The 54,948-nt window shown below is 34.2% G+C and overlaps 1 protein-coding gene across 1 annotated transcript; it reads right to left on the bottom strand.

Annotated features, from left to right (window-relative positions):
• Window positions 1-2,136: 2,136 nt before the first annotated feature.
• LOC147079393 (uncharacterized) lies at window positions 2,137-43,612 on the bottom strand. Its single transcript, XM_085940706.1, has 9 exons — window positions 43,378-43,612; window positions 25,537-25,654; window positions 24,187-24,354; window positions 22,346-22,479; window positions 18,360-18,572; window positions 13,844-14,079; window positions 11,719-11,915; window positions 10,834-10,976; window positions 2,137-2,248 (listed from the first exon to the last, which is right to left on the bottom strand). The coding sequence occupies exons 1-8, from the start codon at window positions 43,429-43,431 to the stop codon at window positions 10,864-10,866; spliced, it is 1,233 nt and encodes a 410-aa protein (XP_085796832.1). The 5' UTR covers window positions 43,432-43,612; the 3' UTR covers window positions 2,137-2,248; window positions 10,834-10,863.
• Between the last annotated feature and the right edge of the window lie 11,336 nt (window positions 43,613-54,948).

Raw genomic sequence — 54,948 nt, 5'->3', positions numbered from 1 at the left:
ACTAGCACCTCACCCACACTGAATTTGCCAAATAATATTTATTTAATATGCTCTATTATTTCCAACAATCTTTTCAATATCAGGTAGATAGATACTTGTCAACGTATCACCTGTTGATAACACAATATAAATTACCTTTTTATGCTGCTCTGTCCGTATCTTTGATTACTTATCATGTAATTTATTGATAAGTGACAATACAACGATAATTCTAACTGGCATATATATATATATATATATATATATATATATATATATATATATATATATATATATATATAATACATATATACATAATACGGATAGGTACACCTCAGAAACACACCTATTAATAAAATTCCTAAAAAAATGGTGCCGGACTGGACCATCCTGCACCTGTACCATATAAAATTACGACGTAATTAACTTACAAATAGTCATGCAACAACACAAACATAGACTTCTCCAAATCAACCCGCCCCGGACCTCACTCGGTCTTAATCGAGCGCGTCACGAGAGCCTGCGTTTAGATGTGAAGTCATGCAACAGAAGTATTTACCATTTTTTGTGAATATTGGCATCGACTTTTGTGGTTTGAATGAAGGTAATTACTTAGATACTAAATAAATAAATTTTGTGAATGTTGAGTTGGTAAAAAAATCAAAAAATATATTAAAATTTGTTATTTTTTTAATTCATCATGGGCACTTCTGAATTGATTATAACCGCTGTATGGCAAAGATGAGTTTTGGTCCGATACAATAATTAAATTACAATTATCATGTGCTATATGAGACACAGATGAATCGCGTACGTTTTCATCAACTTAATCCACTGTAATATTAATAGACTCAGGTAACGGCTTATTTTGTTTTGTTAAAAAAGTATAACTTTTAACGCGCGTTCATAAGTACACACAACGATTATAAGCCCAAGCCGACATAACCGCAAGACGTTGCGTTCCACTCGCGTTGTTGCACTTTGCGACAGTATTGTTTCATTTATAAGTTACAAGCAATTTTGAGAAGAGATAGTTGGTGTTAGTTGTGATAATTTATTATCCGTTAGATATATTCGAAAAACTTAAATAATTAAATAAACAGTTACAAGAGAAAACATTTAATATCAAAATGTGTAATTAATCCATTCTCGCTGTTCTTGATGAGCTCAATCTTTTCAGCAATATAGGTGAAACAATCAAACCCTGGCTTTGAGAAACCACATACTTAAATATATTATGACGTCACTGGATTACGAGGTCCGAATTACAAGATGGTGTTTTTTTTTGTGTATCTTTGACATGGCTTCATGACGATCTGCAAGCTCGATTCAGTTATATGATAAATAAAAATATATTGAAGAAACCCTTATTCTGCTAAATGAAGCCTTTTGTGATTTCTCTAATCAAATTGAAAATCAAATCAAAAACGTCTATTTCTGCTTTTTCATAATATATTTAGGTCTCATCAATATATAATAATTACAAGATAAAAAAAAAAACTTTTTATATACCACGTTTTTAAATTTTCTGTTGAATCATATAAACTTGACAACTCTATGTATTAATACTTTAGGACAAATAAGGCAATTGTCAACAAATCATTTTTTTGCTATTTTGCAACAAACAAACAAATATAGAATACTGAAATGTCATTTTGATTTCCATGGTAACGCACGTATATATTAATAATTTAGTTGCTAGGACCACCCTCTTAGCAACCAATAATAGTGGATTGGATTACGGATTTCTTCCGAAATAACTTTCCATACAAAACGGAATTAACTGAAAATGAATTCAATTCTACTTAAAGATGGCTAAAAGTATTAAAAGAATGCATTGGCATCGTGTTCTGATATATTCTAAAAGTTTCAAGTGTCTAGCTAGATGGGAAGTTAGTTAAAAATCGATTGCAAGATTTGTACTGGATAAACAACCACCAGACAAACAAGAATACGAGTTAAGAAAAACGTGGAAAAAGAAGGTTTTTAGAAAGGAACTCTTTTGGGCAAATATAATCATTCCATAATATATTTGAAAATAGTGTTTTATTTTTTATTTTTAAGTATACACAGATATGTAACATATTATTGTAAATTAAATTATCATCAGTATTGAATAAGATATAATCATTGATATTAGTTATATACATTATAATTGTTGTGTTCCTGATTAGTCATATATATTATCATAGTTCCAGTTAATCCTTTCAACGGCCAATGATATAAAATATGCACATATACGTATCTAAGCATACTTAGTAATCGTTATCTGAAAATAAATAAAAAGCATGATTAATGTCATAATTCTCTAGAACAATGCATCCCAAAATAATTATCATACTTATAACTCTGAATGATATTGCTAAAGATAATATTTTACTTATCCTTACAAAATTATCAATTAATTAATACGAATTGTTAAACAGTGATTCATGAAAATAAATTATTTGTTAACGTATTCAGATTTGTTTATCGGTTCATGAATTGTAAGATAATTATTATATTGTACCATTACATTATTAGGTACCAATCAGTAGCGAAGGGTGGAGGTAGGCTGTTTTAAGATCCGTCATAAATAGTGCACATTAAACTTTGTCAGTCACACATATTTATTTTAATTGAACGAATACTACAAATTACAGATGGTGTTGGTTAGTTTTTTAAAATCAATTAAACCCTACCTAAATCAAAAAATAGTTTTGGTATATTTGGGTGATATGACAAAGTGTACACCTTTTTATTCATACCTATTTGTTTTCGTTGGATTAAGAATGCATATTACACATATTGTTGGTTCAGTTTTTTAAATTCATTAAGCCCTGCCTAAACCAAACTATAATAGATTAAAATATTATTATATCTATAAAATACCCAAAGTTATGTATGTTTTAATTTCATAATTTTAGATATTTTATAGATTGAGGAGTATTTTTTGACTATTATCTATTATGGCTTGGTTTCAAAGGGTTTAATTTAATTTTTAAAACTAACCAACACCTGTAAATTGTAGTTTTATTTCAATGAAAACAAATACGTATGACTGACAAAGTTTAGTGTGCACTATTTATGACGAATCTTAACAGGCTACCTCCACCCTTCGCCACTGGTACCAATTAGGGTTTCCATTCCCGGGATCTCACTAGATTTTTTCTTTTTCGAAAAATGCTTGCCGCGGAGTTTGCGGATTCATTTTTATTTGATATTTTGGGAACCCAGACAGTTTTAAAAATAAATGTTGTAGGCTAACTAACTACTGGTTTAAAAAATAAATTTAGAATCTATTTCCATAAACCAATAAGTCCACATTAGCTATTTATGTAATTTCATCGAAATTATAAAATGTTATGCCGGGTCCACACTGGCAACATGTCGCGCGACATGTTGCCAGTGTGGACCCGGCATTATAGCTTCCAAAACCAAAAGTAGGTATATGAAAAACTGGTACTGTTCGGTTATCAGGAATACAGCGGAAAACACATTTTGAAAATACCGTCTAAATTTGTACCCGATAAACTGGATTATTTGTTAGATTAACCTAACCAAACCTAACCTAACCCAACCTAACCTAACCTAAACTAACAAATAATCCAGTATATCGGGTATTTTCAAAATGTGCTTTCCGCTCTATTCCTGATAACCGAACACTACCGAAAAACTTAATGACTGACAGAAATCGATCTAGTAAAGTACGTGTTTTATAACTTTGCACTTTTTACTACACTGATACGCCTCTTTGCCTGATTACCTCGCATAAAATTAGATCAAATGATATTAACTAAATTTGTATTAACAAATAAATAAATAGATAATATATGTAAAAGATATATTTTTAGAATATATTACATCATTGTAACCCTAAAGCCGGAATGAAAAATTACAACTCTTATTTTGCTTGGTTCATTCATTATGCCAAAAAAATTAAAAATAGCATTTTGTTTTAATTATATATAAAAAAATATGAAAATAGAAACTACATTAAATCCAATCATTTACACAAAAAGTCGTTAATAAATAAAACTTCGTAATAGTACAGATAGGTATTAAATTATCAAGAAAATGTTAATTTATTGTAGGTACGTTTCGGTATACCAGATTGTAAAAAAAATCACCGTAGTTTTTTTCTAATTCAGGGAGTGAACGCATACTAATCCCTGGATTGTATCATCTGATATCAGGCAAGTATAAGTTTTATAACACCTTTTTGCACTATTTTCTATACTGATCGGCCTCTTTGCCTGATTACTTCGCATAAAATTAGATCAAATGATATGCACTCGTATTAATATTTATATAGTAATAAATAAATATGTAGATAATAATATGAAAAAAAAATCTTTTTACAATGTATTACATCATTTTCATCCTAGAGCCATACTCTAACTATTATAGCTTATGAAGCATATACTCTAACGGCATCTAACTAAAATTAAATACTTGTTATCGCTATCTGCTACATACAATATATTGGAATGTTGAAAGCTAATAATTTTTAGTGAAAGCCGCTGTGACATACAATAAATTGTATAGTACCTAGATAACGTATCTACAAAAAAAAATACGGTTCAAGGCAAGTTCCTGCAGAATTATGTTTTAATAGTTTTCAACGTATCCAGTTATAATTACAGATAGGTACAATAATAACTATAATATATTAATGACATTCAACAGAGTTGATGTAGCCTATTCTACTGGGTCTAGACCAGTGGTTCTCTTGTGGGGCCACCAGTACTTAACAGAATAATATTTCAAAAATTTATTTATAAAATTATGAAATTGGTTGAATACACATTGTTTCCTTTTTTTTTCTTTTAATTTCTTTCCACGCTCAAATGATCCATAATATTGTTGTTTTTATGTAATAAAACGCAATTTTTATGTAGTACTTATTCCACTTTTAATCAAGAGATTAGGACCGGTTTCTTCCGCCTCAGAGGGACATTTTCAACTCAGTTGATTACTTGGAGAATAGGTACTACATAAAAATTGCGTTTTATTAAATAAAAACAACAATACAATGCATTTCCACCATGAATTGACAGTTAACAAAATAAAAGAGATCCATAATATGTTCTTATGATGAGGTCATGTGTGAAATAATCCGTTTCTGAAGATAAAGTAAATTCAAAGAATTGTCAACAATTGCTTTATTAATATTGTCGATTTTTCCTACTACTGTTTACTGTGAAAGATCATTCAGTGTAATGTACTTCATAAAAACTCGCATTGGAAAAAAGGAGTATTGAGGAATTTCCATTTGCATTATTTTTAAATAAATAGATATATACTAAAATGTTCAAATATCTTTTATTAAATGGACTTGTCTTTAAATAAATTGATTTATTATTATTAGTAAATAAAATTTATCTTTAATTTTTTCAATCACAACAAAAGTGAAATTTGGTGCGACCACCAGACGTTTCCATAGAACTGTCAATGTCAATTATGCGGCCACAGTTAAATTTCACGTAAGAACCACTGGTCTACAGTAATTTGTCTAAATTTAAAAAAATAGATGCCTTCAGATTGAGTCCCAGGATTCGTGGAAAATTGACAGTTGAGAACAATATTATGCGCAGACAAAAAATAGTAATATGTACCTATTTTAATTTCACACGTTTTTACTATTTCATTCAAGAAACGATAAAAACTAATTCACAAGATTTGATAATGAAACATTATATATATATGCATAATTTCATGCATAATTTGAAAACATCTCATGGATATCCACTAGAAAAATATTTTTTTTTTATATAATATACCCGACGGGACTTGAATCTGTATACGTACCCTGGATTCGCGCCAGTATGATTTTCCAATCAACCTTCGGGCATCCTACTTAATTACGACTAATTTAACTAGTAGTTCTTACATAAAATGCTTATCAAATTGCGTTAATAATGTTGGTTATCGATTTTTGTATATCAAATCAAAGTATTATCAATTAAATGCCTTAATTACTAGCCGACGTCACGGATCACTCCAAATATTTATAATGTACTTACACTTGCTAATAATTTAATATTTTTTTTTATTCAGCGAATAATTTACAAAAACTGAGAATGTAATATTCTATACATTGAACATACATAATTTGAAAACATACTATTAGAAAAAATCTTTTTTAGAAAAAAAAAATATACTACACCCGACGGCACTTGAATCAGTAACCGCTGGATTCGCGCCAGTATTGTCTATTCGGCCAATTACTCCTACGTTATATGCATTGTTTGCGCAATGCATTAAATATAATAGAAATAACACTATACATAATAAGTAATATAGAAGCTAACGAATTAACAATGACTATTAGTATGTAAGTACTTAATGATAAACTGATTTGATGAGTCTAAAGCGATCTTCACCAATAGCACACAAATCGAGCGGATATAAAATGTAAATTAGCGGTTCATATGTATGATAAGATTTTTTGCAGAACCAAACTGGAATATAGCCTACTTTGGTGCCTGAAAAGTTTTGTACATAAGTGACATCCCATTGTGTCTTAAACTTAAAGTGTTCAACCAATGTATGTTATCTGTGCTCATGAATGGATGTGAAATTATAGACCCTAAATTTTCCAAAAAATCCAAACAAATGAGTAGCGCAACGTGGCATGGAAATGTGCATGTCGTGCATAACGCTGAAAGACCGTAAAATAAAATAATGGATAAGGGAGCAAACTTGAGTAAGCGATGTGATAGAGGTCGCCAAGAATATGAAATGGCAATGGATAAATGAAATCATTCGGAACATAATTAAGTATGCCAAAACCTTTAAATGGAGTTGGATCGGACACGTAGCTCGTAGATAATATGGTAAACTGGTCGAATGGGATAATCCTATTGACGTCCCGTGGGGGTAGGCAGATTGAGCGTCGCTTGGGGGCGAAAGTTACTCGAAGGGCGGCAAATCAAGGAGAATCATTTGAAATATATAGAAATAGCTACCTAAACTTAGTAAGAACAAAAATATCTATCCATTAAAAAAAACAGCTCACTGGTTTTGTCGGGTTCGCGATATCTAGTTTTCTTCTTTTGCCCTTCGACGTCCTTGGTGACCAGAAACTACACGTGCAGATTTGCGAATAATTAAAGTCTGATATTTTGTTAGTAATGTATCCATACATCATCATCTTAGATAATGAAAAGGATGATAGAAATACTATATAAGACAATGGAGCGGCATTTTGGCGCTGCCTAGGGGCGGCATTTAATCTAGGGAAGTTGACTGGATAATCCAGTGGTATGATAAAAACGCAATGCACAAATTTCCTTCTTTAAATTGCCTTCATAGGTAGGTAATGGAGGTTTTACCTACTTTGTTGTATAGATTTATTATATCATCTAGAGTTAAAGAGTGTTCGTTGTCAGTTTGTGTTTACCTTCGGTGAGTATACACGGCGCCTGAAGATGCCGAAAGGCGATAGCCGGGTCGCAAAAAACGACTCAAATGGAACAGTACAAAACTAAAATCCATTATAATGTAAATTCAAGTTATTTCGCAATGCAGATTCATGTGTAGCATGTATTAGACGAGCACTCTGAGATCTATTTTCCAGGATGGATAACAAGGCAGACAAAAGTGCGCGATGTGAAAGTGGACGCCGAGCTAATGAAATGGATAATGATCAATCGGCGAGTGAATATCCGCAGGAGTCGCAGGACAGATGGGGTCGTCTAGAGTAGTGCATGGTTTCTCAAAATTTGTTCCGCGGAACGTAAATAGCTGTTCCGCGAAAATCTGGAATGGTTTTATATGCTGCAACCATTGATATATTTAGCAATGGCTGCAATGGCTGCAACAAATTAACACGGTGTTCGGTTAACATTTCAGATTTTGCAAAGTGTTCCATCGCAGGGAAAGTTTGGGGAAAAAAGAACCTTACTAGCACTAAACTACTACAGGGGTGGCTTAAAACGGTACGAACAAACTTAACAAGGTACGTGAATTGCTGAGTGAGATTTGTAGAATGAGGTATGGGAGTCCTTCATCGAGCTGTATATTGACTCTAGGTGGTGGTTATAGCAGTGGTTTCCAAACTTTATGTTACTACGACTCCTTTTAAAAAAAATCTAATCTTGGCGCCTCTCCCCCTTTATTTCATTTCATTTTTAAATAGTCAACAATGTACTCATACAAAAATGAAAAAGGTATTACATTAACTAACACACAACCACATATTTAAAGTATTTAATAGTCCTGAGACAAAACAGCACCGCAGGCGATTTTTTTTTACTATTAAAAAAATAATGTCAAAAGTGCATTAGCAAACTAACCAAGAATTCAGTAAATAGATTTTGATGCTTCAATATATCTGGCGCAGAAATTTAAAAGTGGAAACATGGCGAACTTATTTTTTTGTAATTTTGATTTCCAAAGCTCAAATATTTTATGAATGCCTTTACTTTGTCTTTTTAAATCAGTGAATGCATTAGTGGTCCTTGAATTGATTTAATCACTCATTTTTTTTTTAATTCCAACCAAATAGACAAGTTTAACAACAAAATTATCGTTCTTAAACAAATTTGCCTCAAATTTCAACATTATGATTTGACCCTTTTATTTTATTTTTCACGAGATAGCCAGCGCGCTTCACAATAGTGTAAAAGTGGGGTATTATAAAATCAGTCTCCATATTTTCAGACAGGTTTGCAAACAATCTTTTGTAGGACCGTTTTTATATGTACCTAGTTTATAATTAGCGGCCGTTTTATAAACTATGCATTTGCAAACTGCAACCAACATTAATTTGTAACCTGCGGCTAAATTAATTGTGTTAAACTTTTCGCGCCTCCCTTTGCAACACTCTGCGCCTCCCAGTTTGGAAATCGCTGGGTTATAGTATTTATAAAAAGCCCAAAACTGGCTATTGGCTACTAATTGATTACGACGGTTAAAGACGATGACGAATTTAAATCATTCATAAAGTGGTGAAATGACCAAACGAATTGATGATGCATAAAAGCATAAATATTCACTAATTCACTCGTATGGCGACAGGGTGTCAGCGATGATATCGAGACATACATTGACAAAAGCATAGTCACAGTATGTATCCGATCCATCATCGAATAGACCGGTCGTAATTCCACGGTTCTCAACGCTACATGTACCTAATATCTAGAAAGGATTTGTTTAGGAGCATTAAAATTAATATAATCACCCAGCAATAACTTACCGCCAAAATAACAGAATAATCCCGGTTTCAGTAGGATTAATATATAATAAATAACATATAATCACGCGCCAATTAGAGCCAAAAATACTATACACTATTGATTTATATATACAGTCCAACTTAGTTATTACGAGGAATATTTTTTGCACCACGTTCTACTTAAGCATAGAACATAAAAAATCTGAAAACCATCGTAAAAATCCCCGAAAAAAGCATTGCATTCATAAACTACAAAAGAATTTGTTTAAAGCATGGATTTTACATGCCATTTCAACCATATGCGTGGATACTTTTTCAATGTTGTCGGCGAAAATACCAATTAGGTACATAGACACTTAACTAGAGTCATAAACGTAATCCGATCCCGGTGGCATCGGTCTAGTTAACTGTCCGGTCGGATTTTATTGCTAGAGTCGAAAATGTTGTATTTAAACGATCGACACATTAACAGTTTTTGGTTGACAGTAACAATTGTATGGAGAAAATCATAAACTAAAATGTCAACGAATGGTTCCTCATTACATCCGAGATCGTAATAACCAAGTTCGACTGTATTATATTAATGATTCATTTTTACGAGTTACATTGCATAACAGCTTGCGCCAAGACGACATTTTAGGATAAAAAATAATATAAGTACATAAATTAACAGGAATATCCACAGTGGTTATAACACCACAAATAAATGAGAAAAAATTTTGCAATCATAACACTATTATCAAATTTTAATAATACCTACTTTATAAAACAAAATTTAAAATAAAATTGTAGTTTAATAATTTACTATATAAGTATATTATATTACGTGTCCTTACATGTTATAAAAATGTAGTTAGTAAAATTTGTTGTGTTTAGATAGCTACATATCGACTGCCTATATCGTCGGTGTTTTGTAAAAAGGGCAAATCAACAATTTTGGCGAAATCGAGATTTTAATGAAAATACAATATGTACCCCACTAGCTTTGTTGTGTAAAAACGGCGAATTTTTATCTCCACAGGAAAGTACTTAAAAACGATAATCGACTAAAATTAAATTAAATAAAATTACAAAATAAAAAGCAAATGTGACATATTAGGCCTTTTAAAATATTATATAATAATACCTATTGTAATGACAGTATTCTTTCTAAGCTTTATTATAAACTTGTTAGATATTTATAATCATCTACAGGTAAAAAACAAATACACGTTAAAAGTTAAAAATCCTCCTCCTGTAAAGTAGCATTTTGGTTAATTCGCCTTTTTTACAAAACAACGACGATATGTACATTTTAGCAAAAAGGTCAGGGAGCATAAAAACCGATTCGGTAGTAAGCAATATTTTCTAATGAATTTCACATATTATGTTATATAAATAATTTTTTATAACGATTTTTATTGATTTGGAATTCAAGATATAACAATAATTTTAATCGTACCTCAAAAAAGTGCAGATACGAATTATTCTCCTTCCACTGCCACTCGCGAGTTAAGGCGATGAACATTAATATATTAAATTTCAGTATTGATAGTCAATTAAAATAATATGATGCCATAAAAAAATAATATGCAATTTAAAATAAACAATTAAAATCAAAATTACAAAATGCTTTAAAAATACACCAACAAAACCGCTTTATTTTTAATTAATACCTACCTTTCAATTAATTCTATCTAATAGTATGTAATTACCTATAAAATATAAAATTTCTTATTTTTTTCTTATCCATAAGGATTCATCGAAGGGGTTGAAGATTGCCTCGCATAATTATTTTTATTATGATGACTTGATCCATTCTCGTTGCTTAAATTTCTCGATGGTTTACTTGGCTTTCCTGTTGAAAACGAAATAATATATTTTTACTGTTGAAAATATTACAAGGTTTAAATATTATTATTGTCTTATGGGTGCATTTAAAGAAAATAAAATATTTACAAAATATTGAAATTATTTCAAAAATAGTTGGCAGCCCTAACTTAAATACAATTTATTTTTAAACAACCTTAAAAAATACATAGAAGTAAAAACTTAAGCTTAAAAGATACATGGAACGGAGCGCACCGGAGCGCCATTCCAGTTCATGAAATCCACAAAATTATCGCTCCGTCTCGTGTAAAAATTAATTTGACCATCTGAACTAGATAGGCCATATAACAAAAATATTACACGGTTATTTTTTAGGAAAGATACATAAAATAAATTAGATAACTATGTTAATATTTTCAGAAAAATATTTAGCGCTCCTGTAAAATTGTTCGGTTCTATTCGTTTATCCTGGATACATCGACAAACTCATTTTGAAAATAGCCGATATACTGAATTATTTGTTAGTTTGGGTTAGTTTAGGTTAAGTTAGGTTATCCTAACAAATAATCCAGTATATTGTCTATTTTCAAAATGTGTTTGCCGCTGTATCCAGGATAACCGACTAGTACCTACCAATTTTTGATTGACAGTGCTGATTTTGTTGTATTGTCATAATTGCTATTAACTTTCTTCAACACTGTTGAGTTTGCGGTAGTTTTTTTATTACTGGTTACCGGTAATATTGAAATTATATTTATCAACATAGGTACCTATTTCGCTATCTCTCGGGCGCTTGGGAAAGTGCAACGTGTAATCAGGTACTGGGACAGGGGGTGCGACGGAGTCCTCAGCACCGCGTGGCGTTATCCGGCGTGGCGCCCTTGTTGGATCGTTTCTGTCCTGGAAATACGACCACGGCAACTGGCTACGTAACTCATCCGGCCCATTTGCATTATAAGCACTTTGCCTGAAATAGAAACATCCAGATTAAAGTAATCTAAATTCCGTCATTGTTGTTGCAGTCAGGTTGTCGATCGGGCTAACGTTCTACGAACAGCAAGTACTAGAGGTGAGTTGGAAATACTGTCACCGGTTTGTGTACTCAGGTATCGGATGAAACTACCCATACTCAGTACGTGTGGCCCAATAAACTTGTTCCAAAAAACTTGTGATGATATCATCGCGAGTCGCGAGCGAGAAGTATATTTTAATTAGTCTATGCATGCGAATGACATCATCTTATGTATGAACAAAAGGTCATAAATTTTCTGTAGCAGCACATTCTCTCGGGAATGTGGTGAGGTGACTGAGTGACGGCAGTTTCAAATTTAAAAAAATCATTGTTATTCATTTATGTTAACAAGAATATTATAACAAAACATAAAAACAACTCATAAATTTTAAATGTGTTTAAAATTTTATATTAAATGGGACATTTCGAAAAGCCCAGCTCAGTGTATTTTTAGCGATCCTATTGAAGCCTACATTTCAAATACTAATATGCAGTTAAGTTTTAGTTCCAGTTGCGTATGAGACTTATGTCGCATATGCACGCCAAACGCTCTATATAGTATTCCAAATACTAGTAAGTATTTTGGAACAAGTTTCGATACTAAGTATTTTTTTATACTGGTAGTAAGTATACTTAGTCTTCAAAATCGACCAGTTTTCCCACCTCTAGCAAGTACACTCTAAAACTTAACAGTGGACGAGTTTATATACTGGGATCGACCATTAGTGGAAAAGGCGGATGTAAAGCGGAAATAAGAAGGTGCACACAGATTTTTTTTTAAATAAATGCGATGACACGTCTTACCACTATATGGAAGGATCGGGGAATTTCGATTGCCACAAAAATTATGCTTGTGCAAACATTAGTGTTCTCTATATTTTTATACGGTGTCGAGTCATGGACCCTAAAAGCAAGGTTTTGAATGATCAAAAAATATATACGTTTTGAAAGACATGTTGCATTTTTTGTGTTTTCATAATAATATTATGATATGAACAAGCTATCAGAGTTTAAATGAGCATATATCGCATTGGCACGGTTTTTCCGATTATCTTTACATATATGTATAGTATTATATTTTTATATATCTGAGTAGTGAGCAATGAAATGTTTCAAATTTAAATATGTTTTAAAAGGGAAATATTTGTTGATAGATAATGCATAATGTCGACTAAGCTATAGCTATATTGCAATGAGTTTAAAATATAACAAAGTGGTCACGGTAGCAGAATAGCGCAAACAGATGAACGCAAATTTCAAAAATCGCAACTCACCCATATGAAATATAGGGTAAGTTTTTTTTAACAGCATAAAAATGCAGTTTATATGTATATGGCAATAGTTAGATTCACACATCGTCGCTGTAGATTGGTTTGTGGAATAGACCAAATGTCAAATATTCAGGAGACGAAAAACAAACTCCATTATCCTATATTTAAATACACGGAGGCATTTAAATTGTTGTTTTTACAGCATATGAATGCTGTAGTCATTACAAAGTAATTTAAAGAAAAGGATGGTTCTGATCCATTTAAACACAAATTTGCAAAAAAAAATCATTTTGCATTAAAAGGTCGATTTCGACAAAAACGTATATTCGACAAACCTATCCTATAGTGACGAATGTGGCAATGTTTGCAGAAGAGGACGACAATAATGCTACCCTTATTGCAATTTAGATATGGGTTATTTTTCAACCAAATAAATCGCAAACTATTTTTTTATAAAACAATGTAATTGTACCTATAAGCAGGCATAGATATACTCGCATATGGGGCAGCTCGTTTACTAGAGTCCATTTATTCTTCACATCCTGCATTCATTAGCAGTTCATTGCGTCAATACTATCTTGATGAATAAAATATATATTATGTTTAATTTACCTTTTCTCATATTCCTTCTTCAAGGTTGATGAACCGTTAACGTTGTCCAACCTTGCAGTGTCTGGTCCTTGATTTACGTTACTCGTCACAGCTGGAGTGGCGTAAAGGTTATCTCCCTGTTGCATTTCATTGGCGAAAGTCCTTCTCATGCTATCGATAAGTTGAGGGTTCATATTTACACCAGTGGGTATCTCACTTCCAGGCCACGCGCTCTTTTGGAATTGGTTGATGGTTACCTTAAATAATAACATAGATTCACCATAGACTCGTTTAAAACGATAACCACAGACCACGTATAGCGAACATAATATTATGAAGTATCCTCGATTGACCCGTGGGCAATGATTGAATTTCGTGTGCAAAAGTTTAGTAGTTTTTTTAACACTTTATTTATCCAATTGTAAATTTATCTAAAAATATACAACTGGTAACACTCTGACTTATTTTACCAGCGTTCAAATAGAGTACACGATAATTTAAATAATAATATGTTTAATAAACCATTTCTTTTATTCAAAGAATAATTCACAAGATTTTGAGAATGTAACATTCCATATTATATTGAACATACATAACTTGAAAACACCTCAGATATATACCGACTAGAAAAAATCATATTTAAAAATTATGTATGACCTACTAGTTGAAAAATGTCGCAATTAGATAGGAAGCTCGTAGCATACTTGGTTAAGACGATACATCAGTGAAACGGCAATTAATTTTCAACTATAGGCGCGACGAAATTTTGGACTCGCTGGCATTCGGAGAGCGAACGTCGAGGTGTCAATACGTCAATTTGTTTCGTGATGGCGACGGGGGTATTAATTCTTAAATCGTGTAAAGATAACTAAAAACGTTGTGAAAAAGAAAACATGTCAATGAATATATTATTATTGTTACTAATAGAACATACGTTAAAGTGCCCACCACCACCCGTCATATATGCACAACCGTGGATATGCACGGCCGCTTTCTATGACGCTTTAAACGTGTCTGAAAGAAGTGATTTTAAGTGCTCATTCCGTCCCGAGACGGAGCCGCACGGGACTGATGCTGCAACCATGCACCGTAGTGCTATAAACAGAACATTAAATGGACGCATGTTGGATTTATATGACAAATTATATTTCATTCGGCATGCGTCATTTGCACCCGCAACCCGCAATCCGCGCATCGCCTAGCCACGATCTTTTTAGACCATGCCTCAACAGAGGTATAGCCTTAATGCACAGTTGGCGCGATACCGGTGGTTATATGGTTTTAAATCCCGTCGAGCATCAGATTTTTTTCAAATATGTTTTTTCTAGTGGGTAATATATCTGAGGCGTTTTCAAGGTATGTATGTTCAATAATATATGTGTCGGTATAGGTACCATTAGCAATATTATTGGAAAATATATCTACTATTAAAAGAATATAACTTATTATACGAAACGTTTTAATTCAATAAAACAACATTGAAAACCGATATTTAAACCAGCTTTGCATTAACGACTGCAAGCAACCATTTTCGTCGATGAATTATTGCGAACCGAAAATAACACGTTGAAAATGAATGCTAAAATATAATAATATGTCCTGGATCAAAATTAACGTTAATTATAATGAAGTTTTCCAACATCGTATCCACGGAGGTTACATGTAAATTGTACGTAAAATATTTCACCATGGCACAGTTAACCGTGAGCTTTCTTATCGAAAAGAGATTACCGTATACTAAACGGTCTCCAATTTTATTAGATTCAATATGAACGTGAATTAAATTTTCATTGGCTAAATTCATGAATTCCAGAATGAAAACCTAACCTAACCTATCAAATAATCCAATATATCGGCTTATTTGTTTGCTGCTGGCTTTCTGTAAAGTGTAAGCGTAAACCGATAAGAACCGTGGTTTATTTAGACATGAATATTATGTCAGTACTATACCACCCAAAGAGGTTGGACGGTCTTTATTATACGACCATATATTATTGCCGATACGACATTTCACGGCGAACTGCATACGTACAAGTTGTTTCCAGACACGGTCCACGGGTACAGTGCGCTACGACCCTATTTGAGTGCTTCCGTTGCAAAATGTTAATGAACGAAAAGAAATGCTTATGTTTCCATTACATCTTAATTTCATATTACATAATATATTTAGCTTGTTGGGCGTGGAGCATTTAATTACTATTTAATTACCGCATTTAAATAACATGCTAATTATATCGAATGGCCAATTAATTAGTGTACAACTGGTGTACCGTCCACGTTGAAAGGATTAAGAAATGTGTTAAAATATTGAGAATTGGTAATGTTATTTGGTAAATAAGTAAGTTTTATCATTGGTGGCTGGATACAAATGTCATAATCATCGTAAGCCGATATAAAAGTGAATAAACAAAATTTCATCTTGAAATGGACAATTTACTCGTTTATAGAATTCTGTTTCATAGAATGAAACGTTAGGGCTGCGACACAATGTTGATTGGCTCTTATTAATTTAAATGAAATGATTATTCCTCTATAATACATTTCATTTCGAACATACATAATATGTGCCCTCAATTCGTCTGATCATAATAATTTGCTCCTGATCAAGAACTAGTTGAGAACCCATGATTTAAATTATGTGGGTTATCTATAGCTAGCGGACTCGAGCACGAATCTACCATACAATCAGCATGCATTAAATACTAAGATTGACAAAGGATGTTATCATCTTAATGCTATAACTTCAGCTGGGGCACGGTCAAAAACGATCATGACTACGCAAACGCGAAGATTGTGCAAACGACGCGTGAAGAACAAAACATAATTCGTCATAAAAATTCAACATGCGTCCATTTAATGTTATGTTTATTGTTCTATTAGTAATAATAATGATATATTCATTGACATGTTTTCTTTTTCAAGTAAATGGGTAACGGTTTTTAGTCATCTTTACACGATTGAAGAATTAATTCCCCCGACGCCATCACAAAACAAATTGACGTGTTCACAGCTCGACTATCGCTCTCCGATTGGCAGCGAGTCAGAAATTTCGTCGCACCTATAGTTGAAAATTATTTGCCGTTTCACTGAAGTATGCTCTTAAATATTTTCCAACAATAATATGAGTTACATATTCAGTAGTTAACACGGTTAGTGCTACTGTGGACACCAGTGGCGAAGGATGGAGGTAGGCTGTTAAGATACGACAATAGTGCACACTAAACTTTATCAGTAATACATATTTCTTTTCATTTTACTAAAACTACGATGTGTAGATAGTGTTGATAAGTTTTTAAAATTCAATTAAACCCTGCGAAAACCAAGTCGTAATAGATAGTAGTCAAAAACTATTAAGGGGGGACGTGCTCGTCGAAGGTCAAAATTGAGTTTTTATTGTAGGTCAATAATTATTATAAAGCAATCAGTATTCATAAGATGTTTATCACACTTGAATGGTCACAGACATAGCTTATAATAAGTATCTTTAGAATCATCTTCAAATGTGTTAATCTTGCCGATTTTTTGAATAATAAAATGCCTAATTCTTGTCAAATTTGGGATCACAGAGATTATCAATATATTTTTTTATCGTGAATATTTTACAAAAATTATCTCGTAATAAATTATACTAATGGTTTCATAAATGCGTTTAAAAATTAATAAACGTAAAAAATCTTAACACCACTGTACAGTTATGTACCGAAATATGACTATATTCTAAAACATTAGAGCGAGAGGTTTAAAAGAATACTATTTTATGTAACAAAAATACTTTATGCAGTCATCAAATGTTTAAAATAACTATAAAGGATAATAAGGCTTCAAAATTATATAAATAGATTATCTACAACGTTTAAGGAGTGTCCAGGATCATGGTTTGAAAATATAATAAAAACTCAATTTTGACCTACGACGAGCACGTGGGCCGTTAATCTATCCAAAAAATATCTAAAATTTTACCAGTAGATAATACATAGCTTTGGATTTTTTAAAGATATAATATTTTTTATTTATTATAGTTTGGTTAGGCAGTTAATTAAACCAATAATATGTGTAATATGTATTATTAATCAATCGAAAACAAATAAGTTTGAATGAAAAAGTGTGCACAATTTTGTCGTAGGTAGGTACCTATCGCCGAAAGTATACCTAAACTATTTCGGTTTGGTTTAGGCAGGGTTTAATTGATTTTTAAAAACTAGCCAACGCTATCTGTAAATTGTAGTCTAATAAATTCGAATCCTGGGTCTGGCAAGTACACATATTGTTTTTCAATTTGTGTATGAGTCAGGGTATGGACCTAATAGGTTGATCAAGTGACTGACATCCATTTCTCGTAAAAAACAAAAATCTGTTATTACAAACCTCCACTCTGTGGAGGTCCATGTGATCCTATCAGGATCGGACATAGTCGGAATAAAAACAAATACCTTTGACTGACAAAGTTCAGTGTGCACTATTTGATATTATGTTGGATCTTAACAGCCTGATGGTCACTTAATAATAGTGGCAGATTAATATGAATTAATATTTTTACCTGTTGGTTTATGTCCTGCCCAATTTTGTTGGCTCGCCCATTCCCTTCGATTATCACAGCGATCAAGATGGAGATATTGATGAACCAAAATATGAAGGCGCGGCTGAAGAAGATCACCATGAGAGCAGAGGGTATCCACGTACCGAAGAAATTTTCAGACTGTATAACACCTGGTATTGTAGCACCGATAAAATTGACGGTGTCATGCCACGTCTGAAATGGAGATATTATTGAGGTATTATAATACAGTCGAGCTCGGTTATTACGATCACGGATATAGCAAGATCTCGAATGTAACGATGAAACATTCGTTGACATTTTAGTTTATGAATTTCTACATACATTTATTCACTGTTATAACGAGCAACTTGTCGGATATACCGAGCTAAAATATCGTCAAAATTTTTTTTAAAACTGTTAATGTGTCGATTATTTAAAAAACATTTCGACCCTAACCAATAAAATCTGGCCAGACAGGATGCCGCCGGGTTCGGATTACGTATTTGACACTAGTTTAGTGTCTAAGTACCTACCTAATTGGTGTTTCGCCGACAAGATTGAAAAAGTATCCACACATATGGTTGAAAAAAAAATCCAAGGTTTGTGAAGTAAGTAGGTACCAACCAGCAATGCTGGTCCAGCATTCATTACAATAAACAACTTCTTGTGTAGTTTATGAATGCCATGCTTGTTTCGGGGAAAAATTCTAATTGTGTATCTTTGTTTGAATTGCGACTTTTCGTGTCATGTGACCACTCATTTTTAAAAATAGATATTCTCTGATATAACGAGCAACGCTTATAACGAGCAAATTCAGGCCATCTTTATATTAATAAAGCCTGAGCATATCTTTTTGCACAAACAACGAGTGGTCCACTGTCAAAATCAGATGCCAGATTGCTTGACATATTGATTCGCCCTTTCTCGTTTCAAATTGAATTATAAAAAAAATCTCAAATCAAATATATTAATAAATTATAAATAGTATTCATTCCTGTTATTCATCAGCTGTCAAATTCAGACTAGTCCTTCACACAAAAACCGGTGGTAATATCGATAATATGTAGCATTGATCTATGCAATACATATGTAGAATATGTGTTAATGCTAGTGTATTATTTATCATGAAACTCATCTATCCAAATCAAACCATTCCCTGTGTGAACACGACAGACGCGTCAGTATGACCACTCTATATAACAATGACAGGTCATCCATAGACAACAACGGGAGGGGTAGAAAAAGTAAGACCAGTCGTTGTGAATGTATCGGCTTTCTACTTGAGTCGGCAATGGGCGGTCCCATCAAAGTATTCAATCCCTACGGATCCCAGCTCTCTATCCTAGGCCAGTATTTCTAGCATCCTTGTTGACACCACCCAACCACCCTAGTTTCGCCTAGCTATTAGATTTAGTCAGCAATCCAGGGTGCCCTTTGACAGACAGGCACTACCCATTTCTCTTATATAACTGGGCCAACTGTCTAGCAATATTAACAAAATTTCGAAATCGATTCTGCTTGAAGAATAATATAGAGCAGTGATCGCCAAACGGTCGCGGCGGCATTTTCGATACCTCGCGTAGGATATTTTGTCATATTTATAAATTTACTTCTCAAATTTTATTATTGGACTCCGAAATTAAATATTTCTCGAACTAAGTTTCAATGAAATGTTTAACAAGTTGCTATTGAAATATGAATCTTGGCATAACGACTTATGCTGTATCGTCGAAAATTTTCAAGAGAAATCAGAAGATCATCATCAGAAATGGAATTGATAGAATTTCAATTTGGCTTGTCGCTGAAGAGTGATGCCTCAACTGTAGAATCTGTATGGCCTTTCGTCCCAACAGAAAAATATCCAATGTTAATTCAAATTGCACTAAAAAAGAAGACATTGCTTTCTTCTTCCTACTTATGTGAATCAAGGTTTTCCACTATGAAGGTGGTTAAAAGTAAATATTTTAAAAAGACTCACAAAAATTTACATCTTGACAATTTCATTTGGATGGGAGTGACAAGGTACTCACCGAGAATTGAAAAAATTGTGGAGGAAAGTGAATGCCATTATTTCATTAATTATTTTTACTTGACGTTATACTCACACTTATTTCAAGATATTTTTCAATTATTATTTTGTTTATAAATAAATAATTACTAAAGTAAGCATTTAATGTTTTATTGGGAGTCCGATTTCCTAATCTATTTAAGTCATATTTATAATAATACTATGTATCGCACGATAAAGGACGATGATACAAAAATATAAAGAAGGAATATGTATAAGTAGCTCACCAGACAATTTCAATTTCTGAAAGTAGCTCACATCCTTATTCAATTTGGAGACCACTGATAGAGAGCTTCAGTTTATATCGTATACCTACGTGGCCTACGCCATTCGCCTCCTTTTTATGTGTGGCCGTATATGTATCACTTTTTACTTATGCCACCAAGTTCATGCTTATCGAACATGGTGGATTACATCACTCCTACCAGCAAGTAAATACTGATCGGAGATTTTTTAGAGGAGTAGTATCCAGATAACTGGATGGGAACTAAAATACCCAATGCGTGTGGAGAAGCAGTCAACCGATCTCGAGTGTGGACAAATACGGGATAAACTTCTTCTTCTTCTTCGATGGCGCTACAGCTCAAGTCGAGCCCTGGCCTCCTCTACCGCCGTCCTCCAGCCGGAACGGTCCTCCGCACGTCTTTTCCAGTTCCTGATTTTAGCAGCTGGTTGGCATCTTTTGTAATGTTATCACCCCATCGTGTGCGTGACTTTCCCACTGGCCTTTCCCCCCTGGGTTTCATTCTAGGATCTTCTTCGGTATCCGTGGCTCAGGCATGCGCTGGATATGGCCTGCCCAGTTTAGCCTCTAGAGTTTTATGAAGGTGGAGAGTTTTGAATCTTGGTATAGGCGGTATAGTTCCGTGTTGTACCTAATTCTCCACTCCTCACCGTCATTCATGGGTCCGTATATCCGCCTCAGGATCTTTCTCTCAAAGCAGTCCACCATTTCAGCTGCTTTCATATTTAGCGTCCATGACTCGCACCCGTATGCAACGACTGTGCGTATTTATAGTGCCAGGTATTAGTTTTTCTGTGGACATTTCTGGATTTGAATATGAGCAGCAATGAGAAGGACGATTTATTTGCAGCGGTTATTCGGACTTTTACTTCTTCCAGTTCCTCATTATCTTTTGTAATATTGGAACCCAGGTATGTGAACCGGTTGACAACCTCAAATTGATGGTTTCCAAAACTTTCCAATACGAGATAAACTAAGATTATTTAATAGAAAATCGCTGCCTAATGAGGCAAGGGGACACTATTTGACAAAAATCTGTTAGTTTTGACTTATGAATTACATAATAAGGAGAAACAGTTGAAGTTTCTGGGTATGGCTGCAGTATTTTTGCAGAAATTTATTTTACCATAATATTTCATATGACAAATTTCAGAAGACAAAAATACAGCATTCCCCAGCTTGTCATTCAAGAAAGATCAATGGAAAGCGTAGCAGAGGACGGCGCCGCATTTCGTGGCTTAAGAACCTCCGTGATTGGTACGAGTGCAGCTCCACTGAACTGTTCCAGATAGCAGACGACAAAGATAAGATCGCCTTGATGGTGGCCGACCTCCGCTAGGGGATGGCACAATAAGAAGAAGATTTCATATAAATTTGTATGACATCAACATGAATATCAAAGGAGTATAATAATTGTTTTAGTGCAATAATACATTTAATTACATAAATTGATTTAATTTAAATATGGGACGGAATTTAAGGTGGTTCTTTATAACTTTAGATAAAATGTTATTTTTTTAGTAAATTTACATAATAATAATATAAAAATACTTTATAAAAATATCTAATTACTCTCTTACTGATATGCGAAAACTTTGACAGCCTTTTTCTCAGGTTTTTTCAAATAGTGTACCCTTGTCCTGAGGCAGCGATATAATATATTATTTTATTTACCAGTGTATGTGGAATATCAATTGCATATGTGATTGCAGCAATGGCATCCGCGAACAAAGTGAAAACTGTTGTTAAAACCCACGGTGTAACAGTTATGTAAAGTCCAGTTCCTTCAGCTTTTAGAATTGCTCCAACTAATAAAACAGAAAATATTCTGAATTTAAATTTTCTTAATTAAATTAAAATACCAACAATAATAAATAAAAACAAAAGCATTCGTTAATAATTAAATTATTTCTAATTAAGTCTCGATGACATTGAGTTACTTTACAAGCTACACGCTGGCGTGTGGGCCGATATGCGTCTGCGCAGTAGAGCGATAGTGGCGACCTCCCGGTAAAGTAAGAACTACTCATTACGTCCTGTCAAAATAGTACCAAAAATGACGGTTTCAACTCGCTAGCTTGTTGGCTTCAGAGCGAGTGAAAAGTTTTGTGTGTCATCATCACAATCGCGCTAGCTGACACACCAGCTTTTAAACTCGCCGACAAGTAGCTTGTAAAGTAGCTCAATGTCATCGAGGCTTTACCCAGTTATGTTATTAAATATTGTTGTATGAAAATGGCCACGAGTCGGAAGAAATAACATGACATCACAATATATTAACTAGAAAAAGGAACGGGTATTGTTTTTGCTTAAATATAACTTACGAAAGGGTTAACTGTCAAACCGAGCTGTGACACTACGCTCAGTTTATAACATTTATGATCAATATAGTTTGGCAAATTATCATGAATAGAATCACACTTGAACAACGCTGCCAAATTATCAAAATTTACTTTGAAAATCAATCGTCGATTCGTACAATTTAAAGACGATGTTTTTCTATGTAAAATTGCATTCAGCGATTACGTTATTTTTTTTCTGGGTTTTGTTAATAAGCAAAACTTCCGCATATGGAGTGAGACCACTCTACAGACTCCATTGCATCCACAAATATGCATCGTTTAATGCGGCTTACATGCAGGTGGCATCATCGAACCTTATTTACAACTAGCAGTATCACCCGGTGCTGCCCGGGAGTGGAATGGTTTAATATTTGAAAATTAATAATTCTAAATTTAATTCGTAGAGTGCAAATGATTGAATTTAAAAAACACAGAAACGCGATGGAAATGTTTACGCCAAACCATCAGATTATCTATATGTCGCTAGATTTCAAAATCAGCCAAGTCCATAATAGATGAATAGGAGAAAAACAGCTTTTTGTTTTCTCAAATATACAGTCACAAGGGTGAAAGTTTATATTATTTCGAGTATAGAATATTTAAAACTAATAAATTCCACATTTTGATAATGCAGAAATGTAAGAAAGCAGTAGTTCTTCAGCAATTCACAAAAAAGTCAAAAATACTTAGAGGTGGACTTAGCTGATTTTGAAATGTAGCGACACAATTATGCAATCTGCCAGAGCTGAAAATTGCACATAGGGTGAGTCTCGCTGAGCCTTTTTGAATTGGATTCATTACAAAATTTGTACATATTCTAGCGACATTTTCAATAAAAAAATGGGGGTTGCAGCATTAACTTCCGCGTTTCAAGGACCTGTACGCGGCGGCCTTTACAGGCTTTTCAGGGGTCTCGAATTTCAGTTTTAGCCCGTTTCACCCCGGGGACAGTTTTACAATAATAAATTGAATATGTACTACTTGTTAAGATATTTAAATGCAATAAATGTACAAAAAAAAACAAAAATCTCTTATATTATATTTTTTTACTTTTTAAATTCAATCATTTTCACTCTACGTAACTCCCGGGCAGCGCCGGGTGGTACAGCTAGTCTATTATAAAATTGAATTCAAAGTACATTTACTGTAATAAAATGTAAATATTTTACTTACAAAACAAAATCGATGATGTAATAATCCATAGTCCAGATATTACGGCGTAGACAAAAAACCAATCGTAAGTCCTCACAGCAGTAAATGGGGTTGTAGAAAATGTTACGATAAGTCCATTTAATATAGAATCAAAATCCCCTAAGTCCACTGGTTGGCGACAGTCGTCATCTAAATGATATTAAATTTAAATGAGTACATATTTACTAAAAACCGTATTCAGCTCACCTCATAATATATAATATATACATACCCAGTTAATTCTCGTTTATATACCAACTAATAAATTTCCAACACTTCAGATTTTAAACATACCTCGTAACTTAATTTTAATGTTTACACAATCATTTAAAGTATTAATAATCATTATTTGGTATTCAATCGAGAATTCACTGGTTTCGGGGTAAAAAAAGTCAGTTTGGTTGCAGCAGAAATAATCGGTTTTAAAATAAATCACAGTTTTCAAATACTTAGATGTTAATAATTGTTTTATTTTTACATTATTTATGGATAAGTTTTTTATATTGTGTTATATTTAATGTTTTGAATAAGTAATTTTACATATAGTTAAAAATGATTTCCTCAGTTTAGGCTATTTCTACAAATTAAAATAATTATTTATTTTGCTTATATTTGACAAGATCTATGATAAACAATTCTTTACACACATTGGCATTAAAATCTTTTAGTAAGTACACACGCACGTTCTTGCTCGACGGTTTTACGCCTATTCCAACATGTCCATCTGGCTCGATGGTTTTTTGTCCGAGATCGAGCAAATTCATCGATCCGAAAGAGATTCAAGGTCCATAATTCTTGCTCGATGCAGTTTGAGTGGGGGAGTGAGGGCGCACCGGCAAGGCTCGTGTGGCCTCGCTCTCACTCGTGGTCGAAGTCGTGGCGATGCAACGGTGTCCTCACAGCGTCTCGTGTCGAGTTGCTCGACTGTGTAGACGCAGCGACGAGCATGCTTCCAAGTCAACATGCTCGATCGAGCAAAACCGTCGAGCAAGAACATGCGTTGGTAAGTACTAGGCTTTAATTTCGTAAAAACGCGACTTAATAAATTTTCCCCTGCAACCACAGAATTAACAACATTCCGTGTCAATGTGCATTTACCATAGTTTGCATATTGACTGAGGATGAAGAAAAGCAATACTTGAGTCGAAAAAATCACTTAAATGAAATATCTTTTATTTTGTTATTAAAAAAAAAAAATTGCATTAAATAAAAACAACAATTAAATGAAATATTTAAAAACTTAAAATCAATTTGACGTTATAATCAAATTCTATCGATTACCCTTCGCTGATAGTAATAATTAATTAAGTATTTGTTATAATTTGGACTTACTGAAAAAATATATGAAATATATGATGAACTGCAGTTTATTTCCCTTCGTCAAATTTAGAGTACAATCATAAATTGACAGCCCAAATGCGGAAATTGCTAAATACAGAACACCCTGGAGCTGAAAAATAATAATAATAATTAGCCACTCTTTCAACACCTCTATTCACTAGGATTAAACGACGGTAGAAGGGAGGAAAAACGAGATGCAGATTACACTTAACCAGATCACATGAACCTCCACAGAGTCTAACAGCAAACGATGAAACATTAAGGCTATACTTCAGTTGAGGCATGGTCTAAAAAGATCGTGGCCAGGCGATGCGCGGATTGTGCAAATGACGCGTGCCGAATGAAATATAATTTATCATAAAAATCCAACATGCGTCCATTTAATGTTATGTTTATTGTTATATTACTAATAATAATAGTATATTAATTGACATGTTTTCTTTTTTAAGTACATACGTAAAGTTTTTTAGTCTTCTTTACACGATTTAAGAATATTTTCATCCGACGCCATGACAAAACAAATCGATGTGCGGATACCTCGACGATCGGTCTCCGATTGGCGACTAGTGAGAAATTTCGTCGCACCTACTGTTGAAAATTATTTGCCGTTTCAATGAAGTACGCTCTTAAGTTACTTGTTCTTTACCTCTGATAATTATCTTAGAAATCGGGGGCATCCGTTGTTTGTTCTCTTAAGGTGCAGAACTAACCTATCATTAGTAATGCCAATTGAGAGGGCAATAACTATATACAATCAAATCGCTTCGGATATTGATAAATTCCACTTACTTGAGAGTTAACTTAGGTGGACGTTGTTTTATAAGATTTTACGATATGGTCCATCACCCAAGTTCACTCTGTGTACTTCCATGTACTTTTATTTTTATTATTTGTTACTCATATTACCTTGTATTTTTATTTCAACGTTTTTAACACTTATTTTTTGTGTCATGTCATGAACGCTTTGAATTTATAATTTGTCATGTTCATTACAATATTTAAAATAAATTTATTTGAATTTTTAATAATTATTGTTTGCACAAAATAAACCATTAACGCTTTCGCTGCTGAAGAGATAATGAGATTTTAATTGCCCCCTTTAAAATGCACGTTAATTACATCGATCGGCCGCGTGGTCATTAGGCGCCGTGTGCGTCTTCCGCGTCCAAAGTATTAATATTATTATGTGTTATCAGTCATCGCTGACATTCTTCAAAATAATTAATTCGGTTAAAATGATGTGATTTATGGTATCTTTTTTTATCTTGGGGTTCAAAATGAGAGTCAAAACTCAAGTCAGTCAGTATTTTGGGCCTCAACGTCCCTAAAGCCGGCACTACAAAGCTGTAATAACTTAGCTAAAGCTGCCAACCACAAGACATAACTTTAATGTATTGTAACCTGTCATATTCATTTAAATTGACCATCGCAATCCTTTCAACTCTTTCAAATATTGTTTTATAATCAAATAAAATAAATTAAATAAATTGAACATTCATAATTTTAAAGCATCTCATGCATATACTGTGTACTTTTTCAATTAAACTACGGACATCCAACTTAATTACGATAATTTCAACAAGTAGTTCATACATAAAATGATTTTCAAATTGCGTTGATAATGGTGTTGGATATCGGCTTTTGTACATTAGAATGTTACATTCTCAAATATTGTGAATTGTTCGTTGAACAAAAGAAGTGGCTTACTAAATTAAACATATGTTAGGTTTGGTTATTCAGGGGTAGTCAACCTGGTCCCTACCGCCCACTAGTGGGCGTTCCAGCTTTCATGGTGGGCGGTAGGGGTTTTAAAAACATTTTCATTATGTTTTCATAAAATTCCCCGTGACAATTTAAAGTTCAGAAAATATACTGTTTGTATCGCCCTCGCATTAGTTTAGTTCACATTACGTACCTAAGTGACACTAAACTGCGCTATAGTGCGATCGCAAACAAAAGAGATTCGTCCCAGAACAGCTGGCGCATCTCTCCCCACACCACCCAGCTGTAACAGACAAGCAGAGCTGGTAACCTGCGCCCCCTCCCAAACCCAATCCACGATGCGCGAAGTAAAGTTACTTTCCTACTTTATAAATCACCATTACTGTGGAACCGGTGGGCGGTTAGAAAATTTTACTACTAACGGAGATACAAAAGTGGGCGGTTAGTATAACAAGGTTGACTACCCCTGGGTCAGATTTTAATTATTCATAAATGGTAGGTGTTAGGCGTCGGTCGCATTTCAAGGTTTAACCCTCAAAGCGTTATGGGTAATTATTCTGAAAACAGACCCAATACCTACTACAATATTATAATTTTCTATATAATTCCGAAAAATTACTTCCCAGTAAAAAGTGGTGAAATGCAATTCGGTCATAATTTAGATAGATTTAAAAATCAACTCCGCCTAGTCGTTTATGAAATTTGCCATCATAATCATCCTACATTCAGTTTTATCTTCTTGCGATATCGTTGAAAATTTTCTTAATGTAAAATCATATACTTAAATCATCATCATCATCAGCCGGGGTCAATCCACTGCTGTATGAAGGACTCCCCAAGCTTCTTCCAACTCTCTCGGTCCTGTGCCTTTCGCTGCCATGTATTTCCGCCGAACTTTACCAGTTCGTCAATCCAGCGGCTTTTAGGGCGACCCTGTGGCCGTTTCGTGCCCCTTGGGATCCCCTCGATGACGGCATTTGTCCAGCGGCCGTACTTTCGGCGAGCAATGTGCCCCGCTCATCTCCATTTCAGCTGTTTGGCAACGTCTATTACATCGCGTACTCCTGTCTGCTTCCTAACGCATTCGTTGCTCTTACGTTCTTTTCGCATTATGCCCAACATACACCTCACCATGCCTCGCTGTGCGACTCTTAGCCTTTGGACATCTCTCGTGTTGAGGGTCCACGTCTCGCAGCCATACGTGAGCACGGGTAGCACACATTGGTTGAACACCCTACGCTTAAGACATAATGGTAGGTCACTCTTGAAGATACTATTCAGACGTACGAAAGCACTCTATCCCAGCTTTGTTCTTCGAGCAATTTCATCGTGCATGCTTCCGTCTATGGGCACCTGCTGTCCGAGATAGACATAGCTGCTGACTTGCTCGAGTTGGATGCCATTAATACAGATTATTGCAGGGTCCGAAAAACAATTCCTCATCACTTTTGTCTTTGAGACATTTATCTTTAGGCCGACCGTTTGACTTACATCCGCAAGTTCTTGCATTCTACCTTGGAAGTTTTTCGGGTCTTGTGAGAGTGAGAGTGAGAGATATACCTACTTAAATAGGTACCTTTTTAAATAAAATATAAATCATGCTATTCATATATATTGGTTGAACATTCAAAGTTGTCCAACCCCCGGTCTATGCGAATGTGTGTACTGGGCGGTATTTAGATCCAGCCAAAAAGAGATGATCAATGGCACTCAGGTCGAACAGGTGAAAAACTACATCTATCTGGAACAACAAGTGTCTATAGAAGGATGTATATTTGATGAAATTGTTCGTAGAGTAAAGCTAGGCTAGAGTGCTTTTGGCCACCTGAACAATGCCTTCCACTGTGCCTAAAGCGCAAAGTGTTCAACCAGTGTGTGCTTCCCGTAATCATATATGCGTGTGAAACATGGACCTTAAGTAAAAGAGAGATCCAGAAACGTAGAGTAGCATAACGCGGTATGGAGAGCTGCATGCTGGGCATAACGCGAAAGGACAAAAAGAAGAATGACTGGATAAGGAAGCAGACAATGGTTTCCGATGTGATAGAGTTCATTAAAAGCCTCAAATGGAGATGGGCTGGACACATAGCTAGATTGAATTTGCCATTGCTAGAAGAAGAGACAATCTTTGAACGAATTTAGTCATCCAGTGGTATCCAAGAGGTACAAAACGTCCACAAGGTAGACCTAGAGGCCGCTGGATCGATGAAATGATAAAGTTCTGCGGAAGTACGTGGCAACGCAACGCACAGGACCGAGAGAAGTGGAAGCAGCTTGAAGAGGCCTTCATCCAGCAGTGGATAGATTCAGACTGATGATGATGTAGATAAAATGTTTAATTTACTGCCTTGTTCGTTTCTAACATTACGAACATAATATTGTGTGTAGTAATACAGGAACATTAATGAGTAATGACTATGCACAAGTGTTGCTATTTTCTCAAGGCATTTATTTACTGGTACGATATTGATTTTTGCCGCGATCTGTTTGCGCCAAGGTAATTATAGCTGTGATAATCGTGAAAGTTGTGATGAAAAAAAAACAGAATAATAATTGATTTCGTTCGTTCATGACCGTGTGATCTGATGCATGTGAGCACGGAATCGACAATAACAACAAGACTATCAATGCTTGCCACTGAGACAACAACTTTCCAAGGGACCTGGCCCGCGTGACACAAAGCAACTGCAACTAGACACAATGACATATTAAGAAATTACTAAATTTTTTATACCTATAGAATTGCATTATATTATACTTGTATAATTTTCAATAGAAAGTTTTTTATAGAAATTATATAGAGTTTTCATCATCAGCTGGGGTCGATCTACTGCTGGATAATAGCCTTCTCTAGCTCCCTCCACTCAGTGACGTCCCAAGACAAAATGCCGGCCCTGGGCAGGGCCATTATGCCGCCCCATTTGTTTATACAATAATTTTTATCATTAGTGCTCGTGTCGTTTTTGGTCACCAAGGACGTCGAAGGGCAACGGAAGTAAACTAGACATAGCCAACCCGACAAAAAATACAGTCATGTTAAACCTTTTATGTCAATTAATACGTTTTGTTTCTAACCAGTGAGCTGCATTTTTTTAAAGGAAAGATATCTTCGTTATTAAGTAGAGCAGAGCGGGGTCATTTGAGCCACGGGGTCACTTGCGCCACCCTTAGTATCACTCTTACGCTGCATTATAGATGCAAGCGGTAGATTCCGAACAAAGCGGGAGGGGTAGGCAGCCAATCCGCAAATGCATCTGTCACCGTCCGGTGTTCGATGTGACTGTGAACGTGCGATGTTACTATTTTCACGCCAAAATTAAAGAAAGCAGTTCCTCATACTTTTTGGTCTCAAGACTCTCAAGCACATGTCTATGGTGTTACGGCAATCAATTAAATGTATTTTGATTTAAAAATAGTGTGTTTATGCGATGACAGTATCAAAAATAATCTATTTTCAATAGTCTTTGGGTGGCTCAATCCAATTAGTAGTAATTTGGGGAAGGGGTCATTTGAGCCATAACGAACGTACACCTGAGAGTAACAGATACACCTGAGAAGGACCAGCTTGCTGCAGAACAGAGTAATCGGAAAAGTGAGGGTAGCGAGAAGATAGTAAAGTCGAAGAAACTGACAGTGAAACTATTTTGAAGAGTCCTCTGAATCTGATGAAGAGACACGACCTGTTAAGAAAACTAAAAATCTCCGAAAGAAGAAAAAAGTACAGACAAGTATAACTATATGTTCCTATTGTTTTCTAATAACTTGGATTAAAGATTTAAGAAAGATTTTGTTTGTATTTTATATTGCTCTGATGAAAAAAAACCTTTCTACGCCCACTGGCTCAACTAATCCCATTGGGTGGCTCAGTTGACCCCACCTAGTGGGGTCAACTGAGTCATCTGGCATTTTTGACATTAATGTAAATTTAGTCTTGTAAACATCGTCTTTGTTACAGTTTTTTGATGGAGTTACATGACCAAATAAACAACTTAACTGTTTTAAAAGATATCATTTCTTATTTCTTCGTTAATTAGGAGCTATACTGCTTTGAGAAAAATCATGATCAAGTGACCCCGCTCTGCCCTACTCAGCTTTGGTAGCTATTTCTATATATACCAAATGATTCTCCTCGATTTGCCGCCATTCGGGTTACTGCCGCCACCAAACGACGTTCAATCTGCCTACCCCCACGGGATGTCGCTGCCTCCACTCTACTTGATCCCCAGTTCTTTGCTGCCACGTACGTCCACTGAACTTTATGAGTTTGTCTATGACGTCCATGTGGGCGTTTAATGCCCTTGAGAACCACTGTATGACGACAATATGTCCAGCACATTGCCTAGCGACCTCTATGACATTGCGTACCCATGTCTGCTTCCTTATTAATTTAATTATTTTGTGATCTTTTCGCGTTATGCCCAACATCCACCTTTCCAGTCGTTAAAGCGGACAATACCTCTCATGACGCTAGACGCGGCGTGGAAGACCTGGCAGCGACGGTGGGATGAATCAACCAAGGGCCGGCACACATATATATTTTTTCCAAATATTAAATGGCGATTGGACATAACCAAATATCTGACTCCTGACCATCACACCAGTCAATGTGTGACTGGACACGGTGGGTTCGCTGGTAAGCTCTTTGGGCTTGGACTTGTAAGCCAATCGACATGTCCATGCGGAGGGGTAATTCAGGACGCCAACCACATCTTCTGGGAATGTCTTAGAATGTACTCCGAACGGGAAGAGATGCTCAGGTCGGTCCAATCAGCTGTTGGGCCCATCGGGCCGTCCGACTTGGTTGCTACTAAGATCAATAATTATCTTTCATTTTAAAAAATTGCGGCGTCTTACTGCGGGCGTGAAGATCTCTTCACTTAGTTTTTGCTGTCCGTATGATTAGCTTCATTATTTTTGTTATATATACACTAGAATCATTTTTATTTATATAATTTCCTTGTGCTCTTCTCTCCCGGGCACTTTGCATTAGAAAGTAACTTCTTTGAACTCAGTCAGCGCTCACTTTGCCCGTAGCAACCTAAGTCCTTGGTATCTTCTCCTAGGGCATTCCCAGCCTAAAACTGAACTAGATGCTTCACATCTCCAATGTAGGGTCACGTGATACGGTCGATTAAGACCGAGTGTGGTGTGTGGCGGATTTTGGTTTGGAGGGATTAACTTCAATGCTTTCCATGACACGTTGCGATAATCGTAATTGTTGAATTTCTATTACATTAAGACTCCATATTTCACACGCATACGTGAGCGTTAGTAGCACACATTGGTTCAACACTTTATGCTTAAAACACGATGGAAGGTCTCTTTTAAAGTTACTATTCAGGCACCCAAATGCACTACATGCCAGTTAGGTTCTGTGAGCAATCGAGCAACAATTTTGATATAATTTAAGTATCGTACTAATCTTATGATGCGTTTTAACCAGAGCGATGGAGCGGACCTCGGAGCAGGAGCAAGGAGCAGTGGAGCACCGAAAATTTGTAGTGCTCCACTGCTTCGGATGTTTTTTTTTATTATATTATTAAATTTTCGTCCTATAATCCGATGAAAATATTATATTTGACACTTTGCAACACTGGAATTATTTGAAATACGGCAACACTGCCGAGTGATAAATAATCTCACTTTTTTGACAGAAGAGGCAGATAATGAAAGACGATTTGCTGTCAATTGAAATGAAAACATTGAAACATGAAATATTGTTTAATATACTTATTAATAATAAAAAGTACGAATAATAAACTTTATTTCAAAACTACGTATTTTGAAAAATGTTTAGCATTTGTATACATATAACACCTTTTAAAACTTTTAACCCGGAGCGGAGCAGACCCTGGAGGGGAGCTGAAGCAAGTATTAGGTCTCGGGGCGGAGCTGGAACGAAGATGGAGCGGAGCAACTCAAAAAAGGGTCTGCTCCAACGCTCTGGTTTTAACTACTTCGATGCCCCCTTTTAATGAATCGATTGCGTTATTTGCGTCGCCGTTGTTATTTAGGCAAATAATAATTATCATAATTATTATGATGAATCAATACCCAAGCGGAAAATAATAATCACCGGAGGAGTTGATACAGAGTGCTGCGTGACGCGCCAACGAGCTCTAGCCGTCGGTGCAATGAGTACCTACACACTTTTAAAATCACCCGTGCATTAAGTGCAAAATCGAAAGTATAATCCGCGTGATGATGCGTTTTAAACAGACATCAATGAAGTATGTTATATCACCATGTCCTTTTTTTACAACTGTCTAGCAATCTTGCAATCGGTTTTTAACTAACTTGCCGACTAGCTAGACATATGAAACTTTTAGAGTATATCAGAACACGATGCCAATGCTTTTAGCCATCTTTAAATAGAATTGAATGCATTTTTAGTTAATTCTGTTTTGTATGAAAAGTTATTTCGATACCATTATTGGAAATGACATTTCATTATTCAGTATTTCTAGCTAGTCAAGTCAAGTTTATATGATTCAACAGAAAATTTAAAAACGTTGTCTATAAAAGTTATTTTTATTCTGTAATTATTGTTATTTAAATCATCTAATCACATTTGGGTGGTGTAGTCAGCAATAGGATTTGTATTTGCGAGATCCTGTGTGATTTCTTAGTCAACAGACCGATTGTGAAAATATTTTCATTTTCTTATGACTTGAGTGAAAAAAATATTATAAATATAATTTAAAGAACGTGACCTGTTTCTGGACACAAAAGTATTGGAAGTATCATAATTAGGCTTACCATACGTCCCGTTAGTTATTATTATCATGAATGATTGTCAATAATAAATTGTCATGATTGACCGCATACAGAAGACGCATTGTGTAAGTGTTACTAACGACACTCACAAAATGCATTGCATTTATCCATTGCTATTTCATATTCTTGGCGACCTCTATCACATCGCCTACTCAAGTTTGCTCCCTTATCCATTATTTTATTTTATGGTCTTTCAGCGTTATGCGCGACATGCACATTTCCATGCCACGTTCTGCTCAATCTGCGTACCCCCACGGGACATTACTGATATCGATATTGTCTGATTTTTAAAACCGGTGTTTCGGTATTGAAAAATACTGGGATACCGGTTTGGAAATACCGTTATTGCAATCCCTAGCTGTAATCATGTAAAAATAATAACTACTTCCTCATATTTCAGTTATATTAAATGCATTTCGTATAAAGTGATATAATATTTTTAAATCTGATTTCTCACTTAATTGCGTACTATCGTAATGCACAACAGATTGGCAGTAATGTCTAATTATGTCTCTGTACACCTTACTTATCGGTTCTTCGCTTGTGACGAATGAAATTAAAATTCAAATCACCATTTTTGCAAACGCACTTTTCAACCGAAACAAGAAAGACTTTTTTTCACACCATGAATAATTGTGTTAGCAATAAATATTTTCCCTAATTGGAAATACTATTGCTAAATAAAAGACCAGTTTTAAAAACAAGTCAGTAAAGAAATCTTTGAAAAACACTTTTCTTAGTAGTTTATCCATGTAATTTAACAACGATAGGAGCAGGGCGGACATTACTAAATGACCAGTTGAATAGATCTGACCAAGCTGACGAAACCAGTTTAATCCAAATAAAATTTATTTTATTATATGTCATCATTATCATCATTACCCCTTATCTATCCACTGCTCTTCAAGCTGCTTCCTGTGCGTTGCGTTGGCACGTACTTCCGCAGAACTTTTTCATTTCATCGACGTTTTGTATCTCTTGGATACCAATGAATGACTAAATTCGTCCAACGATTGTCTCTTCTTTTACCAATGACTCCAACCGATCTCCATTTGAGGCTTTTAATGAACTCTATCACATTGCAAACCCTTGTCTGCTTACTTATCCACTCATTCCTCTTTTTGTCCTTTCGCGGTATGCCCACCATGCGCCTCTCCATACCGCGTTGTGCTACTCTACGTTTCTGGATCTCTCTTTTACTTAGGGTCCATGTTTCCCACGCATATGTGATCACGGGAAGCACACACTGGTTGAATACTTTGCGCTTTGGGCAGTGTGGAAGGTCACTTTTGAAGACATTATTCAGGCGGCCAAAAGCACTCCAGCCTAGCTTTACTCTACGAACAATTTCATCAAATATACATCCATCTATAGACACTTGTTGTCGCAGATAGATGTAGTTTTTCACCTGTTCGAGCTGAGTGCCATCGATGAGGATCTCTTTTTGGCCCGCAAAGCAATTGAACATAACTAATTTGTATTATTTATATATTAACCAAATGCACTTAAAAATTAAACCAATCATAAAATATTACAAGTTTGTCCTTATAGAAAGCATTTCCATAATATATTATATTGAAACAATGTCAAAATTAACAGCCACGTGCTCTATGATAGCTGTGGTCGTTTAGTATTTTTTTGATACCACTGTATGACTGCATTAATTGTGACAGCGGTTCTCAACTTGTTAAGCGACATGCCATTTCATCTCCTTGGCGACTTTTTTATACTATTATCCATTGATTTCTTTTGTGGTCGTTCCCCATTACGCCGAACATGCACATTTACAGGGTACGTTGCCCTATTTGTAATTTTTGGATTTATATTACATTAACGGTTCGTGTTTCACACACATACACACTTGTCGCCTACGTAACATTAGTTAAACACTACCTACGCTTAACGGCCCACATGCCCCACGTAGGTCAAAATGGAGATTTTTTAAGGTATTTTCAGAGCATAATCCTGGATAGTCTTTAAACGTTGTAGATAATATTATATGTATATAAATTTGAAGCCTTATTATACTTTATATTTATTTTAAACATTTGATGACTGCATAAAGTATTTTATAACATAAAATAGTATTCTTTTAAGCCTCACGATCTAATATTTTAGAGTTATTTTAGAGAGTATTATTTAGAGAGTTTTATTTTAGAGAGTATAGTCATATTTCAGTACATCCATGTGCAGTGGTGTTAAGATTTTTTATATTTATTAATTTTTAAATCCATTTATAAAACCATTACTAAAATTAATGTTAACATTATATAGAGAAATATTTACGATACAAAATTATGTTTATAATCTCTGTGATACCAAATTTGACAAGAATTAGGCATTATATTATTCAAAAAATGGGCACGATTAACACATTTGAAGATAATTCTAAAGATACTGATGATATAGCGCACGTGGACCGTTAAGGGGGAGAGGCATGCCAGCAGAGAACCTAGCGGAAAAATAGGAAGCTTGCAATTTGAGATTTTTTTTGATAGTTTAAAATTTCGACTAGGTATATTAATTAATAAATATGTATCTAAAAACATTAAAAAGATTTTTTGTTTTTTTTTTTAATTTAAAGATAAACTTACAATTGTAAAAAAATGTGAATTCCTTGAAGGGTCACATCTTATTAATACATTATATTGTATGGTCATATTTATTATTAAAATTTAGTTCATTAAGCTTTAGATTTTTTGTCGCTTAGATTTTTGACTAATTCATCGTTTTAATATTTTTCATATCTATTTTAAAAAACATCGATTTTTATAAAAAATATAAATGTGTATAACTTGAAATCCTTTTTATTTATATCGAATCGAGCTTCAATATTAGGACCATGCCCAAAATAAAATTTGATATAAATAAAAATGATTTGAAGTTATACTGCTGCTGGCGTGCCTCTCCCCCTTAAGGCGAATTCTTTGCCTCAATTTACGATCAAATGTGACTTCAACGCCATCTAAAGGCATCTACAGGCATCTACCATGAATTTCTAAAAATGTGTTACTAAAAACTTTCGTCGATCGCAACCAGATGGCAATAAAATATAAAATAAAATATTGTGTGTCGCCACATATTAAAAATCACAAGCTTGATAAAAATGCATTTAAATTTATTATATATTTACTTACCTATGTAAAAATATTTACAATTAATATTTACCCCATAAAATATTTACAATTCTAACATATCTATTTGATTTGATTTAAAGTGTTTATGATTTTTACATTTTGTTTACCGTAGTTTTTTTTACAGTGGCAATACAAGGGTATCCTGTCCAGTCAATGAACCAGATTTTTTTACGTTGTCAATACGAATTAATATAAATATTTTTCTACAGTAAAATTCATTTATAGTAGTAAATGAACATTTAAGTACAAATGTTTATAAGATTGAGTTTAATCTTGTACAATTGACAATTACATCGAATTTCTACTAGAGGTGGAATAAAAGAATGATATGAAATGAATAGCAAAACAAATGCCATTCGAATTATTATTAAACAAAATAAGGAATATACAGTTGTACTTGGTTATTACTAGGAAGGTTGGACCGGCTGAATGTGCTCGTTATAAGCGGTACTCGTTATATCAGAGAATAGGTATTTTTATTGTCGGCGAAAACAACAATTAGACACTTAACTAGTGTCATAAACGTAATCTGTCCCCGGCGGCATCCTGTCCGATCGGATTTTATTGCTTAGGGTCGAAATGTCTTTAAACGATCAACACATTACCAGTATTTTAGCTCGGTATATCCGATAAGTATCTCGTTATAACAGTGAATAAAAATGTACGGAGAAAATCATATACCAAATGTCAACGACTGTTTCCTCATTACATCCGAGATCTCGCTATGTCCGAGATTGTAATAACCGAGTTCGACTGTAGTTATAATTATGACAATGTCGATATTATATAGACATCCCAATTCATTTCGTTTCAACCATGTCCGATCCTAATGGGTTCATATGGGCCTCCACAGAGTGGACGGTTTGTATTAACTAACTAACTATATCTGAGATAAGAATAAAGTAAGACACGCAACGAATTGAATAAAAAAGAAGTTGGAGGTAAGAAAAAACGTAAATAAACATGCGAACAAATCTTGATAAGCAAACCCAAGGACAAAATAAGTGACAAATTAAAAAAAAAATTGTAAAACGTAAGAAAAAAATTTAGAATTTGAAGTAAGTGCACCACTGATTACATAATATTCTAAGAAAAAGACAGAACGTTATTTCTTTGAAAAAATCTAATGTCGATTTTAAAGAACAGTGCAAGATAAAATAAAAGATAGTTTTATTTATTTTACCTATAAATGTGTAAGTGAAATGGATTTGGAGATATAAAAAGAAACCTTATTGGCCCAGTGGTTTCTAGGTGTGGACTTTTGTAATTCCCTGAAGATCTCGAATAAATAATTAAAAATTATCAACACCTATACCATATTCCTAGGTATCTACTATGATTGAAAAGTAGATCTTAATTTTTTGTATTTATGATTGCTTCATAAAAAAACAATATTTACGACTTTATGATTTAGCAGATAAATGAGCAACTAAATAGTGATCCAAATATTATGAAAAGTTCAACTATCAAAGCATCACGGCATAAAATTAGTAATACCACGGTTATACACAATTTATTGTACCTACCTATTGTTATAATTTTCTTAGTTCATTTAATCGTTTTTAATTTAATTTATTTTCAAATTCACCTCTTATGTGTTCATTCACTGAATTGTTTACCCTATATTTTATGGAGACTAATAATAACTTCTATTTTCTACATACTAAATTATCAACCTCCACTTTTTGACAGGACGGCATACAGTTATATAGGCACGTAGATAATAATTTTAAGGCCGTAGACAGGAATGAACGTTTGATGGCCCAAATATAGTACAATAGTATGTATGTAATTAAAATTAGGGTACAAGTCGGTTATCCTGGATACAGCGGCAAAGACATTTTGAAAATAGCCTATATACTGGATTATTTGTTAGGATTACCTAATCTAACTTAAACTAACCCAAACTAACAAATAATCCAGTATATCGGCTATTTTCAAAATGTGTTTGCCGCTGTATCCAGGATAAACATATAGAACAAAAGTTAGTGAAGTGGAAGTTTGTCGAGGCTGTTTTGATCGGGTTAATTTGTCTTTGAATAATATTGTGACTAGAAATTTTAACAATTCTTATTATTTTTAACATTGTATATTGTTCATAATTTTCGCGACTACCACGTGAATAGACGATTTTTTTTTTACTTATAACATTTTAAACACTTAACATAAATATGGATAAATTGTACAGTTACTAGACAAAGATTAAATTTGATGTGTGTCAGAAGTATCTTAGGCATTTTCGCTCGTATGCTTTCTTTATATTATTATGAAACTATATTTATTTTAAAATCGCTTTATAAAAGGTAGGTACGTCAAAACAGTAATAAATATCTGAAATAATTACACAACACTATTTCAGAAAGTGGAGGTTGATATATGTAGTCCATTGACATATGCTCCAATATCGCAAACAAAAATTATTGACAGCAGAATTAACACAGTTTTTGTCTTCGTACCTGGCGAACCTTTATTTTCAATGTATGTGTGTGTGTATGTATTTTTTAATCTATGCAAGTACTGTTTCAAAAATAGTTCGATTTATTTCCGCGTTAGCAGCATATGTCGATAAAGTCTTGTCAAATATTCATTTTATTTACAATCGATTCGTTAATATACAAAAATACAAGATTAAATTTAAATAACTAGCCTAAAAATTATTAAATAATATTTTTAATAGAAACGCTAAACGTTTTTTGCGATAAATTAAGTCTGAACCGAGATGTTTCGATTTTAATTGCATGCTTTCTAACCTCTAAATCGATGTTTTTTAAATTTGAAAAAAAAGATATAAGGATATAATAAATTCCAATTAACGTTTAGCGTTTCCCTAGGTAATAGATTTACGTACATTTTTATCGTAATTTTGATAATAAATCTTATGTCATTCATTCTTACCACCCGATAGAAATGTACCGAATTTGACACGTATTTTTGGTATATAGAACTCCACGATACATCTTAATTTTTTATTTTATTTTTCTCATTACTTTTGAATATATATTTACCGATTAATAAACTTTTCTAGCTATTTTTCGATAACAACTTTACCTAGAGACATCACCTTAAGGCACAATGGGACGCCCTTTTTGAAGACAGTATTTTTTGTATTTAGGCGCACAAATGCACTCAATGTCAGTTTGGTTCTACGTGGAATCTCGTCATACATACTACCGTCAATTGAAATTTGTTGTCCAAAATAGACGTAGTTGTAGGCGATATCATTGATCAGGATCGCTTTTGTTTCAGCAAAGCAGTCTATCGTTATTTTATTCTCCGAGACATTTATCTTAAAAATACTTTGCCGCTATTATTTGCAAGCTCTTGCATCAAAGCCAAGCATCCTGTTCTGAAGGTATTCTGCAGAATTTCGCAAAAACAACAATATCTTCTGCAAAGCAGATCGTACTGAACTATTCACTGTGAATGGGGATTCCACTGTTCTCCCAGTCATGTCACATAAATAAATCTTCCAGAATAGCTGTGAATAAATTTGGGTTAGATTGTGTCACCTTGCTGGATACCCTTTCTAATAGGAAACCTGGTTGTTGCACCAATTCAATATTGTATATTATATAATAAATAACAGCGATCCAACCATCGTATATACAACATTTTTCAGGAATACGATAAGCCTTTGGTATTCGGATTTTTTTTCGCTTTACGATCAAGCCATGGTTATAATTTGCAATACTCTACAAGAAAATATGTTTGAATCTAAATCTTTTCCATACTGATTGTCTGATAAACATGAAAATACTCGCTAAAATGTCAGGCTATTTTTCTCTGATTATATTTATCTATTGAATATCCGCAAATGGGATATTTAAAAATGTTTCATATAGCGATAATAATACAATTAATTTAAAACAGTTGAAGATTTAAAAAAATGATTGACCTAATCAGGAGTGTGCATTAAAAATTGCTTGTTATTATTATTAATAGGTATATTATATCAGGCATCGTGATTTGATTAGATCGGTTTGGCAATAAAAAATAATGAATACTAATCGAATACTTGGATAGTTATGATAGCGACTGCTACATTTTGTTAATCAGAAAAAGTCTAAAACAACTATAATATCGAAATAACGTCACAGAATGAAATTTAATATCGATCGCATCACTCCACGCAGCATCACATCCACCAAGCCTCGGACCTGGGATTAGTATCATAACTCATGTACCGACACTTTATGCTGCAATAAAAACTCGCTCCTCCGTTCATCGGAGCAACCACCGATACGACTTCATCTCAAAAAATATCAAATAGATTCCATCTATTCAACAGGATTCGAACGCTAGATTCAGCGACGATTTTCTTTGACGCAGATGACGCTATCGATTCGTCAGAAAATTTAAAAACTAGGCGTCTCTAGAGATCTTAAAAAATGCACATTTCTTATAAATTGAGTTACATCCTTGCAAATTACATCAAAGCGGCCTATAATAACACAACTACCCACTAAAACAGATATAAGTATAATAATATATTGTACATATTCACAAAAAAATAAACACTATTATCATTATGTGTCAACACTCTAGAATTATTTTTGGTTACGTACTAGACGTGATTTTATGAAAGGGGCAGTTTCATCGATTTTTACTGGGTACGATAGTTTTAGAATTTACGGTTTGTTTTTATGTTTTATGGTGAGGGCCTCAAAATCAGCCAGTGCCTCGGGCCTCCGCATATCGCATTTCTTCGTTGCTTTTCAAAATATCGATGGTCCAACATTGACACCACGTATTTGACGTCGAATAATTTAGATAGGGGGAACTAAAATGTTATAAAAAATCAGGTAATATTTAAAAAATAAACTATGGAAGTTATTTCACTTAATAGTTTTTGTATAATATTTTAACTTCCCCCTGTCAAAAATATTGAATGTCACATGCAACGGTGTCAATGTTAGACCATCGATATTTGTATTAGTTTACCCTAATTATTATATAATATTACTTTAATTTCTTTTATTTTGCTAACTGTCAATTCATGGTGGAACTGCATTGTATTGTTGTTTAATTTAATAAAACGCAATCAATAAATTAGGACCGGTTTCGTCCGCCTCAGAGGGACATTTTCATAATTTCAACATTTTCAACAGTTGAAAATGTCCCTCTGAGGCGGACGAAACCGGTCCTAATTTATTGATTGCGTTTTATTAAATTAAACAACCATATACTATTACTTTAATCGAGAATTGGATTGTTAATTTGCCGAGTAGTGCTTATAATAATGATTAAGTATATAAATATATTGTTTAAAAAGTATTTGGACATTTATAGTATTATTCTGTAATACTTATCGGCGGGAGGCGCAAGAGTTGGCGATGGACCGAGGGAAATGGCGCGAACTTGTGCTTGCCCTATGCCCCAATGTTGGGACGTGACAGGGTGGAAGAAGAAGAAGAAGAAGAAGTACTTATCTACTTTTAAATAGTCTTTTATTCATATCATAATATTTATTTTTTTTGTTTTTTCTCCTCGTGGACTTTGCAATTAATGATAAAATATTAAGTAAAAATAACTAGGCAAATAATTTGGAAAACTACAAATGATAATTTCAGTTTGAAAAGATATTATAAATTTATTATTGATTATTCAGTCATATTTACATATTCCGATATATATTTTATATGAAAATACCACAGTCATTTGAATACGTGTATTAATTAAGGCGCTAAGTACCAAAAACATAAAAACTGACATTTTTATAGAAAAATGTTCTACATACCTACGCCAATAACTTCAACTATAGTCTAAGTGCCTCAAGCAAGTCAAAAAAATACAGCAACATAATTAAACCTGTCGACGTTGTAAGTCCATTGGCGTGTTTTATTTATAATGGTGTAAGTAGCACTGCAGTGGTCAACGGCATTCAATATAAAATAGCTGACGATGGTGTGTTGACACTTGCGAGTTCTTAATACTTACCTAAAATTATAGAAGCTGCCGTGATTGCTTCACACTGTAAAACTACATTTTTCAAAAGGTCTGCTTCATGAAATTTTACTGCAATGACTCAGTATTTTGTAACTACAGGCAATACTACTTTTTGGCACTTAGAGCCTTATTTAATACACGTATTCATTTATATAATCCGTAGGCATGCGTAAATTATAAACAAAGGATTATTCACCACCAGTTTATATATCAATGGACACTTTTTTAGTTTAGTTTTTTTATTACTCACCAGCGTCCATATTGAAGAAAAAATAGCTGTTAAACGTAATCTTTCACTTGACATTTTTACTAAATTGAACTTGCACTCGCTAACTTTATAAAATGAATTTCATTTACAGAAATTACTAAAATAACTGTTCGCCAATTAGTAATTGATTTCGGTGTTTTAAAGTACTGTCTAATTCACATGTTGAGTTTTAGTATTGTTGAAAAAGTATAATATTGTTTTAGTCGCTGTGTGTAATGACAGGTGATATGAAGTATTCAAACGATAGGCGCAAATAAAAATATTGTCCACCAAACATCATTGACGTAGAGTGGATACATACAACCAGAAAAAAAAATATTTTAAAAATATATACTTATTTTAAACCTTCGATTGGAAAGACAGACTAAAATATTCGTCAACATCCGAAACACTATAAAATTGTCAAATTAGTAAAACATAATTATTTTCGTCTTATATAAAACATATACTTTCCTTTGTCTTCTCTATTCTTCCCAGTCCTCTACCTATGCTCAGTGACGTCTCTAGGCAAAGTTCCGCCCTTATGCAAACTTAGAATACCGCCCCCTTTCATTTTTAATCTCAAATGTGCAAATTTGTTGGGTACATAGACAAATGCAACCAAAATCTTGACTAAATTAACACATTTCATATACTACAATTTAGGGAGCATTAACACCAAATCTATTCTCAAATATTAGGTGGTACTTACTTAGAGGTCTGATGCGCTGATAAATTTAAAAAAAAACTATGATGTCAATATTTTCTAAGCGAGTGAGTCACAAAACCACCACCGTTTTCAAAAGTTGTAATGATCTCATTCGCCACTTCATTTGCCGCCCTTTATAGTATGCAGTCCCTAAGCAACGCATGGCCTGCCTACGCCCACGGGACGTCACTACCTATGTTATCATTATTGACAACATATTGATTTTGTACTATTGTCTACCAATCTTGTTTTCGGGTGTTGCATAGCGAAGAGAATCTCTCTCTCTACATACATTTGTGCTGTTCTATAACTTTCCCTGCATTAAAGAAGAAAGTCATAAGCGGTGTCCACATTGGCAACAAGTTGCTGACAACCTCATTAAGTTTCGATTAAAATAATTTATGGTTTTTAATTTTCGTGAAATTTAATGAGGTTGAGCAACTTGTTGCCCGGCAATATATCTCATTGCGGAAAATATGGCCGAAGTATGCACCATTTATGCGCTTGACTATAAGTACTTATAAGTTAACTTGTCTTCTTTGCTCGTCTTAAAATCTCTGCATTGGTAATTTAATCAGCCCAGAACATATTCGTAGTACGCCGATATAACTAGAGTGCGAAAAGTTTAATTTGATGTGCGGTGCCTTGAAGAACTAGACTCCCATCCTCTCGCGTTTCAGTATTCATTCCCCTCACCTTGAAAGCATTTGACGTTTCTTTATAAGTGTATGGTATCAGTCATTTAGACGTGTTAATAATGGCAAAAGTTTTGAAAAGTGACAGCAGGAAGATTATATAAGTCATCCTATCTCCTACTGTGAAGAATAAAAACGACAAAATAAGCTCATTCGGCCCAACAATGTAATCGTGAGTTGCCGCAATGACAGCTACTACTTAATTTTGCCATATAAAATGTATCGTAAGTAATTAGGAAAAAATGTATATAGTCGTGTATGAAATTTGCGAAAATATAAACCTATTTAAGCAAGTGGGAAATAATATCTTCCAATCCTGACAAGACTCTCACAATACTTCGAAATCGAAAACAATACGAGCGCCGCCGCCAAGCCTCACGTTAAACTTTTTGGTCTCTACATCTATAATGCCTCCAGTTTTCTTGTTATCAGTTTCTTTAACGGCCAGAGTTCGACTCTGTATATTAGTAAGTACGTGTATGATGTAGCACCCGATTGCCCTTCACCTAGTACCCAGACCTATGTCTCGACTCTCGATTATTTAAAAGGTGTTTCATTTTTTTTAAACTTCTTACTATCTGAATCCTGATCTTGATGGTTTAGGGTTCCATTATCATGAAGATGGTGTATTGTTATCTACAGTGACGTTCCTAGACGAAATGCCGTCCCTAGGCAGCGCCAAAATGACGCCCCTTTTTTATTTTCCTTTCATGACTCCAATATCTAAGAAATATGTTGTATGGAAACATTACTAACAAAATATATACCATAAGAGGGCTCGCACATCAGAACTCGCCGCATGCGTCTTACGACGAATTCGTCGATGTGACGTCATCGTAAACCAAGAAACAAACGTTATCAAATGGACCTTCGCAGATTGGCCGATGCAACTGCAACTCTGCGACCCTGCGACATTCGTCTAGTTGCAATGGCCAAAGCGTGCATGTCGATCTCGGGAATGTCGCCTCCGCGCAAGCGCACAGCCTGCGGCCATCGGCCATTTCTGTTTCTGTCTCTGTCTACACTGTCATTGCTCGCTCATCGCGGTGAGCGTTTGACGTTTGTTCATACAATCAACACAATAAAAATGGCAGACGAGAGACTTCTCTTTTTTCGTGTTTGACGTTTGCCGCTGGGCAGATGTGCGAGGATGTACGATGCAACATTCGTCGAAATTTTGTCAACTTTTGATTTATGGCCGTTAGGCACACAAGGCGAATTGTGATGTGCGAGCCGGCTTAAATCTAATTCAAATGCCATCTCTGCTTCAATAGACAATATTGCGAGTCCACGGTTTCAGATACATTTAAAAATCCGGCAACTTCCAAAACTCGCTAGTGATATTAGTACAAAAATACTTGGATAAATTTTAAATTAGGTAAGTATGTAACTTAGCTGTAATTCAAATATAATTCGCTAATCTGCACGTGTTATTGCTGCTCATCAAGGACGTGGCGTCCAATGACAACGGAAGTAAACTATACATCGCGAACCCGACAAAAAATTACAGTCCTGTTAAACCTTTTATTTTAATTAATACATTTTGTTTCCAACCAGTGAGCTGATTTTTTTTATAGAAAGATATTTCCGTTATTACTATGTTTAGGTAGGTAGCTATTTTTATATATACCTAATGATGATTCTCTTCGACTTGCCGCCCTTCGAGTAACTGCCGACCCAAGCGACGCTCAATTGTCTACCCCCACGGGACGTCACTGGTTATATAGGAAAAGTTGCACAATCGACGCCAATATATCCATATGATAAAGGTTGATTTCATGTTATTTTATGAGGATAAGATGGATAGTAATTATTTCTCGTAAAAAACTTCTGTTAAAATTACTCTTTTTTTATTTATCTATTATTATAGATTAGCCGCCACTGAGATAGCGAGGGTTACGTTTTTTTTATTAATAATATTACTGATAAGATAAACCCAATAGATATAATATAGTGTATCTTATGATTATTTTATTGACGTTTTTATACAAACTCAATTGGAATATATATTATAAATATATTATATAGCATACAGGTACCTACGTCAAAATACATTTTCCATTTCGACTATTATTGTCTAAGCAATTGAAAAGATGTTGTCCACATTAACATCTTTATAATAAAACTATTATTATAAGCCTACGTGCGACTCCAAGTTGGCTGAAAGCATGTCCCGCCACACCCATGCGGATTCCCAGCTCACTAGAAATACCACCATCGTCGGCAACCGTGGCACCCAAGTATTTGAACCTGGACACCAGCTCGGGTATTTGAACCTGGCGTGCTACATGTGCTCCTGTATGGCTGTGAGACGTGGCATCTTACTAACAGGCCATCCATGGACTCAAACCGTATGCGATTTAGAACTGTGTGCCATATTAAGCTTATCTTTTCTGTTTATGGAAATATATTTCCATAAAGTATATTGTACGCATCTGATCGTATCCGTTTATGCCATTCATTTACACTTACAAATTTAGTGAAAGTATATTTTCATGAACAAAAATCATAAGTTTAGTATGGCACACGGATGTAAACCGCATACGGTTTCAGTCCATGGATGGCCTCTAAGCTTCAATGGTCTCGGCTTTTGAGCTTTGAGAATCGATCTCTCCGCCGAATCTTAGTGTATGTCCTAAGTGGCAGCGTTCGGCGCAGCGTTGAGCGTTTTGCGCAACTCAAACGTATAACCGTGTGTGAAAATGTTCGTAGACAATGTCTTTTTTTGGTTATACATTTATACGGTTATACGTTTGAGTTACGCATAACGCTCAACGCTGCGCCGAACGCTGGCACTGAGGCCTCACACTTAGTGGTACACTGGTACGACCGCGTTACAAACACCCGAGCTCGTGAGCAGACACAGCAGCATTCGGTGATTGAGGTAATCACGAAGAAGCGTTTTACGTGGCTGGGACATGTGTTCCGGACGCTGCCAAAGAGTGCGACACTTCGTACTCTTGTGGCACGGCCTCAAGAGTTCTGTCGTCGTGGCCGGCCCTCCCTCACCCTACAGAGGTGCTACAAAAGCGACTGCCGTCGTGGCCGGCCCTCCCTCACCCTACAGAGGTGCTACAAAAGCGACGCTGCAGGTCTGGAATGGCGGGAGGCGCAAGAGTTGGCGATGGATCGAGGGAAGTGGCGCGAACTTGCGCTTGCCCTTTGCTCCAATGCTGGGTCGTGACAGGATAAAAGAAAAAGAAAAGAAGATTATTATAAAATATAATAGTATAATAGTTCAGTTATAATACTCGTACATACTATGTTCTGCGGAACAAGCTATTATTGTTTTACTTCCATTTACTACGACATATTTATACGAACCAGGATTTTCTTAATATGTAGCAACGAAGTCAAACTCCAGGAGCAGGCTCGACGCCACACCAGATATAAGAATTCAACATTCTAATATTGTGCATCAAGAAGATTTGCTATTCAAGGATCCAAAATCATCGAAGTTATTAAGAACTTCATCCAGTAATATTTTATTGTTGTTTTTATTTAATAAAACGCAATTTTTTTATAGTAATTATTCCACTTTAATTAATATATTAGGACCGGTTTCGTCCGCCTCAGTGGGACATTTCCAGTCCCACTGATGCGGACGAAACCGGTCCTAATATATTAATTAAAGTGGAATAAGTACTATAAAAAAATTGCGTTTTATTAAATAAAAACAACAATACAATGCAGTTCCACCATGAATTGACAGTTAACAAAATAAAATAAATTCAGTAATATTTTGTTGTATAAATTAATTACTAAATATATAATTATTGTTTTTCTCATTTTTTTTAATCTATTGACTTGTAAGTATTATTTTTTCTTCTTTTTTTCTGTGTGTTTCATCGCAGGAAAAGTTTGGAAAATCCTGCTCTACACGAATATATATTTTAGACTAGTATATCATGAATATCAGGATCTTATAATGTCGTGGGTCCCATGTTCAAATCCAGAGTCTGACAAATAAACACATTACTTTTCAATTTGTGTTTGGAGTCAGAGAATGGACCTAATAGGATAAACAAGTGGCTAACATCCATTTCTCGTAAAAACAAAATTCTGTTAATACAAACCTCCACTCTGTGAAGGCCCATATCATCCTATTAGGATCGGACATGGTCAAAAGAAGAAAAATGAATCAGGGTTCAGATTGTAGGCGTATCATATTTTTAATATCCTCCATAAATTGATTTACATATAGAGTCAGCTTGAAATCCATATATATGTTACGCCAAATGTGCGAAATTGACGATTACATGAAATGGGCTACATTTTGGCTAATTCATGTAATAGTCAAGCCTGTTGCCTTATTCATGAATAAGGTAAATTTTCTGCCGAGTACATGAAGTCGCCAGGCCATGGAATTCTTAAACTGTCAACATGACAGCAGAAAAAGTAAATTTAATACGGATGATTTTATTAGTTATAATTGGACATACTATAATATTATTAGGTTAGGTTGGGTTGGGTTAGGTTAGGTTAGGTTTTGAAATTCTAAATTATTCAACTGAATGTCCATTTTGAGGTTAGCTAACAAGTGTCAACAAACTATCAAAAACGTACAATCGACCATTGCATGTGCGATACCCAAGCACGAATCAAATCGCGAAAATACCTTTTAATAAAATTCATCCGTTATCATACTATAGTTCTAGTTTTTTTGCGCATAGTAAATGGATATGAACGTCATTTTAGTTATTGATTGGTATATTTTTATATTATAATCAATGACATCTGACACATTTCATTTGGTTAGTTTAATTAGTTGCAAAAAATACCACCGGAGCGCGACCACCTATTTTGACCATAGATAATATACGTATATTTTGACCAATCCACGAGCATTTTACACATTTAGTTTAGTTGCAAAAAATACCACCGTAGCGCCACTATCTAATTTGTCCAATGCATGAACAAGGCAGAAAAATTACTGCGGAATTCATGCACTCACCAGATATTTTGTCTAATTCATGAATAAGTGAACGGGCTTGCATTTTTCATGATTTAGGCAAAATTTTGCCCATTTCATGTAATAGTCAATTTCGCACATTCGGCGTAACATATATATATATATATTAGTTTTGCGTAGCCAGCTTCGTATTGCCAACCCCCATCCATCACACTAGGCAGCAGAGTTGTCGCGGCTACATCGTTGTAACTTTTGGCGATCTCATATCAGCACCTGACATGTAGAGTGCTTTGCCAAAACCCACTTATGCGCCGTCTTCACGTTGCTGTAAATTTTGGTCAGAAAGTTTCCAGGCCGCCCATATAGAGTGGAGTGCAAAATCTTACTCACACGCATCAGAGAAAAATAAACTAAGTAATATCGTCATTAGTTTCATTAATATGGACCACTTGTGTACGGCCTGATTCTAGGTCCAGGATCTGAATGAGTTATTTTGTGTACGACCTCAGGTGAGTGATAAGTGATAACTAGGCTTAGGATTTTTAGGTGCTAAAAAATGAATAATAGGTATCTAAAATATGTAGATATAATAATTGTAAAATATGTTATTAAAATTTCATAATTATGCGCTAAAAACAAAAATAGGTGCTAAAAATGTTATTAAGTATTTACAATAAATCATAATATATATTTCAACAGTTTAATTTATTATTTATTCACAAACAGAAAACGCTTTATTACAATAAATAATAAAATAATGCTTCAAATTTTCGAAAGTGAATCTTTGACGATAGGATCCTGGTAAATTTTTATACATGGAAAAACTTCTTTCGATTTGGTTCTACAGATGTTATTATTGCGTATGTAAATGAAACTATTTCTGAAGTAGAAAAAAATTTAACATCTGAGGCATCTGATGGATTTTCCAAAACAGCTTTTATTCTGCAGCGTTTGAAGTCCAGTATTTTTATTTAAAACACTATTTAATTATGTACTTTTTTTATTCCAATTGGTCCAGGAACATTTTCTTATTTTAGCAGCAGTATTGTTTAAAATACTAATTGTCTCAATTACTTAGTGACTTTGTAGATGATTCTAACATTTAAATTGTGTTTACTAGTGTTATTGCGTTAATTAATGTTGCATTTATGTGAAAATATGTTCTTAAACCTAAAATATGTAATTATACAAAAATATTTAAAAATATGTGCTAACAAATAGGGCTAAAATGTTTCAAAATTGTCTGAAACAGATAGATATTTTTGATATTTTGTTGTGGGGCCACTCCAAAAAAATATTTAAATACCTAATAATCCTAAGCCTATTGATAACAAAACTAATAATCACCCCATGTCACCCACCGTTGGCTTTCTCTTTATTATATTAAATTTAAGCTATTATAAGTTATAAGACGCGGCGTTATAAGCGGCGGCTCTCGTGGTGAAGTTGGTAAGGCGCTCGCCTTCCACCCGAGAGTTCCTGGGTTCGATTCCCGGTCGTGACAAAAACATTTATGTGTTTTTCTCAAAGCCTGGGTGTTTGTGATTGTTCAATAACAACAACCACCTTGTACGAAAAAGCAAGGACATGGTTATTAATAATTCAAAAAAAAAAAAAAAAAGTTATAAGATCCTGTTGTTAAGACCAATCTGTCAGTTCCGAAGGAGAATCAAAATAGTTGTGTTACTACGTAGGAAAAGTATCAATTTAATTTATTCATATCAGTAAAAATTGCGATGATAAAAAATACTATCTATAAGATATCTTATCAAAAAAAAATCTTTTCTAATCTATGTTAAATATTTCTTACATTAATTACAATTAATATACGTCATAAGTAAGGTTTCTTTGATTATTAATTTCACCCATACAATGACAAAATAATAGAATGATAATCGTTGGATGTGGTTGTAAAGACATTCTATAATAATGAGTGTAGTGACTATACCCATGGCCCCCACTAGGGGAGGGGCTGACAGGGCTCTAGCCTGGAGACCCGGGCTCAGGAGAGGCCCGGCGAGGCGAGTCGACCAGATAAGTGAGATAAACACACATCACAAATTTGCTTTAATAAAAAAAAGTAAAAATAATATTATTATTAACAAATCTGTGGTTGCGATACAATTTTTAATTGTGTATCAATACTCGACAACTCAATAATTCAAATGGGTGTATTAAAACATAAAAAAACACTAAATATAGACAATAATTTCACCGCATACATCATTTGGAAAACGTTACTGTAAAGCGTCACACTGCCTTTATCCTAGCGATGGATGGGGGGGGCCGTCGAAGATCCTAGCATGTGGGCCCGCTTCAGGATGTAGGGGCCATAATTATACCTAAGTATCTACATTATCTACTACTACTCATGTATCATAATTTATTTATTGATCCAACAGATCGAAAAGAAATACGTACTCTCAGGAAAAGTAACTTGGAAAAGGAAAGGACTTCATGTGAATTTATCCATTGACTGATTGCGTGGAAATAGTGAAAAGGTCCTGAACGCCCAATACCATGCCTATGCTCGTGTGAATACGCCTTTTCACGCTGTCACTTTGTTATGGGCTGCACACAAAGTTGTGAGTTATCGTAACAAGTGTAATAATCATGATAATTCATTCTTTATTAATCTATAAGATAACTTTATATTACTTAAAAAATTACAACATATGCGTGATGTTTACACATACTCATGAGAGTTCTCGTTGGACTCACTCACTTGTATTATACAATTTTAATATAAATACCTAATGATATTATATTTTTGTTTTTAAAAAAATCTACCACAATGAAGTTTTAGAATGGGTAAGTATTATCACATATTATAATCTTGATAAAATTCTGTTTTAAGAATAAACTCACTGATAATATATATTTAGCTACAAGGCGTGCTTTGATTACATTATCTATCCGATCTATCATTTTCATGATTCAGCTTCCCAGAGTGCCTCAGAATAAATAATTCTATGACGAAGTTATAATTATTTTTTGGTAGTGAAAACTATATGAAATGTTCTTTTTGAAGTTATACTTTTTTTGGCGCGTTTGGGAAAACAGATCATAGTGTATTTTTGGCGTGTGACATGTAACACATAATTTATTTTTTCACACAAAAAAAACGCACTCGATTGGATTCGAACCACCGATTGTCCGGTTATCAGCCTAACGTCCCTACTTTTACGCCACAGTATGATACTGCAATCGTGACGATTATACAGTATAATATTATAGTTTAGAATTGTTCCGTTGCCTAGGCAGCGCATTTATTATTGTCAGCCATTTGCAATTCCTTACGTAAACAAACGATTAAACGTCAGAGTGACAGTTGGTACTTTAAAAATAAAAACAACGAGAAACCATTATATAATTTAGTAATTTAAGTTAAAGTGTATAGAAATAAACCAACGGCGTTCCAATAAGCGGTCCTTTTTCTTGAGTGTGTATTTTAACAAGATAATTAAGAGCTAGTCACAAGTTTTGTTTTTGTTTTGTTACGTGAAAGAAGTATAACTTATAACGCGTGTACATCATAAGTACATACACCGTTTTTTTTATTATTAATTGCTCTCTTTGAATTATTGTCAAATTGTCACGTATGAATTCTACATTGGTATGAATACCGCAAAATGCGATTCGCAGTTGTATTGTAAGGTCCAATTTTTAGCAAGGAGCGGCACAACCTTAACTTTTTGTTACAGATGGCAGATGCGGACATTCGAGACCTTCCGGGGACCATGGCAAACGAGGCAGGAAGAGATGCACTTTTTAATTTCTGTATTGGTGTAATAAAATGAATCAAAATAATAAATGGTGACATGTAATGATGATTCATGCCTTCCAGATCCAAAGACTGCAGTCATATAAGATAGGATAAGTATATGCTTAGAATATCAGTCCTATGCGACATTTTTTACCACGGGAAAAACTCGGCTATAAATCTCAGTTCTTCGTTCTCAATGAATACGACAAAATATTCATCAGAATCACCACCGCCTTGCTCTACAAAGAATTTTCCAGGGTTTTTGCAAGGCGGTTTCATAGGCCCTGGCCAAATTCAAATTAGCAATACCCGATGCGGGTAGAAGAATAGTTTTCAATAAAGCATATTTCTCAGCCGGCACAATTTTCATTTGACTAGCATCAAGTAGAATAGTTTGCGTGCCAAAGTCCTGAAAGAAACCTCGATAGTAAATGCGCGGTATCCATAAAGGCATCTAGAAAAAAAAAGTCTTTACCAGCATTGAAACCAAATTACTAATGGTTTTATAAATGCGTTTAAAAATTAATAAACCTAAAAAATCTTAACACCACTGCACATGGATGTACTAAAATATGACTATATTCTAAAACATTAGATCGAGAGTTTTAAAATATGTAATAAAAAAACTTTATGCAGTCATCAAAATCTTTAAAATAAATATAAATGATAATAAGGCTTCAAAATTATATAAATAGATTATCTACAACGTTTAAGGAATGTCCAGGGTTATGCTCCGAAAATACCACAAAATCTCCATTTTGACCTACGTGGCGCACGTGGGCCGTTAAGTGATCTATTACTTAATAGTTTTGGACAAGGGGGATGATAAAACGATCTATTTGAGACTACACAATACTGAGATGCGGCATTTTAGTTTACTTACCTTTGCTTCAGTATGGCGATACCTACTGCTTTAGAATTTAGATGTATGTTTTGTAATTTTCCTATCCGGACCTGAATATGACGTAGGTACATTACATAAGTGATTAGAGCAGTGGTTTCCAAACTTTATGATACTACGCCTCCCTTTAAAAAAAACCTAATCTTGGCGCCTCCCCCCCTTTGTTTCATTAAATAATACAGACACCTTTTTAAATAGTCAACAATGTACTAATACTAAAATTTATTATTACTTAGGTTTTACTACTTATTATTACCACGTTTTTATTAGCTCGTATTCTTGTTTTTCCAGTACAAATTTATTCTTGTTTGTCCAAGATTTGTATTGGACGATTGAAGATTTTTAACTAACTTTCCGACAAGCTAGACATTTGAAACTTTTAGAATATATCAGAACACGACTACAATGCATTCTTTTAATTTAAGCAGAATTGAATTCATTTTCAGTTAATTCTGTTTTGTATGGAAAGTTATTTCAGAAAAAAATCTTAAATAGTAAAACACTATTATTGGTTGCTAAGGGGGTGCTAGCAACTAAACTGTTAATATATTAATATTAATATTTAGAAATCAAAATAACATTTCAGTATTC

The sequence above is a fragment of the Rhyacophila brunnea genome, unplaced genomic scaffold, assembly GCF_057557595.1.
Source record: "Rhyacophila brunnea isolate RB1 unplaced genomic scaffold, BYU_Rbru_1.0 scaffold_1, whole genome shotgun sequence".
NCBI lineage: Eukaryota > Metazoa > Arthropoda > Insecta > Trichoptera > Rhyacophilidae > Rhyacophila > Rhyacophila brunnea.
This window is presented reverse-complemented; position numbering and strand designations above follow the sequence as displayed.

What these genes read in the sequence shown, in the direction of transcription:
- LOC147079393 (XM_085940706.1), bottom strand. Translation starts at nt 43,431, where the DNA reads ATGTCAAGTGAAAGATTACGTTTAACAGCTATTTTTTCTTCAATATGG. An exon ending in TTTCTTCAATATGGACGCTG is followed by an intron (nt 25,655 to 43,377) that starts GTGAGTAATAAA and finishes ATTATTTTTCAG; the next exon opens with CTCCAGGGTGTTCTGTATTT. An exon ending in GGCAGGACATAAACCAACAG is followed by an intron (nt 14,080 to 18,359) that starts GTAAAAATATTA and finishes TTATTATTTAAG; the next exon opens with GTAACCATCAACCAATTCCA.